This window comes from Elephas maximus, chromosome 3 (genome assembly GCF_024166365.1).
Source record: "Elephas maximus indicus isolate mEleMax1 chromosome 3, mEleMax1 primary haplotype, whole genome shotgun sequence".
Taxonomy (NCBI): Eukaryota; Metazoa; Chordata; class Mammalia; order Proboscidea; family Elephantidae; genus Elephas; species Elephas maximus.
In genome coordinates this window covers 197,702,697-197,773,895 of record NC_064821.1, presented here as the reverse complement: position 1 = coordinate 197,773,895, position 71,199 = coordinate 197,702,697, and the positions used below count along the sequence as shown (strand labels likewise).

Here is a 71,199-nt window from a genome sequence, read left to right as displayed (position 1 = left end):
TTTTGATTAGTAGTCCAGGACTTGACTTTTTGTACCAACAGGGACTCCTTTATCTAAAAAGCCTTCCATGATCTGACTCTTCCCCACCTCTCCTGCCTTGCCTCCCACTTAGGCTATGGCAATGCATAGCTGTTTGCCATTCTCTACTCAGACCATGATGTCTTTCCTCCCTGTGCTGCTCAGATTCTCCCCGCTGCCTTGAGTTCCACCTCTCCTCTCCTCTCACCTGACTAGTTTCTATTCATCCTTTGACAGCAAACCAAAAGAATAAACCCATTGCCCTCGAATTGACTCTGACTCATAGCAACCCTATAGGGCCTGGTAGAACGGCCCCAGGGTTTCCAAGGAGCAGCTGGTGAATTCAAACTGCCAACCTTTTGGTTAGCAGCCATAGCTCTTAACCACAGAGGTATACATTTCCTTCCATCCCCATCCCCTGAATGTAGTTTCTTGATCCCCCCTTACCCACTGAATGTTGATAGAAGAAAATTCAAAGCCGGGGTTTTATAAAGCTTTCCGAGTGTCCGGGGATATTTCTTAGGTGAGACACACCAGAGAATCCATCATGCTGGTGGGCCCATTGCATTGACTGGAGAATTGTTGATGAGGTCTCTGACGTGGAGATCAGATTCCATTCAGTGACTCTAAGTTCCCAAAGAACAATAATGGTCAGAGTTCCAGATGTGGACTGGTCAATTGCCCTTCTGGGAGAACTGTCCTCAGCATGCCTGCTAGGATAATCCTCTAGTGCAGGCACTACTTCTGGTCGCTCTCCTGCTGCCTTCTGCCTGTTGTCTTTACAACCAACCCTGTCTTTACCAAGTGTCCTGCCTGGCTGTGTCAGTGGCTCCATCAGGGACTTGGGACTCTGACTTTTTTTTTTTTCTCCTGGGCTTTCCTCAGGTCTTCCCACTTATTCTCTCAGGCTCTCCCCATCGGGGGCTGATTCCACCCTCCATTCATAATAGGATGTTCTGTTGGGACCCAGGCATTTGTTCAAAGGCCTATTTACAGCTTATCTTCAGGGATGGCTACAGCTACCTGGGAATTTCCCCTTTCCCTTTCCTTAAAACCCAAAGAGTGATCATTTTCCCAACAAGGGTAAGAAAGAGCTCATTTTGTGCCTCTATAGTATCTCTCTAATAAAAAAGAAACCGGATGACATTTATTTACAACAGCGTGTTTGCTAAGCTTTAAGACTTAGTTCAGCATCACTGCTGACTGGAAGCCTCTCTGACAAGCAAGATTTCTCCATTCCCTCCAGCTGGGCTGGGTGCCTCTCCTTGGTGCCCTATCATAGGCAGATCATCATCTCCATCACTGTACTCACCATACTGTGCTGCAATGAACTATTTATATTCCTATATTCTATGAGTTTTCTTAAGGTGGGGGCTGCATCTTCATTGCCTTTGTGTTCTTTATCTCAACAGCAGTGTCTGACACATAGATGCTCAGTAAAAGTTTGTTGTTGTTTTACTGAAGTTCGCTGACTTCCTTTGATGTCTGTAATAAACCAGAGGGTTGACCCCTGCCCTCAAGGAACTTATATCTAATTTAACCTACATGACTGCTACTGCTAATAGTGACCCATTTCTGATGTGAAAGTTAGTTGAGACACCATGCAGATAGAGGGCACAGGAAATGTAGTTAGCAAACCAACAACCAACAGCTCAGATCAGCTAAGTGGCCAGCCAGAACTGTGATGATTCAGCATCAGTCAGAGGCCTATGCTAAGAAGCCCACCAGGATCCCAAGAATTTTACGTTCTTCCCAGTGGTCCAGATAATGGGTATATTTTGTGGAAGTGAAGCAGGTAGTCTGACTCACAAAGCACAGGGTCAGATACAAAAGGGGTCTTTAACAGATACTTTTTTCAAAGTACCTTCATGTCAAGGAATAGTTCCAAAATCTAGAAACAGTTGATTAAAAAAAAATCTAGCAGAGTCTTAGGCATCTGAGAAGGGTGTTTAGAGCAAGGAGCCTTCTGAGAACTTTCATTCTTACAGAGGAGTTGAGATGGACCTATGTACAATTGGCACATAGATATCTCACTCATCTCTTTTCTCTGAATTGCAAAAATTGGCAGAGAGGCAAGATCTAGTGGTGATGAGGGACTTCACCTAGCGGGACATCTGCTGGAAGTCTCATGCAGAACATCTGATGAATTCTTGCCTTGCTGACAACCTCATCTCTCAGTAGGTAGTAAAAGCAAAGAGGAGAAACTCCTACTCAGGATTTCATTATTATCAGTAAGGAAGACCCAGATAGTAATCTGTATGGGATAGGAAACTGGGAAGAAAAGGACCATGGCATTTTCAAAACCATAATAATACACAATAGGGTGACACCTTCTTATAATCAAATGTAAGACCATCTCAAAGTCTTTTTAGAAACAGTCAGTGTAAACCAAAAACCCAAACCAAATCCGTTGCCATCGAGTCAGTTCTGACTCACAGCGACCCTATAGGACAGAGTAGAACTGCCCCGTAAGGTTTCCAAGGAGCACCTGGTGGATTCAAACTGCCAACCTTTTGCTTAGCAGATATAGCTCTTAACCACTATGCCACCAGAATTTCCTTTTGAGTAGAACTGCTGCCTAGGGTTTCCAAGGAGCAGCTGGTGGATTCAAACTGCCAATCTTTTGGTTGGCAGATGAGGTCTTAACCACTACGCCACCAGGGCTTTCATTAAAATGCAAGTACCCCAGATGGGACTCGAACCCACAATCCCTGGCTTAGGAGGCCAATGCCTTATCCATTAGGCCACTGGGGCTTCTCTAGGCCACTGGAATCCAGAGTAGGAATCCATTAATTTATTCTGATCAGTGTACCTCAGACACTCGGACAGCTGGTCTCTACAAATTCAGAGCAGAGGATTATGATCTTGTGACCCCTGATGCAAAATAACTGATCTCCACTCTCTAATGGGATAAGCACTTCTAAGAAATGAAATTCAAATAAAATAATCATGAGTCATCCTGATAAAAAAAAAAGAAGGCAGCTAACAAACCCCATGAGGCTGTGTAAAGAGCTCTTTGATGATCTTAGATTGTATAAACACTTGCTCGAAAGATACAAGGAGGAGAGCAAAACTCAGAACAAATTCAAAAGTTCACATGGCCCTGAAAGGACAATAATAATAATATTAATGTTATGTGAGAAAAGTACCTCCCAGACCTGTTTTGGGTCTGGGAGGTACTTTTCTCATATATTTTTACATATACTTACATTATGAAATAGGTGCAATATTTATCTTCTTTTTACAGGTAAAGGATCTTAAAAACAAAGTGATTAAGGTACTGGCCCAGGGTCAAACCATCAATAAATAGCAGAGTTGGGATTTGAATCTAAGAAAGCTGGCTCCAGAGTGAACACTCTTAACCTCAGTGCTGTACTTCTACATATGTCACTAGCCTTCTCAGGACATTATGAGGCTGGTTAAAGGGCAGAATGCATAGGTCTTTGACAAAATAACCATCTCAAATGGCTTTTAAAGGAATATTCCATGTAAGAGAAAAAAAAAGAAATAATGGGTTTAATGGAGATGATAAAATGTAACAGATGTCAAAGGAAATGAAGTCCTATCAAAATCTTATTTTGTTGTCATTTTCTCCAAAGAGAAGGTTTTTAGGTTGGGAAAGGTAGATTAACGTTAATGTAGTTGTGAAGTCAAAATAGATAAGGGATAAGCTTCTAGTTGCTCTAAAATATTAGCTTTCCTGGGATTTGGGAGATGTTAGCCAGCCAGAAAGGAGACAAGACCCCCATCTGTGCTGTGATTGTAGCATCAAAGTGGAGTGCTTAGTTCAGGAGATATGGTAGCCACAAAGCCCGAGACTCTATAGACCATCTAGTACAGCTCTTCGTTTCACCCTATTCCATATAATTGACTCGCATCCAGTTCTGGGCACAGTATTTTATGAAGAACGTTGATGAACCACTCCAGATCCAGAGAAGTAAGAACTGAGGGTATTGTACGAAGATCTTATGATGGAAATGGGGCTATCCTATAACTATAGAACCAACATTTGCATAGCACATCATCAGCTACAAGACACTTATTTTTACACACACATTACCTTCCTTGATCCTTTCAACTTTCTTCAGTGGTAGGTGCTCTTAGCCTAGTTAACAGAAGTTTAGAGGACTAACTCACATGTTAGCAGAAGTGGAATTTATTTTAAACCAAAGGCCCTTCCCACTATACCAGGCCCCTCATAGTTGCTGTCTTCAAAAATCTGAAAGGAGGTTGTGCTGAGGAGGAACTCAGTTGGTTCTGTTATCTCTATCTAGCATCTAAGGAGACGGAAATTTCCCAGCACCTTGGCCCTAGAAGTATTCAAGAGAAGCCAGAGACCTAATCCTGCAAAGAGGCCATTTATGCAACAGAAGCTGAGACTCAGAGAAATTCTGTGATTTATCCCAAGTCACACAGCTGATAATTGAAATTGAGTCCCTTATTTCAGTGCCTTTGCTTCCTCTAATACAACATGTCAAAGTGTTTTTTTATAAACTGAGTTCCTAGATGGCAGGACCTATACATTTTCAATTTCTGAATTCCACGATAGTAGTTTGCACAGTACCTCTACTACATTCAACACAGTTAGCAAGTATTTACTGAATTCCTACTATGTGTGAGATACTGAGGTCTGGGCTTACTGAGGCACACAAAAGGTATTTGTTGATTAGCTGATCAGCATATTCATATAGGAGAAGGTTGAATCTAGGAATTTGATAACACAGTACTCTCATTTATATGCTACCTGAGTATTCAAACTCACCAGAACCATCAGCCAGGAGTCTTTTCTCTGACTTCGTGATCCAAAGAAGAGAAGTGCTGGTGTCCTGTTGCTCCTGAGATCCTCCTCAGTGCTGGGGAGCACAGCTAGGACAGTGTCCCTCCTTTGTTCCCTGCGTTCTCCAGACACCCAGCCATTCTGCTGACTGTCTGGCAGCCTGAAAGACCAAATAGGCTCCCCTCTGGGTCTTTTTGAGCCTCTGCACCATTAAAAGGCTGTTGGGAACAGCCCACTGTGAGGCAAATAGTACGAAACGCTGGTTCTATGAAAAAAGGTAAGATGACCTGGGGAAGTATAGTCATAAGGAAAAGATTCGAAAGAGACTGAGAGCCTGGCATTTGATTTCAGAGCTTATATTCATATAGTGCTCGTCATCTGCTCACTGGCCAGGGTGCCAGAGGGGATTTTTGTATTGCACTGCCACCTTAACAGTGAAAAGGGTATAACTTGCTGAGAACTTCCAATCAGTGTAGCTGTTATCTCAGCATGGACACAGCAGATGTGACTGAGCAGCTGCCCCCGGAGTGTTTCAAGGATTAGGGGCTAGAGGTATCCTTGCTGCTTCCTCTTGCTGCCAGATCACAGGGCAGGGTGTTCCTGTACCTCCTGTAAGCGCTGCCCTTCCTCATCACTCACCAGCACTCCTCCATCCAGTGTCCAGCTCAAGGACTCTGGGTGGGTGAGAAGGAAAGTGAGAAGAGCGGAAATCTATCCATGACAACCTGAAGTTGACAATAATCACATTTAACTCGAAAATTGCTTGAGAATGAGCTACATATCTTTGCGGTGGCTAAGCAAGACATATGCAAATGTATATAAATGTGCATGACCCTCTTAACTATTTTCTCCATCTGGATGTGGCCCCTCGAGGTGTGTGAGGCCAGAAGGAAGCTCTAAGTGATAGATGCCATAGTTCTTGCTTTGGGCTGAGGGGACTGACTGCTGGAGAAACGAGTCCTGTGTTCTGGTTATATTTCTCCCATAGCTGGAGATTTGGGAGGAGGTTAGAACATCTGGGTACATTTATGGTTAAAAAAATATTGTCGTTTAGTAGATTCCTACTCATAGAGACCCAATGTATTACAGAGCAGAACTGCTCCCTAGGGTTTTCTTGGCTGTAACCTTTACAGAAAGGTTTGTTTTTTGTTTTTAACCTCTACAGAAGCAGATCACCAGGTCTTTCTTCCACAGTGCTGCTAGGGAGGTGGGTTCAAACTGCAAACTATTTGCACCACCCAGAGACTTAGATTCGTGGTTAATAAATATATGCAGTTTTGATTCAGTTTGGTGTGGTCTGAAGAAGGCAGGCTGAGGACTTTCTGATCCTTGTCCCCTTCCTCATCCCCCAGCCCCTCCAGTCCCAGTCTGGGCCAGATAGTAAGACAACATTACCATGATGTGATAGTGAGAAAACACTACTGTCCTGCCCTGAGCATCACAATGAAGTAGGAATCTGTCACAACTCTGAGTCTCAGCTTCATCATCTGTAAAACAAGAAGGCTGAACTTGATTCTCTTTGAGGTCCCTCCCAGAAGATCAGATCTGAATATCTGGATCTATGATGAAAAATATAGCAACAGGGTTGTGCTGCTGTGACTCACCTTCTGCTGGGCATAAGAGAGGGGAAGGAGCAGGGCTTTGAGGTCATTCTTGAACAGAGACCTGGGTTCAAATCTTAGATTTTCTTATTCCTAACAGTTTATTCTTGGACAAGTTGTGTAAGTTCTCTGAGCCCTATTTTCCACTTCTGTCAAAAGAGTACATTAAAGCCTCCCAAGTTTTTTGTGCTTAACTTCTATCCTCAAGACTTTCATTAACACACACACACACACACACAAAAAAAAAAAACATTTAAAACACATACTATGTGTCCAGCACTAGGCTAGGTTCTAAAAATTGGCGGATAACCAAGCCACAGTCTCTGCCCTTAAGAAGACTGCTTCAGTCAAGGCAACACACATGGACAGAGGTTTAGTAACAAAGGCTGTTAAGTATTATGCCCAAGATGCTGAGGAGCACAGGGCAGGAGGACAAACATACCAACCTAGGCGACAGGGATGCTGAGAATGGTTGCAGATCAGGGCACATCTGAACTGAGTCTTGAGAGGCCAAGTTGGCATTGTCCAGACAAAGGGGAGGTGCTGACAGGTTTCCAGGCTGAAGAAGCAGCTTGTGCAAAGGGACAGAGGCCTGAGAGAAGGCCTCTTCTCTCTGTCTATCTGGGAGGCCCATCAGAAGGCTGGAAACGCTGGTTGCCTTCTTCCACCTACCCCAGAAGAGCCGGTTCTGTGCAATCCAACTGACATTCAACAGAGCTGCTCCTGGGCACAGTGGTGAGGCAGGTGAAGTCTGGTTTTGCTTCCCCATCTCTGCTCCTCCTTCTGTGTGGCTCCTTGCTATTTCTCAGCTGCCCAAGTTTCTCATGCTGCCCTTGACCCTCTTTGTGACAACATTTCTGACAAATTAGCTTGTCGGTGATGACAGATCGATAGATAGATACACACATACATACATATACATAGCTACCTTTGAGTTGACTCTGACTCCTGGCTACCTTATGTACAACAGAATGAAATTTGCCTGGTTCTGTGTCATCCTCAAGATCACCAGTGTCTTCAAGTCCATCCTTATGGTTATTGTGCCAGTCCATCTCACCAAGGGTCTCTTTCACCCTTTCTGGCCCAGCTTGTACATTGTGTTCACTGTTTAATTAATTTCCCCTCCTAGAGGAATTTTTATGTTAAGAGAATGAAGCACAGAGGGAGGGGGCAACGTTTACCAATGAGAGAGAAATCTTATATAGCAGTGTTCCAGGGGTCTGTGTAGTATGTGTGTAGTGGAGACTGGGCTATAAGGCTGTCCCACCGTCTCCCAATCAGATCACACAGTAGAGGTTGACTCCTGCTCTCCTAAACAGGCCAGTGTGAAGACAGCCAGCTGGAGTTAGGCAAATGTCTGTGCACCCAACGACAAGGCTTGGCCACTGGGAATGGGATGGCACAGCCACTGCCTGAAGAACAAGGTGCACAGAGACAGAGTCTAGAAGCAGAATGTTGGTGTATGTCTGTGTACGTGTGTGTGTATGCATGTCTTAGTCATCTAGTGCTAAAAAAAAAAAAACTGTAACAGAAATACCACAAATGAACGGTTTTCACAAACAGAAGTTTATTCTTTCACAGTCTAGTAGTCTAATAGGCTAGAAGACTGAATTCCGGGACCCAGCTCCAGGGGAAGGCTTTCTGTCTCTGTCAGCTGTGGGGGAAGGTCATTATCATGTATTTTCCCTGGTCTAGGAGCTTCTCAAAGCAAGGACCTCGGGTTCAAAGACACACTCTGCTTCGGGCACTACTTTCTTGGTGGTATGAGGCTCCCTTCGGGCCCAATAGGTGCTGGTGGCTTTGGTGACTCTGGATAGCATTGGACCAATCACACATCCCTCATGTGCACTTCTGCCCTATCAACTTTCGATAGTAGTTGCCATACCTACCATGGTGAACACCGGTGATGGGAAATCAGGGTTCATTCCAGAAAGGGAGCATAAGAAACAGCTACCACATCCAAGGAAGGCAGCAGGCATGCAAATTACCCCACTCCCGGTATCAAATATCTTAGGCTGGGTTCTCTAGAGAAAGCAAAACCAATAAAGGGTATAAATATATAGAGATTTATATCAAGGAAATGGCTTCACACAGTTGTAGAGACTGGAATGTTCCAATTTCTCACTCTGGATCCTACAACTGGCTCCTGTTCTTCTGACTTCTGGTTCTTGGGACTTGAGCTAGCAGCTTACCTGCCACCTTGCCTGCCCATCTTGGAACTTGTTGATCTTCACAGCCTGTGAGCAAGAGCCCTGCTGTCTGATCTGCTCATCTTGGGTTCACCAGCCCCTGCAGCTACATGAATCAGAAGAAGGCTCTATCCTGACCACGGACTTGGGATGTTCCAGCCTCTACAAGAGTGTGAGCCATTTCCTTGATATAAATCTCTCTGTATATTATTATATTTACACACTTTACTGGTTTTGCTTCTTTAGCGAACCCAGCCTAAGTCAGTGCACCTGTGCATATAAGCATGCATGTTCATGATATGAGACCCTGTGTGAGGTGTGACCCTACGTGGGCCTCTACTACCTCTGCTTTTCCCTCCTGTCACTGGTGGCCAGCTCCTCAACACCCCCTCAAAATCAGCAAGATTTGCTCCTGCTCTCATCTCACATCCAACTGACTGATCGTCTCCTTTTCAAGAGATCTCTTCTACCCAGAGTAGAAGAGTGAAGGGTAGAAAAGTTGTATTCCCCGTTGTGGCACAGCCTTTAGACTCGTGCCATTTGAGGGGGAGATTTGAGCAAGGTCTACATTTCTAGGGCAGAGGGAACCTGGGAAGGAATGGAGATGGGGCTTTTTGTCATTTCGTTTAGAGCATAGTAAGTGTTTGTGCAGGGCTTGCCGCCAATACACAGTGATTCCTAAATTTTGAAGTAGAGTCTGGAGGGCAGGGATACTGAAGAAGAGGAGGTTCAGGGAGCCAGAGCCTTCCATCTGCTGGAGGTGGTGTGGCAGAGGAAGGGGAACCCTTGATGAAGACAGAGCCCATATTTGAACGTCCAACAAAGTGTACCCAAAAACCCCAACCCCAAACTAAACCCACTGTTGTCAAGTTGATTCCTACTCACAGTGACTCCATAGAGTTTCCAAGGCTGTAAATCTCTACAGAAGCTGACTGCCACATCTTACTGTTGTGGAGCTGCTGGTGGTTTCGAACCGCCAACCTTTCAGTTAGCAGTCAATTGCTTTAACCACTACACCACCAGGGCTCCTTACAAAGTATACAGTGCTTCTCAAAATTCATTGTGCACGTAAATCACCTGAGAGTCTTTACAGAGTGCACGTTCTGCCTCAGCAGGTCTGGGTGGGGACCAAGAGTCTGCATTTCTAACAAGCTCCCAGGTGTTATTGATGGTGATACATAGCCCACACTTTGAGTAGCAAGGCTATAGAGGATGCGGCATTAGTCTACTTCTAAAGAATTAGGGGAACCTCAGTGACAGCTTTGCAGACGTTCTCCCCACTACTCCACCCTCCCACAATAAGAAGCCTCCAACAGGCTCCATATTCCAGGGAGCAAAAATCATAGGAGAGAATGTGTGAGAAGAGCTGGAATCTGGTCGTTTTTGGATTTATGGAGCAAGTTTGGTTTGCTAAATGGTATTGCAGAGGTACCACTGCTTTTTGGCTATTCAAGAGCACTTCCTGCTCTGCTTTGCATAATACTGCAATGCAGCAAATGCCAGCCCGGATACCAGCCAAATGCCCACCTACAGTCCCCATCACCATCACTGACTTCAATCCCACCATACCGGCCCATCTTCCGTGTGTGTATGTTATTGTGGTAAATACGTGTGTAGCCAAACATTGGCTATTTCAGCATTCTTGAGATGTACAATTTGGAAATGGTGGTGTAGTAGTTAAGTGCTATGGCTGCTGACTAAAAGGTCCACAGTTCTACCCTATGGGGCAGTTCTACTCTGTCCTATAGGGTTGCCATGAGTCAAAATCAACTTGACAGCAATGGGTTTGGGTTTTTTAGGGATACATACGATTTAGCGGCATTCATTCATTCATCATGTTGTGCAACCATTGTCACCATCCTTTTCCAACATTTTCTGTCACCTTGAACAGAGGCTCCGTGACTCCTTTAAAGGAACACTTCATGAGAGCTTCCTATTAGACACTGTCTCTTGGCAGATTGTGTTAGCCAGGTGGTCACAGGGACTAAGTGGAGACACAGTGAGAGAGGTGGAGGGGTAACTCCCTGCAGTCCATCAGTCCATCCCTGTGCACTGCTGCCTTTGTAAGAACTAAGGTTCAGGTGGAATGGCCCCAGAGGAAAATGGACATTTCCCCAATGCCTGTGTTCAAATGCTTCTGTAGTACTAATTGCAGAATATTTTCCCACAGCTCTAACTACTTTTATAGCTTCCACATCTGTCAACTCATTTAATCTTTACATCAGGTCTGTGAGCTCACCAGGGCAGGTGTCATTACCTACTTTTTCTCAAGTAAGAAAATAAAAGCTCAGAAATCTGTTAAGTGCACAGAACCAAGTCTGTGCCAAGAATGCCAGGAATCATGTCTCCGAACTCACCCTAATGCTCAATTCCACCACCCAACTCTGATATGTGTTGTAGTTTCCCAGGGAATGGAAATGGCCTTGGGATTCCTAACTGATGGCCTGGTATCCTGGGAAGTTGTATGCCCTGTTTTGTAAAGGTTGTATCTCCCTCAATCCTCTTCTTCTTCTAATTTTAGACCATCCAAACCATGGCGATGAAAGGCTGGGAGGATTTGGCATGCAGTTCTTGAGTTCTGCCACCTCGATTTCTTAATGTTAATTCTAGAGAAGATCTTTCTATATTATGCATTTGCCCGCCCCCTCCCCCCACCCCCCCACCCCTACCCCCACCCTACCCCGCCACCCCCAATAAGACCCTTTCATCCTTTGAGTTGTTATCAGCAAACAAGTTTCTGTCCAAACCTGTCTGGAAAACAAGTGAGAACCAAAGTGACAGCTTCTGACCACTAGAGGGACCCCAGGCACCAGCTACAGTTTTTCTACAGCAACTTGTGCCTGAAATGACACCCATTGGTTGGAAAAAATCAGGTCAGGTGCATACCTGGCTAGGAATCCCTTTATTGTCCTACAAGCCCGTCTGTTGCCATCAAGTCAATTCCAACTCATAGCGACCCTATAGGACTGAGTAGAACAGCCCATAGGGTTTCCAGGGAGCATCTGGTGGGTTCGAACTGCTGACTTGTTGGTTAGCAGCCGTAGCTCTTAACCAGTATGCCATCAGGGCTTCCTATTTGTCTACACACCAGGTCCTAAAGAGACTAAAGCATCCCAGTTCTGTTCCAGAGAAACCTAATTCTGGGATCCAAGCAAAGAGATTGAAATCATCACAAGTAGGAGCCAGACACCAGAGTCAAGAGCACACATTTAGTCTTGGGCTTTCATTTGAGATATTATCGTAGGGCTTTCAGAGTCTCCTAGTTGCAAATATTCTGACTCAGAGTATCTTGCATTGGATCGAAGACTATTAAAAATCGCTTCCCCGGTGATTCTGATGCACTGCCCATTTGGGGAAAGTCACTGGACTGGTGTGGGGTCTCTCCCAATGCAGAAATCCTTCTACCACATTTTGGTAATTAATTTGTTATTGCCCAACCTCAGCTTGAATCCTTCCTGGAACTGTGGGCTCATTTGTCATTCCCTCTTATTCTCTTTTATGACACCTGTTCTTTTCGCTCATAACAGTGTTGCTAATTATATGCTTATCGGTGTGTTGTAGGTGTACAATGTGTGCCTTTCATTTTAGTCCCTAAACTCCTAAAAGGCAAGACCCACCCACAATTGATATGTTCACCAATGTAAAACAAGAATACGGAGCAGTGTAACCTGTCATCGTTGAGTGGATTCCAAATTATAGCAACACTGAACTGCCCAACAGGGTTTCCAAGGCTATAAATCTTTATGGAAGCAGACTGCCACATCTTTCTCCTGTGGAACAGCTGGTGGGTTCAAACCTCTGACCTTTTGGTTAACAGCTGAGTGCTTAACCACCGTGCCACTAGGGCTCCTTCCAGAGCAGAGAACATAAAAACCAGTTGCCAGGCTGCTTATGTACAACCAAACACCTTATGGGATTTGGTTCCTTAGTTTGGAGGTTCGGGGTTATGGTTTCATCCCAGTTGTTGTTGTTAGGTGCCGTTGAGTTGGTTCCGACTCACAGCGACCCTATGCACAACAGCACAAAACACTGCCTGGTCCTGTGCCATCCTTTCAGTTGTTGCTATGCTTGTGCCCATCGTTGCAGCCACTGTGTTAAACCACCTCGTTGAGGGTCTTCCTCCTTTTCGTTGACCATGTACTTTACTAAGCCTGATGTCCTTCTCCAGGGACTGATCTCTCCTGACAACATGTCTAAAGTATGTAAGACGCAGTCTCGCCATCCTTGCCTCTAAGGAGCATTCTGGTCGTACTTCTTCCAAGACAGATTTGTTCGTTCTTTTGGCAGTCTCCGGTATATTCAATATTCTTCACCAACGCCACAATTCAAAGGTGTCGATTCTTCTTCTGTCTTCCTTATTCATTGTCCAGCTCTCGCATGCATATGATGCTATTGAAAATACCATGGCTTGGGTCAGGTGCGCCTTAGTCTTCAACGTGACATCTTTGCTTTTCAACACTTTAAAGAGGTCCTTTGCAGCAGATTTGCCCATTGCAATGCGTCTTTTGGCTTCTTGATTGCTGCTTCCATGGGTGTTAATTGTGGATCCAAGTAAAATGAAATCCTTGACAAATTCAGTCTTTTCTCCATTTGTCATGATGTTTATTGACCCAGTTGTGAGGATTTTTGTTTTCTTTATTTTGAAACACAATCCATACTGAAGGCTGTGGTCTTTGATCTTCATTAGCAAGTGCTTCAAGCTCTCTTCACTTTCACCAGGTAAGGCTGTGTCATTTGCATATTGCAGGTTGTTAATGAATCTTCCTCCAATCCTGATGCCCCTTTCTTCTTCATACAGTCCAACTTAATTTGCCTAATACCCTGTTTAGTGCTTCTTTTCTACCCACTAGTTCATTGTGTGGAGCCCTGGTGGTACAGTGGTTAAGAGTTCGGCTGCTAACCAAAAGGTCAGCAGTTTGAATTCACCAGCAGCTTCTTAGAAACCCTATACTCTGTCCTATTGGGTTGTTATGAGTCAGAATCCACTTGATGGCAATGGGTTTGGTTTTTGTGGTTTTTATTTCATTGTGTAGTCTTAAAAGCTTAAAAGCCATCCAAGGTACAACAATTCATCTATATTCATCTGGAGCAACAGAGGAAGAAGGAGAGTCAGGAATAGGAGGAGGAAACTGAATGCATGTCTAATTGCCTCCATGAACAACTGCCTCCTCTGCCATGAGTCCAGAAGAGCTGGATGGTGCTCAGCTACCATTACTGAAGGTTTTGATCCAAGATTCTATAGAAGAATCCTGATCAAATTGGGAAAAATGCAGGACAGAATTTCAAATTCTCATGGAATCCAGATTTTCTGGAGCTGTGGAGGCTGGATGAACTGGAAATTTTAAATAAAAAATATTCCATCTATATATATATACATTATATATATATCCCCTTGTATATGTATGTATGCACATATATATAGCTCAGAGTATATGTATGTACATATATTTATATAAATATGTTCATATATTTTAATTTAAAAGACTTCCACAGCCCATCCATGTTGCATAGCTTCAATTTCTGATCATTCAGCCAAACTCAGTCTCCTTGTTATTTCTTCCCATCTAGTGTTCCTAGATCTGAAGCTATACAAATGTTCAATGCTTCTTTCACAGGACAGCTCTTCAGTTATTTAAAGACAGCTGGTTGTTTTCTACGGATCTCTGGTGGCTCAATGGTTAAGTGTTTGGCTGCTAACCAAAAGGTCAGTGGTTTGAACCCACTAGCTGCTCTGTGGGAGAAGGCCTGGTGATCAGCTCCCATAAATAATACAATCTAGGAAGCACTATAGAGCAGCTCTACTCTGTCACATACAGTTGCTACGAGTCAGAATCAACTCGACGGCACACAACAACATGTTTTCTAAGGAGCTTTCGTGGCACAAATGATTAAGTGCTCAGCCACTAACTGAAAGGTTGGCAGTTAGAACCCACCCAGTGGGGCTATAGGAGAAAGAGCTTGCGATCCGCTTCAGTAAAGGTTACAGCTTAGAAAACCCTATGGAGCAATTCTACTCTGTCACATGGGGTCACTATAGGTCAAAAACAGACTCGAGGGCACCTAACAAGAACATGTTTTCTACAGTTTTTCAGTGCAGCTTCCTGCCCACCACGCAGCTCCTTCAGTCCCTCCTCTTACAAGTGGCACGGCTTCTGGCTTGCCATGATTTTTGGCCAGTGCTCTAATTTGTTAGTGGCCTTTTCAACATATGGTAGCCAGAGCTGAGCCCTGTTATCCGAGTATGGCCTGTCCAGGGCAGGGGGAAGTGTGGTGCCCTCCCTTATCCTGTACACTGTGTCCTTTAATGCAGCTTGAGTCCGCGTTAGCTTTTTGGCAGCCATACACACTATTGAATCATCTTTAGCCTGTGGCCAAGTGAAACCTCTAAGTCTTTTTTTTGTACAAGAACTTCTGTTGAGCCAGGTCTCTTCCATCCTGTTTTATGAAATTGATTTTTGGAAGTGCAGGCTTTGCACTCATCTCTATGAAATTTTCTTTAATTTCTGCAATTTTTACTATTCCAGCGATCTTCCTCCCCTTGCTCCTTACACACTTCCCCAAGCTTTCCACAGATCTCTGTCTACCAAGCACGAGTGTAAAATAGGCAGCCCCGTTCAGGGGCTTGATGGAGAGAAGACGCGTGGTCATACTTTTGGAAGCTTCTAGGCCGATAGGAGAGTCTGCTTCTCCCTCACCTCTTTCTCAGGTCACAGACAAAAAAGAGCCAGCTAATTTGTAAAAAGCTCTATACTCCAGTCCTCCACACCCTTTACCTCTCCTCTGAATGAAATTGGCGTTCAGCATGCTGGCTTCCCGGATCCACTACACCCACCTTGGAAGAGCATAGAAGGACAAATTCCTTTCACTCTTGTGTCTTCCCTGTGCATCTGCACATAAAGAACCTTCCTGACATGACAGGGAGGCAGAACCATTCACTAACTAGGGGCTTTGTCATTTGTTCAGGGTCTTTGGCTGTGAGCTAGAGGCCTGAACTGAAAAGTCTAAGTGGCTGAGGGCTTTGTGCATTTTTTTTTGTGTGGCTTGGGATGCAAAATTATTCAGAATTGTTGAGAAAAGGTTTGAGACATCCCAAGGACCAAATAAAGAAAGGAGACAGGAGGGACACACTGATATCTACAACTGTGTCTGATTTCTCTGTCTGCCAGTACTTCTCACAGTGTCTTGAACTTAGTAGGTGATCAATAAACACCTTAAATGAGATAAATTGTACATTCCAAAGTGTCTTAAAAGGAGCCCTGGTGGTGCAGTGGTTAAGCGCTCAGCTGCTAACAAAAAGGCTGGGGGTTCAAACCCACCAGCAGCTCTGTGGGATAAAGATGTGGCAATATGCTTCCATAAAGATTTACAGCCTTGGAAACCCTATGGGGCGATTCTACTCTGTCCCATTGGGTCGCTATGACTTGGAATTGACTTAATGGTAACAAGTAGGTACCTTAAAAATGTCTCTGAATGTTATAAATGGTTACTTTGTTTGGCTGCTAACTGAAAGGTTCAAGGTTCAAGTCCCTCCAGAGGTGCCTTGGAAAAAAGATCTGAAGATCTATTTCTGAAAAAAAATCTCCCAACAACCCTATACAGTACAGCTCTACTCTGACCTCCATGGGGTTGCCATGAATCTGGGTTGCCAGGAGTTGGGGTTCATTGGACAGCAACTGGTTTAAGTGCCTTAAAGAGTTAACTGGTTCAAATACCCAGAAATGCAAAGAGATAAATTGCCACAGGGGGGCAGAAGAAGCCAGAAGGTGAAAGAAAAAATCAGAACTTAGAAATCGGGAAGGGGTGAGGGGGGAGGAAGCTTTAACTGGGCCTAAAGAGGAGGAGGAGGGTAACTGGAAATAAATAACCGGGACACAGGGATGACTCTTAGATGTCTGAGTGTGATGAAATCTGAGGAGGTGGCTGGACTCCAGATTTGATTCTGAGCCAATGGAAGCCTTTGGCTCCTAGAACTCCGGAGTGGGGGGAGGGTGGGAGGGGTCCCCTGTGACTCATTTTTCCTCAAGTAAAGATGAAAAAATGACAGCCCTTCCCAGCTTTCCCCTGCTGTCCAAAGTCTAGCAGTATCCTGAAGGGGGGCGAAAAAACTTTTCCCTCTAACTCAGGAACTGTGGCAAAGTCCCCCAGCTCCAGTCAGCTTTAAGTTGACACAGAAAATAGGTTCACAGGCCAAAATCTTGTGCTAACTAATAGTCATCCAGTCTCCTCAGCCCGCGAGTGGTTGAATTGCATGGGAGGGCCTAGGGAGAGGACAAAGCCCAGAGGTAAGTGATCTGACGGTTTCACTGCAGTAATTATTTGCTTACTTACTCCTCTTCCCCAGTGGAAGGTGAACCCTGCAGAGTAGGGAGCCACGCTTTATTCATAAGGAATTAATTAATTAACTTGTGTATTTAACGAACATTTACTGAGCTCTGACTATGTGCCAGTCACAAAAAGAAACATTTCTTGCATTCTTGGAGTTTATTTTCTGGCAATGGAAAGAGGCAGTGGACAAACAATATGCTAGCAAGCAAGGCAATTTGAGTGTGTGATAAATGCTACCATGGAGACATCACAGGAAAATTGGCAGAGAATAAATGGGTGCATAGGGTGGCTAGGGTGCTGCATCCCATTGGCTAGTCATCGGGCAGGTAATATTTGCATTGACACCCAAAAGATGAAAGGGCATCAAACCAAAAACCAAACCAAACCCAGAGCCGTCGAGCCGATTGCAACTCATAGCAACCCTATAGGACAGAGTAGAACTGTCCCATAGAGTTTCCAAGGAGCGCCTAGCAGATTAAAACTGCTGACGCTTTGGTTAGCAGCTGTAGCACTTAACCACTATGCCACCAGGGTTTCCGACAGGGCACCAGTCACATCAATAATACAGGAAAGAGCCTTCCAGTTAGAGGGGATGACAAGTGCAGAGGCCCTGGAGTGGAAAAGAGACTTGCTCATTCGAGGAACAGAAAAGTTGCCACTGAGGCTACAGCTTAGTGGGCATGGGAGAGACATAGGAAGTCCAATTAGGCAGTTAAGTCCGGTTAGGCAGTGTGAATGCATTTGGATTTAACTCTAAGTTCAACGGGGAGGAACTAAATGCCAAATTTGTGGTGTAATATTATATTGTCCTAAAGACACACTCCATAACTTTCATCAGATTTCCAAGAGGCCAATGAGCCTCGCTCCCCCCCCCCCCAAAAAACTTAATAATACCTGTTTTAGAGGGAGAAGACAAATGCCATTCCCTTTAGAAAGACACGGTTTGGAGCTACATACATAGTATTCTTCCAGGACATGGAGAACTACCCAAGAAAAAAGTACGAACAATTCTTCTTGGTGGGCAAAGGGTGGGACTTGTGATTTTATCTGGGAACTCTTGGGGGATAGGCAACTTTAAAGATCCCTGGGAAGTGCAAACTATTTGCACTCAACTACTAACCTAAAGGTTGGTGGTTCGAACCCACCCAGCATCTCTGCAGAAAAAGGGCCTGACGATCTGCTTCTTTAAAAATTATAGCCAAGAAAACCCTGTGGAGCAGTTCTGCTCTGTAGCACTTGAGGACACCATAAGTTGGAATCAGCTTGATGGCAGTGGGTTTGGTCTTGGTTTTAGGCAATTTTAAAGAGACTGAAGAGTCCCCAGATGTGGTAGGAACATGTAAGGGAAGGTGGAGAGAAGTGGGAAAGTTGGGTCTTTTATGCTAGAGAGCAGGTTTGCGAACAACCAGACAATGAATTAGAAGTATTTGCAAATTACAGGGACTTTGTCCTTTCATTTACACAACTGTGTCTAAAAAGTTTTGTAAATCCAACTGTGACATAAAGATACCGATATATCCCCCTAAAGCAATGTCCGCAAAGTCCTCGACACCAACTTTCCAGAGGCCTGTCACCTGGAGAATTCCTCTTCCCTTTACCAGATAGTTACAGAAAAGATGACAGCTAGCATGCATTTTTGCTGAGAAAAGTTTGCATTTTCTCAATCCTCCCATTCCCCTGCACCCTTCCTGCCCAAATCACCTAGAAGACGTTTAGAGACGATTTGGAGGGACTTGGACTTGTTAATTAACCTAAACAGTCACATTCGTCTGCAAGGTGCATTATTGTTAATTAAAACTGCGATTCTCCTTGTGCCCAGACGGCGGGCTGCGGTTGTCAGAACAATTAGATAGCATACGATGGTTTTCATGCAAATCCCTGGCAATTAGAGTTGGCAATGAGTTGGGTTTGAAATCCCAGTGAAGTTCTCAATCAGAATTCCTCTGAGGGTGGCTGCAGGAGGAAAGTGATGATGGGGTTGGGGAAAAGGGAGATGAGGGGCAGATAAAAGGGTGTAGGGGCCAGGTATTTGTTTTTTAAACCTTCCCGGAGTTTCAATCTGATATTCAAGGTTTCCTCCAGAAATAAGTCTCTCTCCTAAACGATGCAATGCAAATTGACTTTCCCCAGGGCTTCCTGTGCTCCCAAGTGCTTGCCTTACTGGTTCTCATCTTTCTGAGAGGCTTTTTTTCTTTAGCCAAGAGGTCCAGTAACTCATACACAGCTAAGTCCCTGCCAGCCCTCAGATTAAATTCTCAAGGGTTCTAAGGAAACAAGATTTGTATTCCCGAGAGATTGCAGAAAAGATGCCAGATTCAGGCCAGTTTTGGAGCGGTTAGTGGCATGTAGTGGATTCAATGGACAAGGGTGACGGTACCCCAAGAAAGCCTTGGAGAAATGGCTGAGATCAAGATTAGAAGAAAGGAAGGTCTATCCAACTACAGTGCAGATAATGACAGGGAAAAGCAGACCCTTGAAGGGATAGGGCAAAGCCCGTGGGGGTGGGAATAAGGAGGAGATAACTGGGGTGAGACTGTTTCCAACTCACCCCTGCCTGACCTCTTATCAGCTGCTGACTTCTGCCCCCGCTTTTCCTTTGTGAAGGATGTGATAACTGTTGGGTTATTACCCAGGAGCCTGGGTTTTCTCTAACTCAACTGAGTGAGGAGGGATTTCTATCTGGAAGTGCAGGACAGGAAGTAGATAAAATGACCCCAGTAGTCTGAAATTAAGCCTGGCCTGTGGCAGGTTGATGCTGAAAGATTCAGAAAGGAGAAAACACTCTCTCCTCCCCCTCAACTAGGTCAGCCAGGATTTTGTAAGGGAGGAGGGCAACATCTGGTAGGATTGAGAAAGTCATCAGCGGCTGGAGGGGGAATTTTGAGAAGAGGCTGAAGAGGGAATAGAAGAAAAAGAAGACATGGGGACCCATTCATGAACTGTGGTTGGAGGCTTTATCATAATTTTGGGTTGTAAATTGTTTCCTTTTTTCTCATTTTCCCCACTTTCCACTTCAGAATGTCTTCCTCATCTCCATCGGTCTCTAGCCCTGCCTTTCAATTTATGGTGCACCAATCAGCATCCAACCTGGTTGTTGCTAAGAAACAGGAGGTGGGGGATTTAGAGGTTTTGTCACAGCACCCACCCAGGAAAATTCTCTGAACCTTTCATACCCCTTGTCTGGGATACCCTAACTCATCTCTGCTCCTCTCCTGGACTCTCCTGTTTATCCCCAAGCCCAAAGAGTTGAGCAGGGGCATCTTAGGGGAGAAACCAGGTAAAGCACGTCTTTGACAAATGGAAAGATCGAATGTGGATTCAGATAGATAATGGGAAGCAGTCTCTCAAGTTTCCTCAGCCTTTAACTGGATTTGAGGGAGGAACGTGTGTGTGCGTGTGTGTGAGTGAGTGTGAGTGTGTGTGTGTATGGCATTGTGAGGAGAGGGTGCACTTTTTGGTGGTAGTAGAAGTTGTTCCCTGTATGAGGAGGGGCTTCCTCATTGCCCTTCCAGTCATCACTTAACCTCAGCTGTGTAGGGTTGAGAAAAACCTCCAAGGTCATGATTAAGCAGCCAGAGAATCAGGGGGTCTTGGGGAAAGGAATGCACAGGATGTAGGGGTGCAGCATGCAAAGTAGAAGGAAAGATTTGTGCATTCCCAATCTGCATTAGTTTATTTCAAGAGCTGAAGTTGAAGGAGAAAATGGGGTGATTCCAAGCAGAAGATGAATCAAAACAGCACCCTCCCCCCACTTTCTCCACCTTTTTCAAATTTTTATATTTTCTTCCCTCTACACATCCTACACAGAAAAGACTAAGCAAATAGATCAGGGAAAAGAGAACTCGCTTGGGTAAGAAGTGAGTCATAAATGCTGATTCCTTATCCTGAGTACAGGGATGGGGTGCAGAATAAAGGGAGGGCGGGGGCTGGGAGAGGTCACAGCACAGACACGGGTATATGCAGTTCAAAAACTGACAGAGATGCAGGCACACACGAAGACCTACATTATTACATATGTGCATCTAACATGAATATAGGTTCTAACAGATCAAGATGTGCGCACACACACACACACACACACACACACATACTCACACATGGAAATTAGGGCAATGGTGAGGAATAAGCCTTGGAGAGATGACTCCTCGGAAGTGGCTTTTAGAATTCTCTTGATACATTCCCTGGACTAAGTAAAATTTCCGGAATGATTCTCCTCAGCTTCCCTGCCACCACTTTGATCTCTACACAAGCCAACAGATGTCTGTCAGGGAAATAGAAGGCAGAGAGGAAGGCTGGGCAGGCCGTCCAGGGGAGGGGAAATTGTGCTCTGAACTTCATCTTCACTCTTCTTCTTGCTCCAGTTTCTATCCCTATTCCACTTGCTCCCTGTAGCTTCTCTTCTTTCTTTACCTGCTAAGCCATCTCTTCTAGTTTCTTAGGTTTAGTTGTTACCTTGATGCCCTAGTCCCTGTTCTATTCCCTCTTGAGATGGCAGTAACCTCACACCTCAAGAGAACATCTGTGCACCCTGAGGGTGTTAGTACCTCACTCACTTTCTCCCCAAGCCAGCCAGAGAAACAGACTCTGACAGGAAGTCTGGTGTGAAATGTCTCTCTTTCCCCCATTCTCCATCCTCTCTTCTTCATCCCCAGAAAAAAAGAGAAACCATCCACTTCATAAAAGCAACATACACTTTAATTCAGGTTGACAGGAGGAGTGAGAGCTAGGATTTGCTTCCAAGGGTGCCCACATGAGAAGACTGTCTTCCATGGAGGGGCAGGGAGAGAAAGGAAGTGTGGACAGTCCTGTGGCAGAAAAAGGCCAGGAGCAGGGGTGTAGCCACACAGTGCAAGGTGGCCAGGGCTTCTGCCAGTTGCAGCAGCAAGTCCAGGATCTGCTGGGCTAAACATGTTTGCAAGGGCAAGGTCCCGGACCTCACCAGGGTGTCAAATCCCAGAATCACCCCATGAGGCCACCAAAAACTGAACCATACCCACAGGATATCAACCCAGGGGCCTGGCCCCCTGCCGAATACCTTTTTCAGCCCCTTGGCTCCTACCAAACCCAGTGGTAACAAGAAGAAGATGGCAAAACAGACTGCAGCATGTATGCACTGCAAAGTCCCCAGCCCCCTGCTGTATGCCAGGGTGCAGAGTCCTTGGGAAGTGTCACTGGCCAAAGTGATTGGCAGTGCCAACAGGGCAGCCGTGCCCCAAAGTCCCACAGTGAGCACCAGGGTGTGGCTTGAGACCTGGCTTGCATCCAGCTTGGGGCCCAGGCAGGCCCGGCATCCTATCAGCAGAGCCTGGGCAAAGGCTGATCCATACCAGACTGAGTAGCCCAGGCGGCACAAGGCAGTGCTGTGGGAGCTGCTGATCCCTGGTGCCAGAATGGGCACCACTACACTGAAGAGGGCACTGCCCACAGCCAACTGTACCAAGATAGGCCGACCACGGCAGAGCTCCCAGTGGAAAAGGGGTCTGAGAAATGCAAGGAGGGCAGTCCCACTAGCTAGGATCCCCAGGACGCTGGCCATGATGAAGAAGGGCAGTGAGGAGTCGTCGAGCAGGTTACAGGAGTGGCAGGGAGCAGCTGCTTGCAGGCTGGGGTCGTTGTAGTCCAGTGAGTCATAAGTCATATTCCACTCATAGTTTTCAAAGGAAAACTTACTTGAGTTATCATCGACAGAGGAGGTAACCTGGAGAACATACCCAGAGGGGCAATCAGAGCATCCAGACACCCAGCTTACCCTCCGAAGGGTCTCCTGGGATCTGAGGGGAAGGTGGGAGTAGAGGACAGAGGGGAAGCTGGGGTTGGGAGAACATGGAGCTGGAGAAGTTTGCACAGTTGAGATGGCAGAAGAGGGCAAAGCAGAGAGACTCAGGACCAGAAGAACAAAGAGATACAGAAAGGCCAGGGAAGGGGTTGTGAATAGGCCTGGAAAAGCAGGGGAAGATCAGAGAGGAAGGATAATGAGGGGATTGGGTGGGCATGGATGAAAGGGCAATGAAGACAATAATAGGTGACCTAAGAGACTGAGACAAGAAGAAGAGAAGGAAAAAGATTCTTAAAAGTGGGAGAACAATGGGGGAAGGAATAAGAAACAAGAGAAAAGGGAAGAGGTATAAAGACCTGAGGGATAAACAGGCAGGGAATGGAGGGCAAGGAGGTAGGTGTTTGTTGGGCTGTCCCCTACACTCACCGGGTGCAGACAGTTCCCCATGGCACTGCTAGGCTCAGGGCAGGCAGAGAGAAGGGCTGGGACTGCACTGTCCGTGGCTGTGTTTCCAAGATAAGTGCCAAGGACTAATGAGGACCATCAGGTTCTGGGCAGGGCCAAGAGGTGGGTGGTGGGGGGGAGCATTCAGGAAGCCTTAACTCCACACCCACAGCCTTGCCTGCCTAAGCCTCATTCCTACATGGGGCACTGGCCCCGAGTTTCCTGTTTTCAGGTTGGAATCTACTGGTTGAAACCTGCACTCAGGAAAGGAAAAAGGTGGGGACTAGAAAGTGGGTATTTTCCCAAAGGTGGAGAGGGTAGAAAGAGCTGGAAGGGGATGCTGAAAAGCCACGGGGCTTTCCAGCAGGAAGGGATTTTTCAAGCACAAGGAAGGAAGAGGAGGTCGGGGTGAAGATGAGACAGGGGTAAGAGAGGTGCTGGGAAGTTGGAGTGAAAGGGCAGCTGATGACTCTCACTGCTCCTCCATGCCCTTGAAGTTGATACAAGGAAAGGCAGATGATTCAACAACTATGTGTTTTGGGACGGTATCAGTGGGCACTTGTGGTTGGATCCATATGATGCTGACAACCTGAGATGTATGTGGGTGGGTGTAAGCTCTCTGTGTGTATCAGTTTGGGTATAAGAATGTATGTGTATGTGTGTGTGTTTGTGTGTGTGTGTGTTGTTCATTTGTCCAAGAAAGCATGGAATGTTTTAATCCCGATTCTGCCAAAGAGTTTCAGTCCCATGCCTGGAGCTAGGGTAGGGAGTGACAAGTGAGCCTGAGAGCAAAGAACCACAGATCCAGGTGCAAAAATTACCTGAGAGATGTGTTTCCCTTTTCTCCCAGGACATTAGCTCAAGTTTTAGGTTCAACCTGAGGGAGATTAGAGAGTGAGGTTGCGGAGAATCTGGTGAAGTTTTCCAGGAGTGGTTCCCACTTCCGTCTCAACCTTCTTCAACCTTGCCTGGCAGAGGACTGGAGGGGGGGTGGAGGCAGTCAGGTGCCCCATGCCCAGTCACTCTCTGGGAAGCAAGGGCCTAGCGAAAGGCAGGCGGGGTAGGGAGACTAGATATTCTCTCCCACAAGAGTTATATTTTTCCCACACAGAGATACCCTTGGGTGGGTGGCATGGCGAGGGACACGTCGCCCCTTGAGGTATCAGGTGCAGGGCACACCAGGGGAACAGCAGTCGTGAGAGCAGCAAAAAGGAGGCAGCCAAACGACACGGATAATCCAGATATATTGAGGGTGGCCCCTCTGAGATTAGCACAGGAGAGTTAGAAAGATTATAAAGATACACGATCCCCTCCCTGCTCCCTTCCCCCCACCCACCCACAGACAGACACACACAGCACAAAGGCCCCTCGCTCCCCCGCCCCCCATACAAATATGGCTTCTGTGTAATACGGACAGAGTGGTTCAGCTTGAAGAGGAAAAGTTGTTTTCCCAAAAGCAGGTGCTGGGAGACAGGGAGCTCAACAGGCCTGGGTCCCAGGCTCCCTTGCTGCTGTTAGAGGAGGGGGCCCTGGCTCGGGTAAGGGGCTGCCTATGGCGCCCAGGGCCCTAACCAGTGGCTGGAAGATTCACAGCGGTATTACCTGAACTGAGGGGGTGGGCAGATCTGCTGGAGTGCAGCTGCCCCTGTTTTGCACGCCCATTTGTCAGAGCAAGGAGGACACGCTGGAGGATGGTGAGAGCAATGCCAAGGGGCATCCTGGGTCTGAGGGGGGCAGGCCGGCTGGGACAGGGAGGGGGAACAACCTCCTCTCCACGGCAACCAGCTCCAGGCCAGGAAGGGAAGACAGAAAATCAAAAGCAGGGGTGGGGATGGGAAGGAGACAGGGGGTTTCACTCCCAGCCCTCAACTCACTGGGTAGAGAGTATGGGAAATTTCAGGGTCAGTGCCAGGGAGAGGCCTGGGGGTGCATAGAAGAGGCTGTGGCACTGACTCCATGGTTCGGAGATGGGAAAATGAGGGAGGGGTTGAGTGCTCTGTGTTTGGGGGAGAGGTGGGATGGAAAATTGACCAGAAACACATCCTGGGACTCCTTTTTCCAAGACAAATGGGCAGTGGGAGTAGCATGGAATATACCAGGTTAGAGCAACATCCCAGGTGAGGTACCTGACTAGGAATTCTCCACGCCTGAAGCCCTCTTTCATCTGTCCCCACAGCCCCAGCCACCTGCCCAGGACCCAGACTCTTGTCCCTCCTCCTCAGTCTCTGTCGCAAACACACACACACACACACGCACACACACGCACCCACACACTTTCAGACACTCATAGAGTTCACATTATTTCCTTAGTTTGGGCCGGAAACAGCTCAGTGCAGTGAAGCTCCTTTTAGTATTCTTTGTTGTTATATCTGCCTGGCTTCTGAGGGAGGAAGAGCTAAGGGCTGGCTTAGGGGGTGCAGGGTGGCACAGATGGGGAGGAGGAGTTGCCGAGCAATGCCATGAGAAGAGTGGTTGCCGTGCAACAATCCAGGGCCTGGGAAAGAGTGAGGGGCCCTTGGCAGGGAAGCATATGCAGTCCGGGCCCCAGAGCAGCACCTCTCCACAGCTGATGTAGAAGGAACTGCAGCCACGCTCTGCTCTCCCCCAAGGGCAGTTCCTGGGAAGAGCGCCTGTCGGGGTGAGGGGCCAGCAGGTCAGTCTCTGCCATCCTTCCACTACCCCTTCTTGCAGGGGCCTGGATCCTCTCCGTGCCCAAGCTCTGGGTGCCTGCATGGCTACAGGTCACATCTCCATTCACCTTCCCCTGATGGTGAAGCAGAGTGTTGGGTGGCCCGTACCTCCGTGTTCATAGCTCACCGTTTGTGACTATCAAAAGAAAAGCCACCTCTGGCTCCTGCTCACAACCCTCCGGCTCCCGGGGAAGTCTGGGGCAGCTGCACCCTTATAGAGGGTGGAGGGCTGGCAAAAGCCCCTCCCCCCCCCCAAACCAGCCTGCTCCTTTCCCTTTCCTGACCCATCCACCTTCACTCTCCCCGTAACACTACAGTTTTTTTCCTTCCTCACCCCAGGGCCCCTGCCCCTCCAGCCTGGAGACAGATTTGATTTGGGATTGTTACAAAAATAATAATAACCCAAACGCAGAGAAGCCACGGAAAGGGCCGAGGGCAGCCCTCCCCTCCCCCCCGCCCTCCTCCCTCCCCATTCCAAACCTAGTACAAAACCGCACCCAAAGCAGACATTCTGTACAGGGGGTGGGTGGGCCGGGGAGCAAGCGGGAGGGGCGGCCCTGGGGTCGCTCTGTACAAGTCCGGGTTGGTGACGGCCCCAGCAGTCCCCATGGGGCCCCTGGGGGGGCACAGGAAGTAGGCGGGCACCCCTAGATGAAATATTCCTTCTTGTCATCCCCGCCCGATTGCCCGCCTTCTGCGTTGATGATGGCCGTGTCTGCATCCGGGGCATCGTCAGAGCCTTTCGCCTCGTGTGTCAGGTAGGTTCCTGGATAGAGATAGAGGCTGCTCTTTTCAGGAGCAGCTTCCAAACCTTTGAAGCCCACCCTACCCACTTTCCTGCCCTCCCACCACCCACACAGTGCTCAAGCATCCTGTCTATAGCTTAGTGCTTTCTTCCGCCCTACCTTGCCTAATTTGCATTTTGGTTCTCTTCCTTCATCTGACCACACCCTAATGAATTAATGAATCTTGCCCTGAACCAGAATCTCATCTAAAATACAGGCAAAAATGAAAAAACGGTGTGTGTGTGAGCGTATATGGGTGAGTGTGTATGTGTGTGACTGTGAGAATGTATGTATATGTGAGCGTGTGAGAAAGTGTGTTGTAAGTGTATGTCTGTGTGTGTTGTGTATGTGTGAGTGTGTGAGAGCATGTGTGTGTATGTGAGAAAATGGGTGAGTGTGTATGTGTGAGTGTGTATGAGTCTGTGAATGCACATAAGGTGTGAAAGGGAAACTGCTATGTCAAGCTTCATAAGCAATGCAACTGAGATCCAGCTAGCATTTGACCAGCCCATGCAATCAGGCTCCTGGCTGGAGTAATAACAGGGAAGTCTGAGAGAAAGGAATGTGGAGAGAGGCGATATGGCATACAGACAGGCAGGTAAAAAGAGAGGAAAGAAAAGAGATGGGTGTGGGGACAGGGGTGAGACCCAAGTGGAAGGAAAACAAGGCTAAATGGATAGAAAGGAAGAAGGTGCTGGGAGGAATGGGATGGAGCTGCAGAGTTGCAGGGAGCTTTCAGCCTTACGGCGGGAGACCCTGGACGCAGAGCAGCATGGAGCAGCAGCTGACTTGAGTGGGATGGCTGATTTCACTTGGATGATCACCAAGTGACCAAGCTTTACTGCGGGGCTGTTGGTGCTCAGTTGTTATCAGGTTAGCAAGAGTGGGGTTGACTGCATTCTTGACTCTTTCTCAAACATTCCGAGGAGTTGACCGAATCTCCAAAGTCCCTGATTGCACCCTACTCCCTCCTGCCTGCCCCTGATTGACCTTCCTACCAGCTCCCGAGCCCCACTCATCATTCTCTCATGCCTCTGACCTTTGTGCCGGATCAAGTAGTGGCCGAGGAAGATAAGCAGGATGAGCAGCAGGAAGACAATGAAAGCCACGATCCCGCCGATGATGGCATGGTAGGTGCTGGAGGACGAGGGCACCGGACTGGGGTCTGCAGGGAGGGGATGCACACAGTCAGATCTGGGAGAACCCTTATAGCATTTCTGACCTGGCCATGGAGAGTCATACTCAGCAGAGAATGTAGACTAACATTAGGGAAATGGAGCGACACCATTCAGCAATTTCTTGCACAGTACCTGGAACACAGTAAATGTTGGAAAAAAACTGATATATTCATGAATAAATGAATAAATCTGCTCACACCAACTCTCTAAGTTGAGTTCTTAGCACTGAAGGTTGCCCTTGGTCAAAAACCATCACTTTCACGCCTGTCATCTCTTTTCCTTCTTTCCTTCCTTCCTTTTTTTCTTCTTATGTTTCTGGATTACCAGACCATTCCTTCTCTACACTGCATGCCTTCTTACTCACCTGTCTGCTTGCTATTCTGAGCTGGTTTCTCTAGGCGGCTTCTCAGGCTATTCACCCACTGCCCTGGGATCAGGTAGAGAAGCAAAGGGAAAAACCGATGGGGCCAAGAATTAAGCACTTTAACAGAGCTTACGAAAGAAGATACACTGTGCCCACCTGTATAAATCACAGTGTTCCTTCTTGATTGGGGAGTTCAGAGTTCCAACAAAAACCCAGTCCATTAACCTGTCCTAATAAGGTGGTCTGAGGCTCCATTTTCACTTCCATACCATCGAAAGGTTCGTGGGAAGGACAAAGACTGAACTGCTTCTTCCCAGGACTGGGCCATGTGTGGCAAGGATAGCACTGCCAGCTAAAGTCAGAGTCCCAAATATCTGAGGACACAGTGCAAAGGCCCAGGACATAGTTCTGATGTGTCGAAAATTGTATTAGCCATAGATATAGTCCTCCCACGCATATGAGAGCTACCGTTTTTCTGTAGACTCAGCTTGAGTCTTGATGCCTCATTGACTCCTTATATATTTTGTCTGTCCTACCTTATGTCTCCTCGGGCTTCACTGGGCCAGCTTTTTAGTTCTTTGCCTGTCTACTACGCCTTATTTGAAAAGAAAACATTTATGCTCTGGTTCTTTATGCTTTACTTGAGAGGAAAGGAGAGGATGAAGTTTGGGGCTTGATGACATGATGGGGTGGGTGTGATGGTATAACTTGGAAGGAGCAGGATGAGTTTATTCATGATCTCTGTCCCAGGGAGTATGTAAGACACACACACACACAAACAAAAAAACTAAACCCACTGCTGTCGAGTCGATTCTGACTCCTAGTGACCCTACAGGACAGAGTAGAACTGCCCCATAGAGTTTCCAAGGGGCGCCTGGTGTATCCAAACTGCCCACCTTTTGGTTAGCAGCTATAACACCTAACTGCTACACCACCAGGGTTTCCACTGTTCTTATTAAAAAATAATCGTAGATAATTATTCAAGAGCTTATAGAAATGGAAATTCCTTAGTAAGACACAGATTTCCTTGGCCAGAAAGACCTCTGGGGTCATCAATTACAGGTCCTTGTCTCTGAATGAACTACATTTAATTTCATTCCAGGTAGGTGGGAGTAAATATTACTTAGGATATTCCTGGAAGAAGATGCAGCAACCTACTCCACCACCAGGCGTCAGCACAGGAAGCAGATGAAGTCAAACAGGATGCACTGGGCTCTTTACCACAGGGCAGAGGAGGCCTCAGTAAGACGCCAGCCACAAGGGCATGAGAACTTTGAGGAGCTGTGGAAATTTCTCTCACTGCAAATTATTGCCAGAGTTGGTCTGAAGAGATTCAGGAGCAGAGACCAGACCCCAGTGCATTGTCCTGGCTCCTGGGGTCCTACAATAGCCTTGTTCCTTGTGCTAACGCAGCCCTACCTGCTGAGGTTGGCCCCTGGAGTTGGAATTACTCATCCAGATACCCTGTTCCCAAGAACCTCAGGCCTCTTACCCTGGAAGCCCTGGCTGTTATCTCCCCTGCTGCTTTAATAGGTGTTCCAGGCAAGGAAATCTCTGATGTACCTCTAACAATGTAACTCCTTTACTCTGAGAAGAGGCTTCTAGGACTTTCTGGCAGGACCCCACTTCTAATGAGATCTAAAAAAAACCCTCTGCCAATGCTCCATAAAGGAGGGTCTGTGTTAACCTGTCACTTCTCCTGAAGTTGGATTTTGTGGTCACATTTTGGAAAGAATTTCAGAGAAGGTGCGTCATCTGGTCCCTCCAGAAGACACAGCATCTGTGAAAAGATTCTGACTATTTGTGAGCATAGTACAGCTTATCTCCATTTTCTGCCTGGACCCACTATAGTGTCTAAGGTCTGCAGAAAAGGAAATGACAGCAGTAGCATGCATCCCAAACCTCCTCGCAGGAGAAGCAACTCTGAGAACAGCTCACTGAATAGGAAAATGCATCTTTACCTGCACTTGAGAGCCTATGGGGCCTCTAAACACAGCATTATTATTCTTGCTGTCAGGTGAGTGCAGGGCTTGGAGGATAGTGCCACTTGGGCCACTGCTGTTGAACAAAGGCAGATGGGAGTCCACCCTCCTATTGATTTCTCCTCATTACACATTCCAGAGTGGACCGTGAGCCTAATTCCTCACTAGTGGGCTGCTTCTGATTTTCCCTTACTCCACTCTCAATTACAGTGAGGGATGCTATCAGGAGGTGGACAGAAGAGAGTGTAAGATGGACAGAGAAGGTGAGAAGGGCAGACCTGGAGGAGGAGAACTGGAGACGGCTCACCGTTAACATTGAGAGTGTAGTAGGCTTTGTGACTGCCCATGTTGCTGGTGGCTGTGCAGCCATAGGTGCCACTGTCACTCTTGTTGAGGAAGGGGAAGATCAGGGCTCTCTCCTGTGTCATCTTCAAGGGGGGCACGCTGCCTTCCTTCTCCCATAGGTACTGCTTGGGGCTGTTAAGGCAAAGAAATCGGACATGTTCAGGAGAGAGTAGGTCGGGAGCTAAAAGACGAAAACAAATAACTGGGAGCAAGAGAAATCAAGGAATTCTTGATGAGGAGTCAAGAAGTTATGGGGCACACAGACACTGAGCTGCTCAGAAGCAGGAGAGGGTGATCTCTTGGGGTACATTTTGGGAAATGTGGAGATTCCTAACTTGTATCTTGCTGTAACTTGGCTCCCATGGGAATCTCAGGGGCTAAGCCAGGGAAAGCCCCCTCCCCACTTCTGTAGCCTTTACAAGAGAAATAACGAGAGGATGAACATTGTTAGACAGGGTCAGGGAAAACGGGAGGCTTAGACAGTCCAGGGAAGACAGGAAAACTTAAGTGAAGATAACAATCTGAGGCTCTGAGGTGCATTAGAGGACAGGAAATGGATCTTCTTACACAGGATTGCCATGACCCTCACAGTGTAGCAATAGCTTCTGGCCCTCCCGAGGATGTGGAGGGTCTGGCCGAATCATTGCCGTTGGTGTGTCTGTGGAGAAGGAAATGGTGTCAACAAAAACTCCTCACATCATTTAGGAGGCCATCTGCCCTGACATGTATCCTGAAATCACCCAGTAATGCATAAACCTTCTCAAATCCCTCAAGAGCCCAAGAGGCTATGAACAAAGACCCTCTTCTCCCCTCAACTGCTGGTGAGCAAAGGAACTTCTTATATTGCAACCTTGCAGTGTGATTGGATTCTGGGAGATCTTTCCTCGGTGGGTACCTGAGGGACATCTTTTTTTTTTTTATTGCACTTTAAATGAAAGTTTACAAATCAAGTCAGTCTCTCCTACAAAAAATTTATACACACATTGCTATGTACTCCTAGTTGCTCTCCCCCTAAAAAAAAATTTTTTTTTTTTTAATGAGACAGTGCACTCCTCTTTACCACCCTGTATTCCCCATGTCCATTCAGCCAGCTCCTGTCCCCCTCTGCCTTCTCATCTCCCCTCTAGACAGGAGCTGCCCACATAGTCTTATGTGTCTACTTGAGCCAAGAAGCTCACTCCTCACCAGTATCATTTCCTATCTTATAGTCCAGTCCAATTCCTGTCTGAAGAGTTGGCTTTGGGAATGGTTCCTGTCTTGGACTAATAGAAGGTCTGGAGACCATGACCTCTGGGGTCCTTCTAGTCTCAGTCAGACCATTAAGTCTGGTCTTTTTATGGGAATTTGAGGTCTGCATCCCACTGCTCTCCTGCTCCATTAGAGATTTTCTGTTGTACTCCCTGTCAGGGCAGTCATCGGTTGTAGCCAGGCACCATCTAGTTCTTCTGGTCTCAGGCTGATGTAGTCTCTGATTTATGTGGCCCTTTCTGTCTCTCGGGCTCACAATTACCTTGTGTCTTTGGTGTTCTTCATTCTCCTTTGATCCAGGTGAGTTGAGACCAATTGATCCACCTTAGATGGCTGCTTGCTAGCGTTTAAGACCCCAGATGCCACTCACGAAAGTGCGATGCAGAATGTTTTCTCAATACATTTTATTATGCCAATAGGCCTAGATATCCCCTGAAACCATGGTACCCAGACTCCTTCCCGTGCTACTCTGGCCTTTGAAGCATTTGGTTTATTCAAGAAACTTCTTTGCTTTTGGTTTAGTCCAGTTGTGCTGACCTTGCCTCTACTGTGTGTTGTCTTTCCCCTGAAGGACATCATAACAAAGATCTGAGGAGAGGCAGAAATGGCTCATCTGTACCTAGCACATAACCACTTGCCATTGAGTCAATTCTGACTCACAGTGACCACGTGAGCTCCATAGGGTTTTCAACGGCTGATTTTTCAGAAGTAGATTCCCAGGGATTTCTTCTGAGGCACCTCTGGGTGGACTCCAAACTTCAGCCTTTTGGTTAGAAAAAAATGCACATTAACTGCTTGTACCACCCAGGACTCTGTCCACCAGGTAGATGGAACTTTCTTCTCATTTTTTGACAAAACAAATAAACCTGAACTTGATGACTTATCGAGCTCAGAACTATTCAGTCCTCTCTGTTCTGCAAGGGAGCTCAGAACTGGAAGGAACCCTTGAATATAAAATATCATTTTTAATGGTCAGTCCAAAAATGAAGTGAGCTTTGAAACAGCAAGATATGGGGGTCATATTTTGCCTGCAAAAAGGTACTGAGACACAATATAGATGCGGAGGAATAATGGCATCTGCCACTGACGCCAAAGGGCTGCTTAGGAGGCTATGTCCAGATGGCCGCTTAGAACAATACAACCAGATGCTGGTTTAGAACAACAGATAAAGAGGCCGAGCTTCCCCTAAGGATAGAGCCAACCTTAACAACGAGTTTAATGAACATGCTTCCTTCAAATCAAACAGGACAAAGAGAAATAGGCCAGGTGAGAGAATGGGTGTGCTGGGGCCCAGCAGCCATAGAAATCTCTAGCACAGTGCCTGAGTGCAGCATTTGTTGACTGACTTCTGATCACAGTTGGGCCAAAAGAGGTCTCTGGAGATTAACTGCCAGATGGTCTGGTACCTAACAGATGAGTTCTTTGGGGCTCAGACATGAGAAGGCCTTCCCTATCTCTGGCCAGGGACCAGGGCTGATGGAAGAACCCAAGGCCAGGGGCTTCACACTCAGGACCAACAGTTAGAGAAATACCTCATTAACAATATAGAACATTGAAGTTTAAAAAGTTCTTGTATATCTATTGTTTCATTTATTCTCACAATAGTTCACTGTGAAGGGTCGCAAACAGATTAAATGTTTTGGCTAAAGTAAGACAGCTTGTAGGTGACAAATCAGTGGCTAGAATCCAGGTCCTGTGCCTCCAGATTGGGAGTCTACTAAATGGAACACGATACTATCTCAAACCTATCTCTTGTTAAAGTTTGACGGGTGGGTTTAGCAACTGATTTAAATAGCATTAAAATTAGGAAAAGTCATCAGGCCTGGATCTCATAGAAAAAAGAGATTCAGGGCTTTAGTTACTTTAGAAAAACACCCAGCCTTTGGCTATGTTAGGACAAGAAATGCATGATTTTACGACTCTATATCTTCTGCTTTCATTTTGTGTTCATTGTTCCTTGGATTCCTCTACCCAGTCAAGGTCTTTTCTGAAAAAAAAAAAAAAAAAAAATCCATATTTCCTCAGATGAGGGCAAATGTTTCCTGTTCATACTCAAGGCAGACTCCAAAGAGGGACAAGGGTCCTTGGAAGGCTGGGAATAGTGATCGTGATATGGCCATTTCAGGTCAGAATTCGAGAACAATTACGGAGCTGGAGAAGATAGGAGAGTACGCAGTTGGGAGTAGGTCTGGGAATAATGATGCTAGAGAGACTGTGTTTTCCTATCATTCATATTTTCCGGAACCATAGAATGCTAGACCAGGAAGGAGCCTTAATGATCCTCGTGTTTATCTCTTTCATTTAGCAAATAAGGAATCAAGCCAGTGGGGTAAATTAAGTTTCTTAATTTCACACAGCTAGTAAGTGGTGGAGCACAGGCTAGAAGCTATGTCTTTTGACTCATTTGCCACACTCACCACTGTAATTTGCAACCCAGCTGCATAAAAACGGCAGTCCAGGGGATGATAATCTTGGCCCATGAGCCAACTTCTGCAGGGCAAATCCTGCTGGCTGCATGCTTTTGTAAAGGAAGTTTTATTGGAACACATCCATGTTCATTTGTTTACATATTGTCTATGGCTGCTTTTGCACAATAACAGCAGAAGTAAGTAGCTGAGACAGAGACCATATGCCCCTGGAAATCTGAAATATTTGCCATTGGGCCCTTTACGAAAAAGGTTACCAATCCCTTGTGGTGAACCTGGTGGTTCAAGTAGTTTGTGATTGGCTGGTAACTGAAAGGTTGGCAGTTCATAACTCAGCCAGAGGCTCTGCAGAAGGAAAGGCCTGGTGATCTACTTCCATAAAGATTACAGTCAAGAAAACCCTGTGGAGCAGTTCTACTCTGTCACACATGGTGTCACCATGAGTCAGGGGCTGACTCGACAGCCACTAACAAGTGGTGCCTAGGCCTGCCACCTCTTGACTCCTTTTTTTTTTTTTAACCTACTGCTTATTGCTTCATGCACAGTCACTTGCACTTTCCTTATTTCCACTTCCCATCTTAGACCTGATCCTTTTCAATGCCCAGCCCATGACATACATAAAACTTCGATGCGTTGAGAGGCGGATCTCTCAGCTCCCTGTAGCGATTCATGGTTCACAGAGCATACGATGTTCACCCCGTCATCCTCCCGGGTAACCTGGAAGGTCACTGAGCTGCTCACAGTGAAGGTTTTACCATTGGGATCTTCCTGTGCTCGAGTTGGTTCTCCTAGAGTGCAGAAACAGACACATAGACTCATACACATAGACACAGAGTGAGCCCTAACATACATATATAGTGTGGGCCCTGCTGTAGACATACAGATGGTGAGTCTCAACTTAGACAAACTTAGAAAGTTGTGAAATGGATATGTATACACAGAGAGAATGTAGGCCCTAACACATATACATATACAGATATGAGTGCTCACAAAATATCTGTCATTCCCCTTTTCTCCTTGAATACCATGCCTTGTGAGCACATACTGAGGCATATACTTTTGCTCTCTCCTCCCCCTCACCCCTCACCTCTTGCTGTCATCCCAAGGCAGGAGGTACTCACCGTGGAGCTCTTGGTCACCCTTCCTCCAGCTGAGCTTGGCTGCAGGTTTGCTTCCAGAAGACCGACAGTTTAGAGTAGTTTGATCGTTTTCCCGTAACGGTGACTTGTAGCCAGAGATTATGGGCTTCTGTGGGATTCCTGTCATGGATAGGGGATGGCCAGGATAGGAAGAAGAGGCACATGAGGTCACACCTTAGCTCTTCCTGCTGAGATGGCCTCTCTGGCAGTCAGGATACTTGGGTCCTATTTTGGTTTTGGATGGGTAGGAGAAAACTAGAGAAATCACCTTTGTCTTTGTAGCTCCACCCTGAAGGCAGGAGGGAAGACCTGGGGGAGGTATGGTAGTAGGGAGATACCATACCTGAGACATGTGACAATGCTCAACATCACACAGCACAACTGGGTGGTCACAGAAATCATGTGAGACTCAGGAAAGAAAAGAATGAAATGGAAATATAGAGCGAAGGCGAGAGCACGTAAGCAAGTAGAAATTAGAATTTCACATGCATGCACACCTCATCTTTCCTTCATGACAGTCTTAAGAGGTAGGTAGGATAGACATAATTATCCCTCTTTTATAAGTTTGAAAATTCAGGCCCAAAGAGAATAAGAGACTTGGCCCAGATCAGAGAGTAAGTGGAGGAGAAAGAGTGAGAACCCAGCATATTTTGCATTTTATCCCATTGCAGGGGAAATACAGGCTGAACTTAGGCCAACATGTTTGAAGACTTGCCTGGCTCCAGCCTGCTTCAGGGGCCAGCCTAGAGAGGCTTGTTTGCAAGGAAGCATGCTGTGGAGACCCTGGGGTTTGGAGCCTCACCGAGCACAGTGACGAGGGACTTGGCGGTTCGCACCGGCATGGTGAAGATTGAGCAGGTGTACTCGCCCTCATCTGCCAGAGCCACATTGCTGATGCTGATGGTGAGCTCCTGGGGCGTAGAACGAACCAGCTGAATCCGGTTATCTCGGAGGGCTGGGGTAAAGTGGGAGAATTAAAAGCCAGGCTTTTCTGAGCACCTTTCATGTTTACTGTCCCTTTCTAAGCCTGTTCCTTTCGGGGAAAAGGTATGGTGTGGTAGGTGGGGGGTGGGGGGTGAGAAAACTGCTCCTGAACTTGAGCTATCTTTAGGCTATTCAGTAACTTCTTTGGGCCACTGGGCACGGCAGCCTAAGAGACATTCAGAAAACTCAGTTGGCTTTTCTGAATGCAGGCTTTGTTGTGAGATACCTGGGTAAACACAGACCTCACCTTGGCATGTTAGGGCCCTTTTGGAGTGAAGTCACTCTAAGACCCTATATGACCATGCATGGCCTGAGTTGAATCTGTATTCTGGTTTTTCTAGAACCAGATGAGGAGCCCATGGCTTGCGTATTACTGTGTTTCCAAGCCTCTGGACTACAAGGACAGTTCCCTCACACTCCACAGTTCCCTTCCGCAGCCCATGGTTCCCAAGGAGATAGATAACTCAAGAGACGCTACCTCTCTTCTCCCCAAAGTAGAGAGTCTGCTGGGCAGGGTTGGACCACTGCAGGGATGAGTCCTCATGATCTTTCACCTGGCACTGGAGTTCCACGGTGCCACCAGCCACCACTGTTTCATCAGATGTCCAGGGCTGACTGTCTACAGGAGTAGAGCAGGGTCAGTTTCCCAGGAACCCCTTGCAGCTCCACCCATTTCTCGGCCAGTATTCAACTCATCTAATTCATGCCCTCCAAGGCCCAGGTTTCTGTGTACTCTTAAGGCTTCATGGGAGAAGGAATAGAGGTGGTACGGAGTGGAAGGGGAAACAGACCTTATTTTCTTTTGCTTTGAATACACAAGAAAACAGATATTCCTTTGTCGAATGTTTGCTGAATGAACTGACAGGGTCACAAACACCAAGAGGAATAAAGTTACCCCAAATATGCACATAACCCTCCATGTGTATCTTTTCTGATATGATTCTACCATTAGCCTTTGGAAACACACATACACATCTGTCATTCTGTGCTTTCCCTTCCTGCCACCACCTGCATATAAGCGTATAAGAGCAAGTATAGGAGAAATGGTTGTGACTAATAATTCTGAGAGTCAAAATGGGGAAAAGGCCAAGTCCTTGCATTGTACATTTATTTAGACAAAAGGTAGCAGATAAAACTGTAAAACAAATAAATAAATAAAACTGAAACATTCTGACACAGACTTCTCATTTTCTCCAACAATAAAATCCCTTCAATCACAAACTCCCTTCACATATTCCTTTTAGTATCAGTAGTACCCACCTCCCAACTTTGAAACAATCCCCATGATTCTTACGACACCGACCTTACCACTGCCCTGTCTGCTTATTCCTTTCTTGCTTGGTCACTGGAACTCCATTTCTAAGAAATATGTAATGAGCGCTCCTAGCAGAAAAGAGGCCCTGAAGAGCGAAGATACACAAACCCAAATCGGCATCTTGGAATTATTTTAAAGGGTAAAGGATTAAGATTTTTCCCTTCAATATGAAGAAAATATATTTCCCAATCTCTGTCTCTTTAGTCAAGTAAAACAAAGAAAAAACAAAAAAGGCAAAGGTCTAATAAGATATTTGATGAATCCCAAATGTGCCTTCTAGTGAGGCCTACTTGTGAACCCCTCAGACTCTGTAACACGGGTTTCCTCTACCAGATATTGTTTGTTGTTCTCCACCGTATGGACTTCTGATTCCTATTATTGATTCCCTAGACTTTAGAACTGACTTTAGGTGACCCAACAGCACTGACCTTCACAGAACTAATCCAAAATAAACAATACCTTCCAGCTCGATTCTGAAACATCCACAAATTTTGTTTTCTATGTAGCTAAGTTACTTAACCAGCACTGTTATTGAATAGGAAACCAAGAAACTTACTTTCTACATCTTCCACATTGAACACTTTGAAACAATCCCCATGATTCTTACGACACGGACCTTACCACTGCCCTGTCTGCTTATTCCTTTCTTGCTTGGTCACTGGAACTCCATTTCTAAGAAATATGTAATGAGCGCTCCTAGCAGAAAAAGGCCCTGAAGAGTGAAGATACATGTGCTCAAGCTGATACCAAGCATGAATGGTTCAGGGTGGTCATTTCCAAATTAGAACACAAAGCCTGGTCACTGGTTTTAGTATTTCAAATAACAGAAATTAGAACTAAGGGGGATCTTAGGGCTGATGTAATCCAATTCTGTCATTTCACAGATGTAGACAATGAGGCAATGGAGGTGAAATGATTGCCTAAGACCATTCTACTAGTCAGGATTAGAACTCAGTTCTCCTGACTCTCAATGCAGGGCTCTTTTCACTGGAATCCTTCTCAAAGAGTCATCTAAAGTGAGAATTAAAACTATGATTTTGAGATTAGTATGCCAATGACTGAGCTGGCTGAGTCAATCTGAAAGTGCTATATTCCTCAGCTAGCTCAATGAAAGGTTTGGGAAGCCTTTCATTTCCTGTGAGCCATACTCCAATTTTTGACTCATAATTCCTTTGTCCCTGGTTCCTTTTGAAGAATTCTACCTTGATTGTGTGTTTCTAGAACCTCTTTATTCTGAGTAATATACTCCCCAGGAATCATTTTATTTTTGGAAAGAGATGTGGAGGGTACAGAGGTCTTTTGCATTGGAGTAAGGGAAGGAGGAGGAGGTTCAGGAGAAGTTGGTGGTATAGGACTAAGAAATCCAATGTCAAATGGAAAGGAGGAAGAGTTGTGTGGTAATGAGAGGAGTGAGAACATCAGGTGGAGGCAACGTGAGTGGGAGATGATGTGAGAATGGGTCAGGGAACTGAGGGACATCGAGATGAGAAGGCCTGGATTCTCACCTTGACTGGCCAGCATGTCAGGGCTGCTCCAGACTGAGGAGCTGATGGCTTCGTCGAGTGGAGCCAGAGTTCCCAGCTCCAAATCCTGCTCCTGCCAGTAGCCTGGGGAGAGAATCTCCATCAAGGATGAGCCCTACATATATACTGGCACAGTTTGGGGGTCTGTGCTTTCATTGTTGGGGTGGAGGAGATGCTAGGTCCCTATGAAAAGCAGATTCACCGGGATACCTAAGACTAGGTGAGTTTCTTACAAAGGGCAGAAATTAACTGGTGTCCTGAAAACAGTAAGTGAACTCCTCCTCTGAAGGGGTGAGTTAAAGGAGAATGCTAAGTTTTGTCAGTGAATCATATCATGTGAAAGCCAAATGAGATCTTGGAGATCATTTGGTTCAATTCTCCCACTTCACAGATGAGGAAAACGAAGCCCATAAAGGTTAAAACTGACTGATGAAGATCACTACAGAAAAATGAAAGAAAATCAAAGATTTTTGCTCCTTACCCACGACTCTTTCTTCTACACCACATTATTGACTAAAATAATAACAGATTAAATAATTATAAATTATTTTCACATTTCAATAGACCTTTTTAATAAGTCTGTAAAATAAGTAGGCTGGCATTATCGTTCCTATTTTGCAGAGCGGAAACGGAATGAAGTGACTTGCCCAAGGTCATACATGTAGAAGAACAAGGACTGGAAATCAAAATGCCTGAATCCAAACCCAAAGCTCTATTTGTTTCAAGAGGAGACTACTGCTATCGAAGAAAGAGACCCTGGTGAGAGCTGAAAGTTGCACTGGGCCTTCTCAAATTGTTACCTTCCATTGGATACTCAAAATCCCTCTTAAATTTCCTACTCCACCTTCAATTCCGCTGCCCTCTAATCACAGACTCTGCCTTCTCCTCTAACACAACAAAACAAAACTTTTGTCCTCACTCCCAGGGCCTGAATCTCTGCTTTTCTTTCTGCTAGCTTGCCCCTAAACCCTTTGGTAAAGTACTGTAGAGTTAAGGGCCTGTTTCCCCAACTCAATCTGAAGAGGCCTAGGGACAAAGAAAGCAGCCAATCCAATCTTTTCAAGATCTCCCGCCGCAGCGCCCAGAAGTAGCCAATCACGAGCGCAAATTTTAGTGAGGTCACCGGCTGCTGAGCAGAGCCCAGGGGCTACAAATCTCCTGCGCCGGGTCCCTGAGAAACTTGGCCTGGCGTCCCAGCGCGCTGTGGAGCCAGCAGGGGAAGGGCGGGGGTCGGGATCGTACGGGGAAGGGGCGGGGGGTGCTGGAAAGAGAAGTGGGGTGTGGGTTTAGGACGGGGTAAAGAAAGAGATGAAGGGGAGAACTGCGGAATCAGAAGAAACGGGAAAGCGGGAAAGTGAGAAGATGAATAGAGAGAGAGAGAGTGTGTGTGTGTGTGTGTGTGAGAGAGAGAGAGACATCTCCTGTCCAGTAGGAAAGCGGAGTGAGAGAATCCTAGAATTCCAAGAGGGAGCCTCAGATGTTCACTGGCTTCCACGGAGACGCCTCCCTCCTCCACAGAAATTCCTCACCAACTATCTTCTAGGAGATTTCCGAAATTACTTAGTTCTCAAACAGGAGAGGCCCTACTGCCCAAATGGGGAGGGAGAAAAAAACAAAAACTGGAACAGGTAGAGGGAAGCAGGCAAGGAAAGGGACCAAGGAAAGTGCTGATGAGAAATGAAAAGAAAGATGAGAAGGGGTGAAGGAAAAGGGGTTGGGAGAGGACCAGGACTCCCAAATCCAGCAGAGAGTCTCTTCTGGTGTCAAAACCTTCTGTGAACAACGATGGAGTGGACCTGAGGTGGGTAAGTGTTTCATCTCATTTTCCGTGTGTGTGTGTGGTTGGGTGGGTGTGTGGGTGGTGTGTTGGCCACGCAGTGGTTAAAAGCTAGGCGTCTATCCAAAAGGTGAGCAGTTCAAATCCACCAGCTGCCTCTTGGAAACCCTATGAGGCAGTTCTACTCTGTCCTATAGGGTCGCTGTGAGTCGGAATCCACTCCACGGCAATGGGTTTGATTTCTTTCTTTCTTTTTTTTTTTTTTTTGGTTTCCTAACCTAAAGGTTGGAGGTTCCAACCCACCCTCTTGAGCAGCTTGGCTACTAACCTGGTGATCTACTACTGTAAGATTACAGCCGTTGAAGACCCTATGGAGTGCAGTTTTACTTTAACACTCATGGGATCACCATGAGTCAGAACCCACTTGAAGGCAACTGGTTTGGTTCTCTCTGTGTTTGTGGGTGTGCAACTTCGACATGCAGTATGAAGCCAAACTGGATTGTTTGGGATAGGGGAGGGGTAGGAGAAGCCAGAGATGGGTCAATGTTCAACCCCATAGTACTAGTTCCCAGACCACAAAGTAGGCACTAAATAGGCCTTTGCTCAAATGAACAGAGAAAATATCATCTTGTACCTTGATATAGAACTTTCAGTTTACATAGTGGATTTTCAACCATGATTTCATTTAATCTCAAAACAACTTGGGAAAAGAGGCAGCCAGATATAATTGTTCTTTAGAGATGAGGCTCAAAAAGGTTCAATGACTTACCTAAAGGCATGACTCTAAAGAATCCTCCTCCTCTCGCTGATGGTACCCTCAAAACTTTTGTAACAGCTCCTGTTACATTCCATTTCAGCACATTGTATTGTAATTATTTATCCAGTTATCACTCATCTAAACTTTGAACCTGTTAAGAGCAGGGGCTTCACTTTATTCCTTTTGTATTCTTAGCAATTTGCTCTTGGTGGGCTAGTCAGTACATTTAATTGAGAATTCAATGTTCTGCTAATTCACTCATCCACACTTGGCACTGTGTTATGTATATTCTTAGTCGGGCAGGGCATGTATTCAATCCCAGCAGCATGGGTTTAGTCTTCAGCCTCCTGCTCCTTCTTTCATCTGTGTCTTTTTCTGCCTTCTCCTCAGATGCTTTTCTCCTTGCTCATGTTCCTTTCATCCCTCCCCTCCTGCATTTGGTTGGCATTTTTCTTTGTCTGCACAGGATGAATTAAGTGACATGGTGATGTAAGTTATTCAGACCAAACTGAACTGTTCCGATGAGGAGACTAATAACCAAACAAACATTCCCCAATAAATGGCATACTTGGAATATGCTTGGTGTATTGCCTCGGCAAGTTTACGGGGAAGTCACTCTTGTTTGCAGTGTTTTAAGAAACTGATTAAGAAGTGGCTGTTTATTTTTTTCCCCAGGGGGGTGACATTTCTCCCTCTAATTCTGAAAAGTATTCATGATATCCTGTCTCCTCTTGGAAACTGCCTGTTAATATGCCCGAAAAGTTTCCTGACTGTTTCTGTAAAACTGGAAACCTGTAATGATAAATGCTGAATGGTCACTCCCTTGGGAGCAGATAAGTGATTACAATGCTATCAACAGAAACATGGATAAGTAGCGGAAATTATACCCTGTGTTCTGAAAGGCTTGTACCTTCTTTGGATTTAGATTGTGCCAGCCACTTAGGACCTCAGCATAAATTACCTAAATGGCTTCAGTCTGTAGCGGGATGTTTAGGAGTTCTCTGAAAGGGTGGCACAGACTTTGAAGTAGAAATAGTGAAAATTTGGCTCTGGGTCATTGGAAAGAGCTTCTGTCACATAGGTCAGATACTGAGACCACACAACCATTAGTGAGGGGTGGCCTAGACTGCTTATAGACAAGGAATGAAGAGAGCAGTGGTCATATCCCTCATATCATCTCCCTGCTTAGTGACTCCCCATTGTCTGCAGATAATACCTGGATTTGTTAGCCTGGCTTTCAGGGTTCTCTACAGTCTGATGTCAGCCTATCTTTTCCCACTTTGTCTTTTCTCTACTTCATGCACCCTATGCCCCAAACATAAATTATTCAGAGCTCTCTTTATAAACCCTTTGGTTTCCGACATCCATTCCCTTTCCTGCAATCACTTTGTTTACAATGCCTTTCAACCATCTTCACACATTTAAACTTATCCACCTTTAAAGCCTACTTTATGTGGCACCTCTTCCAAGAAGCCTTCCCTGGTTGTCTCAGATGGAAGTAGCTTCTCTGAGTTACAACACTTTATCTACCTATAGGTAGGGCTGAGATCTGACTAATATTTATATGCAATACTATCCCTAATACAGCATATTGCACACAGAAGGTGCTTAATAAATAAATAATAAATGAATCAAAGATGCCGAGCATCTTCTAATGTGTGAACAAATCTCAAAATCTGCCAGTACAAAGCAAATAGTGAACTGAACAGGATAGGAAGAAATGGTCCAAGGAAGAGGGTAGAGCATCTAGGGGCTGAAGCTCTAGAAACCTATAAGAGAGAGGGAATCAATATTTATTGAGCACCTTCTGTGAGTCAAGGTCCAAGTTGTTTTTGTTGTTGTTAGTTGCCATTAGTTGGCTCTGACTCATGGTGACCTTATGTATAACAGAACAAAACACTGTCTGGACCTGTGCCATCTTCGTGATCATTGGTATGTTTGAGTCCATTGTTAGGTGCTCTATATTCATTATTTCCAGAACAATCCTTTTGATAGGTATTTTCATGCTTATGTTACGGATGGGCTAACTCAGACCCAGAGAAGTAAAGTAACTCATCCATACATCTAGTAAGTGTTGGGATGGGACAGGATTCAAATGCAAGTCTCTCTGACCACAAAGCCCAGCCTTTTCCCACATCGTCACTACACTGCCTTCCTCTGCAGAAATGGCATTTTATGTGAGTGCAGCGAGGGCGGGACTGTAGGGGAAAAGATTTTTTCTTGCATTGCTGGACGCTTTTGAGCTTCTTCTTGCTGACCAGGGGTGGCTTCTCTAAACAACATTCACAACACTCACCAGCAATCTGATAAAAGTAACTGCAGCAAGTTGGAAATAGGTGTTCATGATGGCGGTGGTGCTATGATTTGTACCCACTGAATTACCTCTTTTGTTGGATTTCTTAATGTGTCTTCATCTATATCATTGGGGCTATTCCACGTACCCCTAAGAGCCTGACAATGAGGGACTCTTCAGTTAACCAAGTAAAAAACGTGTCTAGTCAAAACAAACAGAAACCCCTCACATTTTCCTAGAACTCTGGACCTAGCCTAAAAATGGGAAGATTGTCTTCTTGTTTGCCCTCTGTTGCTTTGGGGGTTTCTTAATTCTTGGTTTATGTACCCATGGGTTCTGTTATCTTTAGGATTCCCAGTATTTTAAAGGACAAAGCAGCCCTTTCACCCACTGATTTCCTTCCGATTGATTGCTCAGATTAAAAGTAGCAGAGGTGGGAATTGGAGTCTCACTGACGTGCTTCTTTAAAGCATGCAATGACACCTGTGATTCAGTTTTTTATGCCTAGCACAGGACCTTGCACATAATAAGTGCCCAATAAATATTTATTGAATAAATAAACGAATGACTCCAATGAATAAAAATGTACTATGTCTCCAATTTAAGGGACTTTACTAGGGAATGTGCCAGTATAACCCCTGATTCCTTGGTTTATACATCTGCCCCATCTTGTCTGTTTCGGGGACCTACGTATACATGGGCCTTAGGGCTGTCAACAGGGACACAGGTGCATATTTGGGAAGGTGGGACCAGGGGACAGAGCTCCTCCACATAACCGCTGATAGCCTTGCCATTGTTCAGGTCCAGAGCTCCACTTCCCTGACTGTAGAGAAAACCATCTCCCTGAGTAGGAGTTGATGATGATGGTGATGGTGATGGTGATGATGATGATGATGACTCAGCATTTCTCTAACTCCAGAGTTAAAAATAACCTTCATCACAGCCTACTTGTTATTCCTCACGACTACCATGGCAGGTGGGTGGAGGAGTATTATCTCCAAGGGAAAAACACACTGGGGGCTGTGGCCCGGAATACTGAAGGGACTCACTTTTAAAGTGGGTTACCCACACCAAGTGCTAGGTTCCCTAATTAAACGATGGCACCCTAATTCTTCCCTGATCCCAGCTACTTAGTGAATCTTTGTGCATCTCTGGATCACAGAAGTGAATGGCAGTGACAAAATCAGGATTGGAACGTGGCCACTGGAGCTTTTCTTTATGCTTAGAGCCAGGTATTTTCTGTCAGCCAAAGGCAGGTTGGAGGGGGTGAACCAATCTCATCTGAGTTGTACTTTAGGAGATCATGCCAAGATTTTGGGGTGTCACTTTGACCTGAGAGACTTCAAAGCACGATACCTTGATCACAAAGGCCTCTCTTTACTCCGAACTCCCCACAAGTACCCTTGGCCAGCCAGGAGTTATGTTGACTCCACTGCATTTGCTGTGTGGTTTCCTAGTCCAAGACTTTGAGGGGCTGGATGTCGAAATATTCTCTTACTTCCTGTCCTCCATCCCCTTCTAACTGTGTGTCTTCCCCTAAGTTCCTACTTCCTTAATATTTGAGACATTACAGTGCAGTCAGATGAAAGCTGGGGCCATAGGAGGTGGGGGTTATTTAGTCATCTGGGACCTTCTGTCTTTTCAGGTTTATTTCCTTCTCTTTCCGTTGCTCCTCTGGGATAGGTCTATGTCCCTTCACTGGCAGCAGGATCTCCTAAAGGATCTCCCTGCTTTAGCTCAGATGTGCTCCAGCTCACATTCACTTCAGAACTTCAGATCTCAGTCATGCTTCAGCTGCCTGCCACCCTGATCTAGGCTTTCTCGCCATCACGTTGCTCCCCCACCCTCACCCCAAACTTTTTCTGGCTGGGCTACTGAGACCTTGCTCCTCCTTGTTCCTCCTTTATTTTCTGTTGCTGTCTGGTTTTTCCTCCTGGAGTCTTGTTTATCTACTTCCCTCTGGCTCCCAGCAGCCTCCTGGGCCCCAAGTCACTACTCTCTCTCCGCTTTACTTGACTCTGCTCTCCTAGGAGGCATACAGGATATAAGTGAACATAGATGGTTGCGGGGGGAGGTGGGGGAGCAATCTTCACTCTGTGATGTTTCTAATATGCTGATTAACCCTTTTTCTTGGTAGAACCTGGCCAGGAGGTCCAGGATTTATGAGCCAGGGATTCTACACTATTACATAATCCAGGAGATTTCGGTTTAGAAGAGACCTGTACCCATCTTGGCCTGTAACTGGTTTCTTATTGCACATTTTCGTTCCATCATAAACAGGGTATTGAAAATTGGAGGCTTTTGTTTCCTGGACTTGGAATAGTGTGTGGCAAGGCTCTTTCCAGGCTGAGTGAGGAGGAGGAAATTTTTGGTGTAGTTGGCTAGCCTGCCTGTGGTTGGGGCAAAGGTGGGGATTAAAAAGAAAAGTTTATCTTGAGTTTAACCCCGTTCTCACTGAAAAAACAAAACAACACCAAAAACAACAAAACCCAGTTATTCCAAATGTCTGTCCATAACCAAGTGTTCAGAAAAGAAATCTTAAACTCTAAGATATCGTGAATGAATATATTCCCTAAAGCTCTGCAATCAATTTGCATATCTGGTCATTTTCCACTGACCCTCGTGGCCGGGGTGGTTATTCCTAAGATCTTTTTCCTTCTACCAAATGGGATCAAACCAATGTCTTTTCTGACCCTCTACTGCCAAAGTACCATAATTTCTATCTTTCTCTTTTTAAATTACATATCATTCTGCCCCACATATTTATTCATTTCTATGATTGTCAGACACACAGATTTTTTAGATTTGACAAGGACCCTAAATAATTTTCCATTTTGAAAATGAGGAACCAAGGCTTAGGGAGATACAGGAATTTGAACAGGGTCACGCCACTACCACTAACAGTATTTATAACCCCAGTCTCCTCTACTCAGTGTCATTTTATAGATGCCGTTGTAGCCCTAATTCAGAGATTACATTGCCATTTAGTGTGATTTCACTTCCGTTGACCTCCCTGATTATAGTAGTGAGGGACCCCAGGACCACAGATTTCAAGAAAAGTAAGTAACTCTACTAAGTGCCAGCAGGTTGGAGAAGGTGGGCAAGATGAGGAGGAAATCCCTGAAGGAAAAAATAAGGCCCCTGGGACTGTAGGAAACCAAAATATGAAGAATGGCATCTTCACAAACTTCATGGCTTTACTAGCAGATCCCAGTTCCCACGAAAGAGGAAGCCAAAGGGCAGAAGCCACTGCTGTGCTTCTAGAGGCTAAAAAGGGTGATTAAGAGGTTGGGGGTGTGTGTGTGTGTGTGTGTGTGCTCACATGCTTTGGTACCTGCTAGGTGGAGAGCTTTGGAGATGCTAACTAGATTGTGAAGTGGGAGACAGGGACTAGAAAAGAAAAGATTAAAAAAAAAAAAAAAAAGCAGAGGGGCCTGTCCAATTCTCGAGCTAGCAGAGGAAGAACCTGGAGGCAGAAGTGGGCTTGTGGTAGGCTGGAGGGGAGGTGCTCAGAGACTTAAGATTCTGAGGAACAGAGACTGGGAAGTGGGTGGCAGAGAAGGAGGTGGGGACAGCTGTTGCTTTGATTTGCTATTGAGTCAGTGTTCTGGGTGCATTAACACTGGGAGGGAGCCCTGGGCTGGCCCCCAACAAAAACAAGCCCCCCTGTAGCCAATATGGAGTCCTAGTAGGGAGAACTGTGATTGGGAGACAGAAAGAAAGTGGAGCTGACCCCAGAAGAGTCCCTCCCTCCTCTTAGCTGCTTCCTTTTAGGATGGACTGTGTGCTCTCAACTAGGAGGTTAGAAATCACTCCAGCTGATGATAGTTCTGAGCCATTTAAAAAACAAACAAAAAAAAACCCAAACCAGTTGCTGTTATTTCTGACTCCTGGTGACCCCCATGTGTTGCAGAGTAGAACTGCACCCCACAGAATTTTAAATGGCTGTGACCTTTCAGAAGCAGATTGGCAGAACTTTCTTCCGAGACCCCTGTGGGTGGGTTCGAACCACCAGCCTTTCAGTTAGTAGTCAAGTCAAGCACTTAACGGTTTGTGCCACCCAGGGACTCCTGAGCCATTTTTGGCATAACCATTCACCCCATCTCCTTATCCTCTCTCTACCATGCACCCATACTTCAGAAATCAGGACTAGATAGGACTTGAAATCTGCAGCCAAATGCACTAGAGACAGGAAACCTTAGATTTTCCTAGAACTGAGCGGAGGCATTTTATCCCCGTTCCTTGAATTTATCTTACTACTTTCATACATATGTAATAGAACTGGGGCAGGGGGTGGGGGGACGTACTTGAAAAATGAAATATAACAAAGTCAATGTGGGGTAAAATGCAATCACAATGCAGTTGAGCTCATTGGAAGGGGATGGGAAAATAAGGAATGGGGATGGACAAGAAATCCCAGGAAAATCAGGGACGAGTAAAGGCTTGATTCCCTGATGATGAGGAATCTCAGATCAGGTTCCAGGGCCTTGCTCACATTCTCCAGCATCTGTCTATCCCGGTGCCTCAGTAACTGTGTGAGTCCATGGATGAATTCCCTTTCTCCCCAGGTTCTATCTTATTCTCCTTTGCTCTTTCTACCACACTTTAGATATTTCAGGCTGGTGGCTTGGTGTGGTGGGGCAACAATGCTGTGAAAAAGTTTAATTTGTTAGAAGTCAGGCAAGAAAGCATTCCTCTCTGCTGGTTCTGATGTTACTGACTCGTTTTCACTGCTTGCCTTCTCTGAGTGATCAGAGGCAGGGTGTGGATGACAGGTTCAGGGCAACGGTTAGGAGCATTACATGAAGACAAATGTGTTCCGCTCTACACACCCACACTACTCTAGTTTCCCCTCTTCCCTACCACCCCCACCCCGCCCCAATCTTAACTGGGTTTTGTCTCTTCCTTTCATTCTTCGCACTTAAAAAAAAAAAAAAATCTGTATTTTTTTTTTTAAGTGGCACATTGTTCATGTTAGCCTTACTTCGTACCTTCCTAGGAATTTAACTCTTCCATGAGATATATTCTCCCAAGTCTGCAGCTTTCTCTCTCTCTGTCACACACACACACACACACACACACACAAACCCAAACTCATTGCTGTTGAGTCAATTCTGACTGATAGCAACCCTATAGGACAGAGTGGATCTCGCAGTCCCCAAAATAATGCTTTCCGGACCCAAAGATCTCCCCCTTTTTTCTGAAGCCTTCATTGAGCATCTCTTGTCTCATGCAGGTATATGCTTATTCTTGTTCCCTAAGAGACATGTATATTCAGACCCTCTGTCTCTTCTTCACTGTATACGCCCCTCAACACACATCTATGTACTGACAGAAGCACATAGATTTTCTTATGACCCAGATACCAAGCCCTTTTCACATGCCCTTACTTCCAGATAACCATATGGCTGAAACTCAGAGATTCTCCCCAAAGCAGAATTCAGGCTCTCTCTTCTGCTTAAACTCCCCAGGAGAAGGCCAGCATCCTCTCCTCCCCAGGGCTGAGGCTCAGTCATTCCATCTGTCACTGACATTGGACTCCAGATCTTGGAAACCAGAAAAGAGTTGGCATTAAGCAGCAGTTGAGGATAAATGAGAATATGTGAGGCCCAGGAGCTTAGTGATAGTGGTTTTTATATTTGTTTGAGATTACAGAATAGAGATTAGGGTAGGAGGCATATACTGTGTGTTTGGAAAGATTTCATCCTTAAGAACTAGACTCCACCCAATAAGTGCAATTATCGCAATGTCATTTTTGCATTTGCTGGGTAAATGCAAAATGGGAAAACTGGTCCTTCATTTTATAGTAAGGAAAGAACTGGGCCCCAGGCTCTTCAAAAGCTGACCATTATGCTAAGTTACAAGTTACCTGTCATCAATGCACTTATTAGAGTCTTACTGGGTTTCCAAGAAGGAACAGAGGTATTTAAGTCAGAGTTCACCTTCAGGAGTTTTTTTTTTACCCTGTCTGAGGCTTTGGCCAGAATTCTAGAATCAGAATTGGAAGCAAAGAGCCAGACTATAGAAGAAGGAAAATAAACACATGAAGCAACAATTTGCAAATTCCCAAAGAAACCTGGAATTGGAAGTATTAGTACTACTACCCATCGTACCTTACCAATATCTGGTACTATATGAAGGAAAGGGAGAGACCGGGAATGATTGGCTTAGAGATGAATGGCTGAGACATCAGCCTCATTTATTCGCCACCCCCCCTCCCCCCGCCCAGAGCAAGATGGTGAGCCTGACCTTCCTGACCCCGAACTGGAAGTAAATGAGGCAAAGGTGCTTATAATTAGCAATCAATAGACAATTAGTGTAAGTCTAGCTGGGGGAAGGGAAAACAAATCCTTAGAGAAGATACCATTTTAGTTTTTACTTTATGTTATTTAGCTTTTTTTATTCTCCTGGAGACATTCAGGAGGAAGCTGGAGAGAGATGAGAGGGTTAAAGAATCCCAGAAGTAAGAGTTCACATAGAGGGATAATACACATATTGAAGAAACAAAACAAAAACACTGGCCTCTGCACATAAGTCCTTTCTGAATCATGTTTACTCTTGAGGAGAATAGGGGGTTCAGGGAGATGAGTGGATAGAGATACTCCAGCTGTTACTGTAACCCTAATGCCATCTTCCTGAAGGCTCACTCATAGAGATAAATCACATCCATTACCTGTCCTTGGGGAAAGAAGTTTATCCTTGTTTCCAATGGGGAACTTAAAGACGGGTTCTGGAAATTCATTCTAGAAGCCTGCCTCCCCAACTAGACTTCGCTGTAGGTCATTCATAAGTGTTAACTATGATATGAACTCTTACGCAGAAACTGGCATTTAAGGGAAGAGAAGCTTGTGCAGTTCTGAGGCGATGTGAGGAACAGGCTGTTTAGTCTCAGACTGGCAGGGGCTGAGCATTCTCCGCTCCTTGTTGTACTTGACGTCATTGCTTATTGGCAGATACCCCAAAAGAGTAGCAGAGTCCAGTTTAAAGATGTCTGTACTGAGATTTTGCCAAGGACCAGGACTTTGGGATAAGATGGTTATATTTAAGGCCATTTGGTTCTGCACACGATACTTGTAAAGGTGGGGGACAAGAGTCAGAGTTTTGATATTTGCTTTCTATATCTTTCATATATTGGATTCTTCTACTATCTATTCTGATAACCCATTATGATGTATTGTCTTTACATTTATTCCTAAGGTTAAGGGAAAAGAGAAAATAAGCACCATGACAAGACAGTAGGTCATCAGGCTCAGAGTGGTGTGCACAGGTGGATGCTTATGATCTGAGTAGCACTCATTTTGCACTCCACATTTATTGTTTATATATGGTTGTCGTATTGAACAATACGGTCTCAACCTAAAACACGACTTTTCGTAGTTATGTTTTTAATCTGTGAGGCTGTATATAGCAAAGCACCCAGTTCTTCTGAGGCCATTCGAGGTCACTCTAGGCCTGTTTCTTGAGCATCTCTAACTGTTCTTTTTACCCTGAGAATTTCTCACTCTTCTGTCCCCTTCCTTCAGTTGACTAGATGACTATGGGGACTCTCCAGATCTGTATCACAGGGTTCTTTTCCCCCTCTCTCTGGTGGAGTGGTTTATGGATCATAACCAATATTACATGTGTGTGCGTGGTGGGGGGAAAGAGATTCCAACCCTGTTCTGAAGGTGGCATTGTGGAGAGTAAAGCAATTATAAAATGTTAAGAGCGAGCAGGACCACGGAGAGCGACAAGAAGGGCCTGGAGTGTCACCATCAGGGGCTAGCACCATGGAGAGCTCAAACAACAGGTAGTTTGTTTCACAAAGAACAGGGGAACTCAGATTCCGGCAGCCAGCTTTCACAGTGAAATGGAAAGAACAGACATCAGGGCTTCCTTGAAGATGATGATACAATCATTGCTTGCTCTGAAAGGCCTCCTGAACTTGGGTGAACATGTCAGAGATTTTGCTCAAAAGTGAGGACCAACCCAGACTGAGTTTGTCAGCAGGAGCCTCATGAATTTTGACAAATGCCTAGGTATCAGTGGTGGTGGAGGGGATTTTAATTTGCTAAAACTGAATATGAGTGGTATTAGGATTATCTTCTAATGAGGGAAACAGTCCAATGGGACCTTCTGTTGCCTCTCAGAGATACTAGAGAGATATTTAAAGCTAAAATATGTATTACCGTCAGGTACAGCAGAAGATATATCAGGGTCAGAGTACCCTAATGCACCCAAAATTGCTGATCATACGTGGAAACAAGGTATGGGATCACCTTTCTTAAGAAGGAATTTGTCCTCAGCGCTTAGAGGCCTCTGTGGTAGCTGGGAAATTTGGCTTTAAGCTGAGGAAAATTTTGGTAAAGTGAGAAATGGTTTTCTGTCAATACTTGCTGCTTCAGCAAAGAATAGGTAGTTTTACTGAGACCCTATTGTGCAAAAAACACTCAGCAGTTTCAAGTATTCAGGACCCTTGAGAGCTTGGCTTCTCAGTGCTAGATAGGATGGATCACCTTGTGGTAACCAGATTGGATTGGGTTTTTACTTGGGTAGTTATAGGACCTCTGAGCATCAGCTGGTTCTAACCTTGTCCAGAACCATCATCACTGCTAATCCTAGAGGAGAGACAGGTCTTTTGCCCCAGGAGATTTGTTTTTCTCCATTTTACCCTAACATGGAATGTTTATTATCCTTAATTTGACTGGGTTTTTAGAGACCTGAATCTTTTTCTGATGGTTTGCTTCTCCAGACTCTTTCTCTGATGCTTCTCCCTATAACTTTCTTATAAGTATTCCCATGCAGTTTGCTGTTCTCAGAGTTTATGGGCAGTCCTCCAAGACATGACCCCATCCAGGGAACACACTGTTACAGTATATGGGCCTATCACCAATGATTCAACAGGAAATTTTAAATTCTAAGAGAAAAGATGAAAGGAAAAGATATAATTACCACAACTTTGTAATACCCTGGATTTTTCATTCACTAGTCAGTAAGGAGCTGGTCCAGTTCACAGCTTACTGGAAGGAGAGTCAGGAACTTAGATTACTATTCTTAGCTAAAATTCCATTATTGAGAATTAGATGGCAAAAAAGGGTTTGCTGAGCTATGTACAGTTCCATTGGAGTAGGAAACAACAAAGAATTTGACTACTCACACCCCAGGGGTTTTATTTCTCTGGTGACAACTGTGAAGACTTTTTTTCCTATCATGTGACTTAAGGAAAAACAGCTTTGATCCCATTCTACATATTATTGGAGCTGCAAGAAAGTAGTCTAAGCAAGGAGCACCAAAATAAAATCTGAGGATCTGCAGAAAAATGACACAACTATCCAGTCTGCTGTTTCGAAGTGACCAGAACACCAAAAAGATGCCATCTGTGTAATTTTATGGCTGCAGAAGTATGAGTCACTCTCTGACTGAATAGTGAATGTCTCCAAAAAGGCACTCTTGAAATTACATTTGGATCTCCTTTCTTCCACAATTGGAAGAGAAAGGAGAGAGAAAGAGAGAACAGACAGACAGACAGACAGACAGACAGACACTGCCTAAAATGAGATAATTCATTTTACTGTCAGCCTAGGACAGGGAATTTCAAGCTCTGTTTAGCAGAACTCGAGGTTGTGCCCTAAGGATTATGAGGAGTGTGGAGATACCCAGAAGAAGGGGGGAAGATCTCTAGATCTTCTCTGTTCAATAAGATAAAATATCCGTTGGTCTGATTCATTTGATAAAGGAGTTTTACATATTAAAAAATAAATACAAAAGGAAGTTAGAAACCCAGTGCCCTAGAGGAAACGACTAGAACCAACAGTGCTGCCCAGCCCAGGGAGAGCTTAAGATAGAATCTTTGGCATTACTCCTAGCTAGGCAGTTGGCTTTCCATAGCTTGGACCCCACATCAGAAAGACCAGTTCTGCATAGAATTAACTAAGCTCTAATATACCCAGTGTCCTTCTGTTAGTCTCAACCTCTCTATGCTAGGGAATGCTTCTCTTCCCATGTCTGAGGGGAGGGCGTATCTTTCCCAGGGGTTACAGCTGCAACTAGGGACAGAAAGTGGGTAGAGTAGCTCTGCCAAGACGATCCGTGGGCAGAGGTAGAGTGAATGCCTGCTGGACTTCTCTGGCACATTGAGCAGGTTCTCCACACTGGGCACCTGGCCAGGGGGCTGCAGAATGGATGGCAGTGGACAAAAGGTCATCGGAAAGGGAAAGAGATTCATGTGTGGGGCAGTGCAGTGCAAGGTTACATTTCTGTGACCCTGGTCTAAAGAAAAGTGAAGCTGTCCACCAATTCGTGGCTACCTTAGGTCAACTTACAGAGTGCTGGCAATATTTGAGAGGGGACAATCCAAGGAAGGCTGGTCACAATGGTAAATGTTAGGGTGCTCACCAGAGAGATGATTACAGGGCACATGAATCTGTAGGTCTTGTATCCCCCCAAACCAGAATTGTCAACTTTTGCCCATACTAATGGAGAAATGTGAGAAGGAAGGGGCAAGTGGCAAACTCTGACAGTCTTAAATGTTCCAGAGCTTCTAGCCACAGGACTAATGGCCACGTTCAGATATCACTTGCTTGCCCTTCTCCATCCTCTCAATCCCTGTTCAGCCTTATGGAGCTTAAAAATTTATGCTGTACTCCAGGGAACTATACACTCCAGCAACACCTGAAGTTTGTTTTCTTTACTCTAAATGGAAGTAGCCACCCGACCACAAATACCCTCATCCACTCAAGTATCAGCATATTAGGGTATCTTGTAAAGAGGAAAGTGAGGAAATGCAGATAACTATTACATTTTTTAATTCAGATTTAAGAATGTCCCAAGTTATTTTTGAGCCTATGTCTGCTGGACTGTATTCCTTCAACTTTCACAGCAATTCTCTCCTAGTTTTGGTCAAATGTTATCAGTTAGGCAAGTACTGTTTAGACCCTCTGTCCAGGGGCCCCAGGCCAACCCAGGGTTCCTAGACCACCTTCTCCATGATCTTGGTCAGGATGGCCTTTAGGATCACTACCAATGAGCATTAAAACTATGCACCTACCTCCCACCATCAGAGCTGACCTTCTTAGATCCAGAAAGTAAGGTGTAGGGTTAGTTTAAGACAGAGATCTATGTAGCTGTATTTCTTGAGCACCAGTGCATCCTGAGACAGCACAGGCCCACATATTCCCTAGCTGGACAGATAATGCTCTACCAGGAGAATGATGCTGGATTTGACTCTTCCTAGGGAACAAACCTCCCTTCCCATCTCACACTCTTCCCCACCCTTTCTCTACAAGTCCCCCATTCAAAAATTACTGCCTTCCACTCTTTCCGTCAAGCCATTGCTTTGAAACATAGTTCTAAATATGGGAATAGAGCATTTCTCTCCCTTTCAGCCTTAAGCCTGAGTAGGGGTCAGGCCCCAAGTTGAGAACCAAGAAAGAATAGTTCAGATGGTGAAGAAGTAGTTGGCTAGTATACACATTTACTCCATTCTGCAATGTTTACATCCTAGACTACAAGAGCTCACATCTTTCTGAGAGGACATCTCCTTCTTTTTAGGATCTAGCCTGGCACCATCAGTTCCCACTGCCAAGCAGGTGTATTTGGGTCCCACTCGCTTCTCTCTAACACAGCCAGCAGGATGGGAAGGCAAGGGCTGCACTTGAAAGTCAAGGCCTGGGAGGAGAGTCAATACTGAGGCACACATACTAGCAGCCTCTCCTAGCCTTGTACTTGTCCTGCTTTCCCCAGGAGGCTCCCCACCACCTCAGTGAGTAGGGTCATTAGTGCAGCCCTCTGGGGAAGGGGGATTCCATGTAGGGGAGCAATAAGGCTGCTGTCTCTGTGGTGACTTGGGCAGGAGCTCCCTTTGGGGAGTTTTGATGGGCAGATGGTAGAGGGAGTCAGCCAGCCAGCTGTAGGAAGGGGATCCCCAGGGTCCCTGTACCAGGGGAAGCTTCTTTATAATGATGGAGACAGGACTGAGGGAGGAAGGTTAGGCTAGGTGGAGCGATTATTCCTCCAGTACCTTGGCTCTTCGCCTGTTTTCCTCAGAAAGTCTTTACGTCAAGCTCCCCAGTTTCAATCCCTCCCCTCTCCACCTCCACCCCACCCTGTGCCCATCCCTGATGGCCACTGGGTCCTTCGCCCAAGAGCCACTTTCCCTTTCTCCTCCCCTGCGGTTCCTTCTGTTTTTCGTTGGCATCTGGCCGGGCATAGCCACCACCCTCCCCCTCACTCTCCCCACATCCCTTTGCTCCGCAGAGGTCCAGTTCCCGCTCCCCCCTCCCCCACCCAGGCCCTCCTCTGCCAGGGGCGGAGGAGAGCGGAGGATGCATTCCTTTAGTCCCTACACAGCCTCCCCTCCCTCCTCCAGGGACCTGAGGCCCTGAGCTATGGATCTCTTCCTGGTCTCCCTGCAAATTGCCCCCTGCCACCGTCAGCAGACTCCAAGAAGGCTGAGGTGCCCCCACAGCGCTGACCTACATAGCCCAACCCAGGGCGGGAGGGGCTGTTCCCCTGGTCCCTTCACCCCTGGCCCCGCCTCCTTTCTCCCCCGACTCTCCTCCTTTCCCCTTCTACCAGTACCAACCAAAGGAGGTTTGAGCTCCAGACTGGGGCAAGCTAGGTATGCTACCCCACCCCAAATTTGGGAGAATCAGTGCTTAGCCCAGGAAAGCTCTGACCATTCCAGGCATCTTCTTCCCCAAATATTTTGATCCTTCTTTTTGCCCAGCCTTCCCTCCGCCCCCCACGTCACCCTCCTCCGCTCCTGTCTGGCTTTCTTTTACCAGCTTTTGCCACCGCTAGGGATATTGGCATCCCAGGGCCCCCTCCGCACTGTGTTGTTGTTTTGCTCCAAGGAGAAGCCCCCCTCTTCCTTGCCCACGCCCCCCTCACCAGCCTCACCCAGGTCCCCCCTCCCTGCCCACTCGGAACTCCGCCTCGAGCGGGGGGACAGAAGAGGGAGAACAAATGTTTGCATACAGCAGTTTGGGGCATTGCACAGGCTACCCAACCCCTACAGACAGACATACACAAACACCCGACACACGCCCTGACTGAAACAGCGACAAACCTCACTCCGCCCCCAACACACACTGACACAGACATACACACAGATACTGACACAGAAACGCAGAGCCAGACACCAACACAGACGCGCACACCCAGACAAACACACACACACGGACATCAACACACCGAGACCCCGGGCTGCTCATAATAGAAACCCCGAATGCAAACGCCGGGGTGCACACGCAGACACACACTCGACAGTGTACACAGGAGGGTGCACACGCCGGCACACCCCACGATCCACAGAGACACGGATGCTCAGAGACAGACACCAGGGTGTCAGCAGCGGCTTGCGACTTTAACCCCGCTTCCAAACAAAGCCAGCAGGCCCCCTCCGCCCCCGCTGGGATCCTGGCGCGGGCCCCAGGTCACTCCCCAGCTCCCCTGGCACCGCCCCCTCCCGCACTCACCGTCCTGGGAGAGGTTGGCCCCGCCGGGCGCCCAGCAGCAGGCGCAGAGCAGGAGCAGGGGCAGGGCGGAAGGGGCCCCCATCGCGCTTCCCGGCCGGCTCCCTGGCTGGGCGCTGGCGAGCCTGGGTCCCCCGGGGATGGGGTCGGGGAGGGGGCAGACGACGACGCTGACTGAAAGGGCGCCCCGGAGCCGCTTTGGAGCCCGGGGCCGAGGAGGGGACCGGGAGGGAGCCGGCGCTGCTGCAGTCGCCGGGATTAAATAGGGCGCTCGGAGCAAACCATTCGGTTGGAGGTGGAGGGGGAGTGACGGGGGGCTGGGCTGGTCGCGGGGGTGCCTGGCTGCCGCATTCCCCACTCCCCTCGCCGCTCACACCCCCTCCTCGCCTTCGTGGTACCTTCCACCATCTCCCCCGGGAGCTCCGCCAGCCCGGCAAGGGTGTGGAGCCGAGGGAGGGAGCTGGCTCAGCAGTGGGACCCGGGGTGCACCCCTCTTAGGCTTGGGGTGGAGGGAGAGGAGTCGGGCAGGGACCTGGGCCAGCTGGCGGGAGCGGCCACTGCAGGCCTGGGCAAGGGCGTGCCCACTAGCCAGAGATCCTCCAGCCCCACCCTGCATCCTTTGGTAACTGGGGATCCCCATAACCCCTAGGGTCCCCGTATCACCAGTATGCCCAGAGACATCTCCCCAGTGGGTAACTAGTTACCCTGACCTTTGCCCTGAACACTAACATCCTTAGTTCCTGTAACCCAAAACCCTGTAGTATCTATTCAGCAACAGTCTGTGGCCCCAGGCAATCTCCCTTGAAAGGCACCTTTCAGCAAACCCCAGGCCTTGGGAACCAATATTTCCCTCAACCCCTTGTCAGAGAAATCACTCAGTCTCTAAAACATTGGGTTACTTCAGACTCCTGCCCGACCAAACAGCCTACAAAACTACTGGAACTCAGTAGTGTTTATCTTAACCCTCCTTATTCCTCCCCCATCACCAATTTTTTTGTTCTTTCTTAATCTTTCAGAGGATCTTATCCTTCCTTCTCAAGTTCGTAGTCAGTATGATTTTGGAGTGAATGGTCTGATCTACAAACCCTTGGCAAGCTGTCCTCTTAAGGGCCCAGAGCATCTGTGACTAATGGACGTCTTGTCCCTGAGGGCAGATATAAGATGGACTGGAGAGGCAGAGTGTTCATACATGCTCTTGGCTCAGGAGCCCAAAGTCCCTGGGGTTGGAGGTTATTTATGATTGAGTATCTCTGGAAGAGCCTTGGTGCATCTCAGAAGGGGATCCTTCTGAGTCAATCTGGCTGAAGCTTAGCTTCTGGGAATAAATTTCTAAATTCTAAAATCCTAGAATCAAAGAACTTTAGGTATATAAGGATCCTTAGAAAATATCTGGCCCAACCCCTTATTATACAGGTGCAACTGAGGCCCAAGGGGGTTAAGTAACCTACCCAAGGTTACACTGACAGTTGATAGTAGAAAACACAAATGCTAGCTGGGATATGGAACAAATCGACTTTTAAAGTGCCTTCCAGGATCGGCCCTAGATAAGGGACCTGGACCCATGTCTTCTAACTCCTTGACCAGTCCACTTTCTGTGCTGATGACTAGGCCTCATTGGGCTGATGCTTGATGTTTGGCTACTCTCTCTACTTCTCAGACAGAGTTTTTCAGCCCTCTGCGATGTAGTTAATATCTCTGTCACCTAGTAACTCAGGGACAAGGATGTGGAAAGTGCTTTATAAATCAGTAAAGCTCTATACAAATCTTAGTCACTGATGGAGATTGCAAGAGATAATATTCACTCTGAAGCTCCTTCAGGATGGTCAAGATGCTGCTCCGTGGTTTTTCTCCCATTGTTTATAGAGTTTATCTGTGGTTTCTGGGACAACAGTTCTGCCTGCCTCTTGAAAATTCCCTGAGTGGCTGGGTACTTATTAAGAATTTCTTACAGGACAATTTTTGAGCACCTTTTGCTGTCTGACTTGCCAGCTCTGACATATCTCAGTGGCTCCAAACCATTTTGTCTCCCTGGGGTTCTTCTTCTCAGAGGCTCTGGCATCTTGAGCTCACTGAGAGGTGAAGATGGAGGGAGTAGTTTAGTTGAGGGATATGGAGGTCCCTGACTGATATGTGGAGATCTGGATGTAAGAGAGAAAAGCAGCTGGAGTTTGGGGGCAGTTGGGAGGAGATAAAAGGAAGATTAGACTTCCTGGCAGAGAGAGGGGCCGGGAGGTTTAGTCATTCAGTGAGGGGAGAGAATTGGGTGTGCTTTAAAAAAGAGAATTGGGCTTCAGAAGGGAAGGACCAGTCTATCCTAGTTATAGGATCTTGATGGATAAAGAGTATTATCTTCGGAGGTAGAAGACAGCTTAGAGATAATCTAAGCTGGGCTTAATAGAGGACAGGTTAGTGTGGGGGGACTCAGTTGGGGCACGGTGGGATGGGTGGTAGGGAGGGCGAGATGTGGGATTAGGTCCCAGGTTCCTGTAACTAATCATCTTTTCCATCTGCTGCTCTGTAGTGATCCCCTTCTGCCTGTCCCCTCCTTAATTCTCTAATGACTCTGCTGGTCTGGCTCCACCCTCTACTGTAACTGCATGGGATGAAAACCAAGGGTGGGAGGGAAGGAGGAAAGCTGTTTTGAAGAGAGAGTATTAAGAGCTAGCAAGTGAGACTCTGGAATGCTTTTTTCCCACTGGCTCCTCTTCCTTTCTGCATCATCAGCATCAGTTTGGCAGCAGCTTAGACCCTGGGAATAGGAAGCAGTCATTGGCTTTTAGAATTATAGAAAAAAAGAGTATCAGAGTTGTAAGGGACCTCCGAGATTATCTAATTAATATTCCTTGTTGAACAGATGAGGAGAATGAAACTCAGAGAAGCTCAGTGACTTTTCATGCTCAAAAGGCTAGCTGTTGTTGTTGTTGTTAGGTGCCGCCGAGTCGGTTCCAACTCGTAGCGACCCTATGCGCAACAGAACAAAACACTGCCCAGTCCTGAGCCATCCTTACAGTCGTTAAGCTTGAGTTCATTGTTGCAGCCACTGTATCAATCCACCTCATTGAGGGTCTTCCTCTTTTCCACTGACCCTGTGCTTTGCCAAGCACGATGTCCTTCTCCAGGGACTGATCCCTTCTGACAACATGTCCAAAGTATGTAAGACACTGTCTCGCCATCCTTGCTTCTAAGGAGCATTCTGGTTGTACTTCTTCCAAGACAGATTTGTTTGTTCTTTTGGCAGTCCATGGTATATTCAATATTCTTCACCAACACCACAATTCAAAGGCGTTGATTCTTCTTCAGTCTTCCTTATTCATTGTCCAGCTTTCACATGCATATGATGTGATTGAAAATACCATGGCTTGGATCAGACACACCTTAGTCTTCAAGGTGACGTTTTTGCTCTTCAACACTTTAAAGAGGTCCTTTGCAGCAGATTTACCCAAATGCAATGTGTCTTTTGGAAACCCTGGTGGCATAGTGCTTAAGTGCTACAGCTGCTAACCAAGAGGTCTGCAGTTCAAATCCACCAGGTGCTCCTTGGAAACTCTATAGGGCAGTTCTACTCTGTCCTATAGGGTCGCTATGAGTCGGAATCGACTCGACAGCAGTGGGTTTGATTTGGTTTGGGGAAAGCGTCTTTTGACAAGGCTAGCTAGGAAAGGGGATACGAGGAATGCTGAAGGCCTATAGATTGCCTTTCCCTACTTTTCATATATCCCTGGGGGAAGGAAGGAGAGGCGAATAATTCCCAATACTCCTAAAAAGCAGTACCCAATTTAAGGACTTCCTCACTCCTGCATGTCTCCAAGTGAAAGAGCAATCTCTCCTACACTGATGTGGATGCCCCATCTGGAATAATGCCCCACTGATAGTCATTCTAATCCCTTGTTTACATGCACATCTACCATCCTACAGACACCCTATTCATTAGGAACAGAGATTTACATGAACTGGACTGCACGGATTATCTCCATAATAAAAATATGTAAAATAAAATATTCGCTTTGCATTGTGATCTCTATGGTTACCTTCCACTCTGAAGTGTTGACATACTGCATGTGTTTCCCAGAGACTGCACAAAGTCTACAGCAGATTGTGGGGTTACAGAACTGGTAGCTACAGGGAAAGCTGGTGGGAGCCGAGAAGGGGAGTGGGGAGAAGGCTGGTCTTGGCTTTGGATGCTGCTGTCCACTCAGCAACGGGGCTGGGTAGCTGGGGGTGTGGAATGTGGTGTTGGCATCAGTGCTGGGCTAGACACAGCTGTGTGGGCCCTGGGCATTCCTTTCCCCACGCTGCTCCTGCTCCCAAGGGGAGGGGGGCACTCAGCCTGAGTGAGGGTGAATTTTATATATTCATCTTGGAAGGGGAAGGGACAGCACTTAAAGGAAAAGAACTCAGAAGGCTTGGCTCCATATCCATTCAGATTCTGTTTGTATTCTAACCCTTCTCCTCTGGATAACCTTACTTTATCAGTACATTTTACATAGGCTTCCACATTGTGTTCCTCTTCAATTTTCCACCCAACTAAACCAGTACTCCTCTTACTGCTTCTTACTTCTATTATCCTGTTTTAATTAACCCCATCCTTAATAATAACCTCTACACACATTTTAATTCTAACTTTAATTGAATTCTAATTTCAATCCTAACCCTAATCTATTACAGACTCTAATCTTAATACCAAACCCACTTTAATTTGCCAATTTTAACCAGCATCTTAATTCTAACCTGCTTTAAGCCAGCAACTGCAACAACTTGCACATAATAAAAATGATCACAGGTACCATTTATTGAGAATCCATTGGACGTCAGACCTTGTGCTATGTACTTTATGTATAATATCTCCTTTAAGTCCCTGAAAGTGCCCTGCTGTGGTTAGGATTATTAGCTCCCCTACAAATATCAGGAAATAAAAGTTTAATGAGATTACGTAGCATGCAAATAGTGGATCGAAATCCAGATCTGCTTGGCCTTAAAGCCTGTGTCCATTTCTCTTTCTGCCAACAAATACTTTTTGAAAGACCCTGTCCTAAAAGCCTAACTAATTCTGACTAGAATGGCTCTGAAAATACTGAATTTCTTGAAAATACTGAATTTCTTGAAAGTATATTATTATTGCAGTTTTTTTTTTTTTTTAGTAAACAGTGGTACAAAATAGAAACCAAACCAAAAAGAGAGAGCTCAACTCTCCCTGCCCAGAAACACCATTCACACTTCAAAAAATATTAAAATAATGTATTTATAAAGTTAAAATATTCCAACTGTAGAAAGAAACTGAACAGAAAAGCTACTTTTCCAGGGCTGTTGTATTGCACAATTCTAAGGAGCATTGTCCTCGGTGGAGTTGCACAGTATAGCAGCCCTGCCTCCCCAAGCCTTATCAGCAAAGCAGAAAAAGCCAAGATAAATATCTACCAAATTAAATCACCCTATATATGCATTTTTTTATATATATGCATATGACATAGGCATGAGAACCACTAAACCAAAAAACCAAACTTGCTGCGGCCGAGTCGATTCCCACTCATAGCAACCCTACAGGACAGAGTAGAACTGCCCCGTATGGTTTCCAAGGAGCAGCTGGTGAATTCCAACTGCTGACCTTTTGGTTAGCAGCCAAGCTCTTAACCACTGGACCACAAGGGCTCCATGAAAACCACTGGAGGATTTGAATTTACTACTAGTCTAATAGCGATAGCTATCGAGGGCCAGCTATGTGACAGATTCCATGCTAAATTCTTTGCATTTATTATACCACTTAATATTCAGAAGCCTTCTATGCAGTGTACATTACTCCTATTTTATGTATGTGGACAGTGAGGCCTGAAGAAGCAAAATGATTGACCCAAGAGCACAAAGAAGGTGAGTGATAGACCCAGGTATCAAACACAGATTTGTCTTCCTCCAATACCTGAAATCTCAACCATTACACTCAGCCAGGGAAGGCTCCTGAAAGACAAGGACATTTCTAGTGTGGTTCTGAAGGAGAGAAGGGGAGTCACTTGATCTTAGAAAGGAGGATGACCTATGAGACTGTAGATGGACTCAGATCGATATGGCAAGAAGATACAAGGGGAATGGGAACAAGATAACTAGATCGCAGAGGAAAATAAGTAAAAGGTGGCAGAGTAATAGGGGAAAAGAACAAAGACGAGCAGAGCCTGGGTGAAAAGTTTGTGGTAAATTCAAGCAAAATAAAATCATGTACTAAATACGCATGCCACTATTGCTTCAGCTAGAGGCTGATTGATGTATTATGGAAAGACAGTAGACACACATAATGATCTGCAAACAAAAATGCACATTTTCAGTTATGCGGCTATCTCTAGCCTTGCCAGGGAACTATCTCAGCATTCCTGCCCTTGTCTTCCATGCTCCAGCAATATCAAATGGCTTGTAAGTTCCCAAACACTCTGTGTGGTTTCATGTCTCAGTGTCTTTGCACGTACTGTTTCCTATACCTGGATTGCCCATCTCATCAAGCCTGATGAAACTTGTGCTTCTGTTTATCCATCCCAACGTTGATCAGGTGTTGCTGCCTCTTTGATGCCTTCTACCCAGAGATAATCACTCCTTCGTAGGTGCTACTGCTGTATTGATTGTATATGTCCACTCTTATACTTCTCTCACCATGTCACAATGATCTGTATGCTTTTCCTCTTTAACCGTGAGCTCCTTGAGGGCAGGGATGATATTCCATTAATCTTGGTATGGCTGGTGCTTAGTGTAGAAACTGACTGACAGTGGATGCTCAGTTTAGCTCTCTAGAAGTGAGGATGGTGAAACTTCGGCTCGCTTACTTTGGACATGTCATCAGAAAAGACCAATCACCAGAAAGGGGCATCATGTTTTGTAATTAGAGGGTCAGTGAGAAGAGGGGAAACTCTCAATGAAATGGATTGGCACCCTAACCACAACAATGGACTCGAACATGCCAATGATCATGAAGATGGCACAAGACATGGCAATGTTTTGTTCTGTTACACATATGGTTGCCTTGAGCTGGAGTCAACTCGGTGTCAACTAACAAAAGCCAAAACAAAACAAAACAAAACCTGTTACCGTTGAGTCGATCTTGACTCATAGCAACCCAATAGGACAGAGTGAAACTGCCCCAGAGGGTTTCCAAGGAGCAGCTGGTAGATCTGACCTGCCAGTCTTTTGGTTAGCAGGCATAGCTCTTAATCACTGCACCACGAGGGCTCCGGTTATCCTGAAAATTAAGCTGAAATAAACAAATAGGATAGGTTTATAAACACATACACTTTATAAACCACTTTTTTTCCAGAAGCACATATATGCATGTAACTACATTGCATTGCCACAAAGATACAATGTGTCCGAAATAAAGTGACTGATTCTAATATGCGTACAGCCTACACGTACACACTTTCCTCCATTTCCTCAAGATACTTTTTTGGAATTCTTGGAATTGACTTTAGAATCTATTGCATTCTTTTGCATAGCTTCAGTTATGGAAAAATTTTATTCTTTGAGGTTGGCTTTTAAATTGAAAGTAGCCAAATGTCTTTGGGATTCAAGCCTTATGGATAAGTTGGTGGCTCATAGTGGGTCATAAAGAAACAAGGGACTTGGCTGTAAAGTAATAATAAATGTTTTCTAAGTTGACTTCTACATTGCTTTTTAAGGCAATTTCCAAAGAGTAGTTCTAGAAAATTTCTAAGCAATGGCATTCTGGCCTGTTTGTTAAAACAGACAAAATCAAATAAGAGTTTCATCATTTTATAGTCACACCTGGTTAACATACATGCATGTACATAAGCACACAAAAAGTTGTGTGTGCAGAACAGAATTCACCAATCTATCATTTTTTTTTATATACTCATTCACTCATTCATTCATTCATGGTTTATTTAGTCTATGTGCCATGTTCTATGCTAGTTGAAATTGAATGTTTTGATCATGAACTCTAAAGTTTTATTTTCTTTCTGAATTACAAAATAATATGTCCTGTGGATGCTTTTAGTCCATCCCCAATTTGCACCCCATATCTGAGCTTCATTTTATCTGTGAGGACTAAGGCAAGGCTCAGGGATGGAGTATGATTCAAGGATGCCAAATACTTGATAATTAAAAGCAATCTTACAGTTTAATGGTTTGTTTTTATACATCATAAAAGGGAAATGAATATTAAAAAATGCTACAACAAAATGTCACTATCTGATGCTAGGCACTTGAGAACACAGAGATGAATAAGACATGAAACCTATCTTCAAGGGGGACGTAGTCCAGTAGGGAGAATAGACAGGCAAATGCGTAATTACTATATCACGTGTTAAGTGCTACGGCAAGATTATATATAAGGCACAGTGGAAGCAGGGAAGAAACAGATTAAATTTGTGGAGAACCTTAAGGAATGACTACGGGTTGGCCAGGTGTAGAAGAGATGAAAAGTATTACAAAAGAGGGAACAGCATGTACAAAATCAGTAAAGCAGGAAACAGTATAGTCAGTCGTGGCCAGACGGTGAAGGGAATTTATGGTAATGACTGCTCTTTATTCTGCAAACAAGGAGTCACTGAAGGGCTTTAAGCAGAGAAATGTCAGTGCCAGATTTGCATTTTAAGAAGATAACTCTGGCAATGGTGGATGGATGGGTTGGAGCATACACACCATTTGATGCAAAAGCCTGACCATTCTGGGGGAACATAAACCTTGTACCGTGACACTGAACAGGACCCACTGAATGTGGTCTTGTCTCAGATCCTATGGCTAATGTAGAGGTGACACCCAGAACATCATTGTAGGACCCACCCACTGATACACAGTGCAGACAACGCCGTAGAGTGCAGACAGAGACAGAGGTGCACAGCAAGGCTGCATCTTCAGCATAAGTGACCAAATGGATAATGAAGTTGTGTAGAGGAAGGGGTTAGGGAGGGTGACCAACCATTCCTGTTTCTCTGGGACAGAGGAGTTTCCTGGGACTTTCAGCACTCTTATCAAGTTAAGTCTCAGACAAACTGGGACGTTTGGTCACTCTCAGCAGTTCCTGGTAGAGCTGCCTGCACTCAGTAGCACCTGTTACCCAGGCCATCTCCCTAGCAACCAGCTGGGGGTCAGCTCCAGGGCAGAATGAAGGGGGAGGAGATCCCAGTGAGTTATTTTCTGTTTTAGAGGGAGATAGAAGTGGGAAGAGGAAGAGGGAGGAGGTGGTGATGTAGAATAGCTAGCCTATAGTAGAAAGGAAGAAGGGAGGAGAAGAAAGTCTAAGTAGGAGACACAGGGTGGAGATTGATTTTTGGTCCAGCATCCCACCTCCACTCTCTGAGATCCTGGGCTCTCTGTTGGTGGTAAGGAACATTGCAGGCTTAAAAGAGCAAGCATTGCAAAGAGTGAATGTATATATTTAGCTTTTAATTTGTGCATACATTTCATATATTCATGCATCTATTTATATATTCAGTGTTCATGGAGTGCCTACTATGTGCCCAGTACTTTGCATATGCTAGATCATTTAGTCTTTATGCATGGCTCTCTGACTCATAGATATTATTACCTTCATTTAACAGATGAGGGAAATGAGGATCCAGAAATTTGGTAACTTCCTCCAGGTCACATTTAGTCATGTCTCTAAAGATCCTGGTCATTACAACAAACCGGTTTATCCATCTTTCCCTGAGTATGAGTTACCTGGGGGCACTTGTTAAAAACAATGCAGATGCCCAGGAGTTTCTGAGTCCATAGGTTAGCAATAAAGTGCTCCCAGGTGATTCATAGGACCTGATGGTCCTGAGAAACAGCACCCCACTATTGGCCTCCCCACAAAGAGCTCATTGACTCCTAAGGAGAATGTAAATAGCTCATTGGAACACAGTTGTGTTAACTTTTAAAACCAAAAAAATTATCACGAAGTCTTTCAACAAATAATTTTTTGACTCTTTTTCTCCAGCAATACAACCTCTGCAATCTGACCCTTGCCTCTCTCTCCCACCTCATGTAACTCTCACACTTTGCTGCAGGCCACATTTTCCACCTTTTTGTATCGCCAACACACTGAGCTCATGCTCACCATACACATTTGCACTGGTTGGACCTTCTGAACTGGAACACGCCTCCTCTGTGTTGGGCAGAGCTGATGCCTTCTTGCTTTCATATCTCAGCTTAAATGTCACCTCCTTGGAGAGGTCCTCCCATTCCCTTGCAATCACTTATCATTATCTGCTGTTTTCTTAGTAACACCTTGAGGATAAAAAAAAAATATTCCCCCTGAATTTGGAGACCATCTCAAGAATAGATTTGATGCATTGGACACTAATGACCAAAGACCAGATGAGTTGTGGGATGAGATCAAGGACATCATGCAGGAAGAAAACAAAAGATCATTATAAAAAGAGGAAAGAAAGAAAAAATCAAAATGGATGTCAAAAGAGACTCTGAAACTTGCTCTTGCAGGTAGAGTAGCTAAAGACAATGGAAGAAACGATGAACTGAGAGAGCTGAACAGAAAATTTCAAAGGGCAGCCAAAGAAGACAAAGTAAAATATTATAAAATATTGTACAAAGACCTGGAGATAGAAAAACAAAAGAGGAGAACAAACTCAGCATTTCTCAAGCTGAAAGAACTGATGGAAAAACTCAAGCTTCGAATTGCAATATTGAAGGATTCGTTGGGTAAAATATTGAACAAGTCAGGAAGCATCAAAAGATGGAAGGAATACCCAGAGCCACTGTACCAAAAAGAATTGGTCAACATTCAAACATTTAATAGGTCACAGGAACTGATAGTAGTGAGGGAAGAAGCTCCAGCTGCATTGAAGTCATTGGCGAAAAACAAGGCTCCAAGAATCGACAGAATATCAATTGAGATGTTCAACAAACGGATGCAGCACTGGAGGTGCTCACTTGTGTATGCCAAGAAATTTGGAAGATAGCTACCTGATCAACCAATTGGAAGCGATCCATATCTGTGCCCCTTCCAAAGAAATGTGATCGAACAGAATGAGGAAATTATCGCACAGTATCATTAATACCACACACAACTGAAATTTTACTGAAGATAATTCAGAAGCGGTTGCAGCAGTACATCAACAAGGAACTGCCAGAAATTCAAGCCGGATTCAGAAGAGGACGTAGAATGAGGGATGTCATTGATGATGTCAGATGGATCTTCGCTGAAAGCAGAGAATACCAGAAAGATGTTTACCTGTGTTTTATTGACTATGCAAAGGCATTCAACTGTGTGGATTATAACAAATTATAGTTAACATTGCAAAGAATGGGAATTTCAGAACACTTAATTGTGCTCACAAGGAACCTGTACATAGACCAAGAAGCATTAATTTGAAACAGAACAAGGGGATGCTACATTCAGGAAAGGTATGTGTCAGGGTTATACACTTTCACCATACTAATTTAGTCTGTATGCTGGGCAAAAAATCTGAGAATCTGGACTGTATGAAGAATAACTCAGCATTAGGATTGGTGGAAAACTCATTAACAACCTGCGATATGCAGATGACACAACCTTGCTCACTGAAAACGAAGAGGACTTGAAGTACTTACTGATAAAGATCAAAGACTACAGCCTTCAGTGTGGATTACACCTCAACATAAAGAAAACAATAATCCTCACAACAAGATAAATAAGCAACATCAAGATAAATGGAAAAAATATTCCATTGGGCAGAACTGCTGCAAAAGGCCTCTTTAAAGTGTCGAAAAGCAAAGATGTCACTTTGAGGACTGAGGTTTGCCTGACCCAAGCCATGATATTTTCAGTCGCCTCATGTACGTGTGAATGCTGGGCAATGAATAAGGAAGACCGAAAAGTTGATGTCTTTGAATTACGGTTTTGGTGAAGAATGTTGAAAAACATGGGCTGCCAGTAGAAGGAACAGTTCTGTCTTGGAAGAAGTACAACCAGAGTGCTCCTTGGAAGCAAGAATGGTGAGACTTGGTCTCATGTACTTTGGGCATGTTATCGGGAGGGACTAGTCCCTGGAGAAGTACATCATGCTTGGTAGAAGGTCAGTGAGAAAGAAGAAGACGCTGGATGAGATGGATTGACCCAGTAGCTGCAACAATGGGCTCAAACATAGTTAACAATTGTGAGGATGGCTCAGGACCAGGCACTGTTTTGTTTTGTGGTACATAGTGTCACTAGGAGCTGGAACAGTCTCAACAGCACCTAAAAACAACAACCGACAATATTGAACCCTTCTCCCAATAAATATAAGCTTTGAGCAAATAAAAACCCTGGCTATTTCGATCAAAGTCATATTGCCAGGAACCAGAAGGATATAGCAAATAGCAATGCCTGGCACACATAATAAGTACATATTAAATGTTAGTTGAATGAGTGAAAGAATGAAAAATAGTACTTTCCCATTACATTTAGAGAAGTGTCCACATTCTTTGATCTTACAGTTTGACTTTACTATGAAGAACTTTTTCTTAGGTCATAATAAACCCCCCACTCTCATTTAAGCTGTTTCCCTTTGTTTCAGTGAAACAAAACAGCTCTTTCTTTTTACCAGCCTCTATATAATGTCCCTCCAGGGACTTTAAGACTGTTATCCCTTCAACCTCCTGTACGTCAGGTGAAATATCCTAATTCTTAACCACCTACCACAGTACCTGTCATTTCAGTACCTCTGATACTTTTCTCTCGGATAGTTGGGTTCAGAATAGGTCTTACTAAGTGATAAAGGCCATGGGTGATTGTTAGGAATATGACTTGCTAGGCCAGGTCCTCTTGTGTGGTTTTGTTATTCACGTGTGCGTTTGTGTGTCTATATCTGTGTTTTAACCCTCAAAAAAAAAAAAAAAATTTTTTTTTTCCTTAGCACACTCATGGTCAGCATGTGATCCATTTTGATCCTGAGATCTTTTTATGCTCTAAAGTTCTAGAGTTTGCTACTGTTAGAGTAGTATTCCCTCCCCAGATGAATAATAACGCATTGACACTTGGTGAGGGTTGCCGCCAGAGCTCCAATCCCAGAGCTTTGTTGGGGACTGGTGTGCTTGTGTGCCCACACTTGTCAGGCTGACAATTGTTGCTATTGCTGTGGCTAAGCCAGAAACAGAGGCTGATAACATTGAGGATATTCTCTGCTGCATTCATGTGTGGGTCATAGCTAGTTCTGGTGTAACCTGTGAAGACCCAGGATGGGCTATGTATCTTGCTTTAAAAAATTTAGCCAGTCTCTGGGTCCAGCTATCAGGAGAGGCAGTGCAGGACAGTGAGAAAGCATGAATTTTGAAGTTGGACCCACCTGGGCTTGAACTATGCCTTTTAGTTTATTTGAGATCAGTCTTTCCATTTGTTAAACATTAGTTAGACATTACTGGGCCCTGGTGGTCCAGTGGTTAAGAGCTCGGCTGCTAACCAAAAGGTTGGCAGTTTGAATCCACCAGCAGCTCCTTGGAAACCCTATGGGACAATCCTACTCTGTTCTATGGGGTCGCCATGAGTTAGAATAGACTTGATGGCCATGGGCTTGGTTTTCATTGGTTTATTTTGTGGGCTTGTTGTGAAGATTAAATGAGGAAAATATGTGAAAATCTTAGCATTAATACTCAATACATGTTAGCTACCTCTGTCTGTGCCCTTTAACCTTGGAATGAATGTGAGAGGCATATTCTGCCAGGGTGGAATCTTCCTCGGTGTTCATTTCCTGAATATAACCTACTACTTGGACCTAGATTTCCAGTCCTAATTACTTTTTTAAAATAATATTTTAGTGTGTTTTAGAGGAAAGTTGGCACAGCAAATTAGGTTTCCATTTAACAATTTTTATACAAATTGTTCAGTGCCGTGGGTTAAACGTTTTACGGTGTGTCAGC

The 71,199-nt window shown here is 45.5% G+C and overlaps 2 protein-coding genes and 1 non-coding gene across 4 annotated transcripts; all 3 read right to left on the bottom strand.

The window, feature by feature from the left end:
• Positions 1-2,699: 2,699 nt before the first annotated feature.
• On the bottom strand, positions 2,700-2,772 carry TRNAR-CCU (transfer RNA arginine (anticodon CCU)). The gene has a single exon. It is a non-coding gene; the product is annotated as a tRNA-Arg (tRNA).
• An 18,801-nt stretch (positions 2,773-21,573) lies between these two features.
• Positions 21,574-23,279, bottom strand: ACKR1 (atypical chemokine receptor 1 (Duffy blood group)). Its single transcript, XM_049880896.1, has 2 exons — positions 23,113-23,279; positions 21,574-22,608 (listed from the first exon to the last, which is right to left on the bottom strand). Exons 1-2 carry the CDS (start codon positions 23,131-23,133, stop codon positions 21,634-21,636), a joined length of 996 nt encoding a protein of 331 aa, XP_049736853.1. The 5' UTR covers positions 23,134-23,279; the 3' UTR covers positions 21,574-21,633.
• Positions 23,280-26,348: 3,069 nt separating this feature from the next.
• Positions 26,349-57,608, bottom strand: CADM3 (cell adhesion molecule 3). 2 transcript variants are annotated; one of them, XM_049880888.1, is made up of 10 exons: positions 57,394-57,608; positions 39,092-39,193; positions 36,750-36,890; positions 36,090-36,242; positions 35,270-35,407; positions 34,766-34,936; positions 31,042-31,132; positions 30,437-30,606; positions 27,645-27,770; positions 26,349-26,586 (listed from the first exon to the last, which is right to left on the bottom strand). In XM_049880888.1, the coding sequence occupies exons 1-10, from the start codon at positions 57,473-57,475 to the stop codon at positions 26,468-26,470; spliced, it is 1,293 nt and encodes a 430-aa protein (XP_049736845.1). In that variant the 5' UTR covers positions 57,476-57,608; the 3' UTR covers positions 26,349-26,467. The 2 variants fall into 2 exon arrangements, with proteins under 2 accessions (XP_049736845.1, XP_049736846.1); XM_049880889.1 differs by lacking the exon at positions 39,092-39,193.
• Positions 57,609-71,199: the final 13,591 nt, after the last annotated feature.

Excerpts from the sequence above, each read along its gene's own strand:
- ACKR1 (XM_049880896.1), bottom strand. The coding sequence starts at position 23,133 with ATGGGGAACTGTCTGCACCCG. Across the intron at positions 22,609-23,112 it reads TGGGGAACTGTCTGCACCCG|GTTACCTCCTCTGTCGATGA; the intron begins GTGAGTGTAGGG and ends TATGTTCTCCAG.
- CADM3 (XM_049880888.1), bottom strand. The coding sequence starts at position 57,475 with ATGGGGGCCCCTTCCGCCCTGCCCCTGCTCCTGCTCTGCGCCTGCTGC. Across the intron at positions 36,243-36,749 it reads CTACTTTGGGGAGAAGAGAG|CCCTCCGAGATAACCGGATT; the intron begins GTAGCGTCTCTT and ends ACTTTACCCCAG. Across the intron at positions 30,607-31,041 it reads GAGGGTCATGGCAATCCTGT|CCCCAAGCAGTACCTATGGG; the intron begins GTAAGAAGATCC and ends TTGCCTTAACAG.